This window comes from Papio anubis, chromosome 12 (assembly GCF_008728515.1).
Source record: "Papio anubis isolate 15944 chromosome 12, Panubis1.0, whole genome shotgun sequence".
Lineage (NCBI taxonomy): Eukaryota > Metazoa > Chordata > Mammalia > Primates > Cercopithecidae > Papio > Papio anubis.
This window is the reverse complement of record NC_044987.1, coordinates 107,795,536-107,856,483: the sequence shown is the minus strand read 5'-3', so window position 1 is coordinate 107,856,483 and position 60,948 is coordinate 107,795,536. Positions and strand designations below refer to the sequence as shown.

General features: G+C 52.1%; 2 protein-coding genes across 15 annotated transcripts; one reads left to right on the top strand and one right to left on the bottom strand.

Annotated features, from left to right (window-relative positions):
- Nucleotides 1-5,127: 5,127 nt before the first annotated feature.
- SLC43A1 (solute carrier family 43 member 1) lies at nucleotides 5,128-35,378 on the top strand. 14 transcript variants are annotated; one of them, XM_031653579.1, is made up of 15 exons: nucleotides 5,128-5,380; nucleotides 6,698-6,864; nucleotides 19,644-19,821; nucleotides 19,930-19,985; nucleotides 20,118-20,194; nucleotides 23,101-23,193; nucleotides 24,806-24,939; nucleotides 26,839-27,017; nucleotides 28,803-28,949; nucleotides 29,039-29,077; nucleotides 29,311-29,449; nucleotides 30,873-31,014; nucleotides 31,275-31,348; nucleotides 33,023-33,146; nucleotides 34,652-35,375. In XM_031653579.1, exons 2-15 carry the CDS (start codon nucleotides 6,711-6,713, stop codon nucleotides 34,796-34,798), a joined length of 1,683 nt encoding a protein of 560 aa, XP_031509439.1. In that variant the 5' UTR covers nucleotides 5,128-5,380; nucleotides 6,698-6,710; the 3' UTR covers nucleotides 34,799-35,375. The 14 variants fall into 14 exon arrangements, 10 of the variants coding, with proteins under 10 accessions (XP_031509439.1, XP_031509438.1, XP_031509440.1 ...); XM_031653578.1 differs by lacking the exon at nucleotides 5,128-5,380 and adding an exon at nucleotides 5,618-5,724 and having other exon boundaries at nucleotides 34,652-34,978; XR_004177560.1 differs by lacking the exon at nucleotides 5,128-5,380 and adding an exon at nucleotides 30,584-30,678 and having other exon boundaries at nucleotides 5,683-6,864; nucleotides 34,652-35,378.
- Nucleotides 35,379-42,447: 7,069 nt separating this feature from the next.
- Nucleotides 42,448-59,582, bottom strand: RTN4RL2 (reticulon 4 receptor like 2). The gene is made up of 3 exons (XM_003909860.4): nucleotides 59,160-59,582; nucleotides 51,981-52,462; nucleotides 42,448-43,819 (listed from the first exon to the last, which is right to left on the bottom strand). Exons 1-3 carry the CDS (start codon nucleotides 59,188-59,190, stop codon nucleotides 43,070-43,072), a joined length of 1,263 nt encoding a protein of 420 aa, XP_003909909.1. The 5' UTR covers nucleotides 59,191-59,582; the 3' UTR covers nucleotides 42,448-43,069.
- Between the last annotated feature and the right edge of the window lie 1,366 nt (nucleotides 59,583-60,948).

Below are 60,948 nucleotides of genomic sequence, written 5' to 3'. Positions count from 1 at the left end.
TCTGGGCATTTCATATAAATGCAGTCATACGATATGTGGTCTTTTGTGTCTGGTTTCTTTCACTTAGCATAACGTTATCAAGGTTCATCCATGTTGTAGCATGTATCAGTACTTCCTTTTTATGGCCAAATAATATGACATTGTATGGGTATACCACATTTTGTTTCTCCATTCATCAGTTGATGGACTACTGGGATATTTGCACTTTTTAGCTCTAATGAATAATACAGCTATAAACACTTGTGTACACATTTTTGTGTTAACAGATATTCTCAATGCTCTTGGGTGAGTGGAATTGCTGGGCTATAGTGGTAACTCTATGTTTAACTATTTGAGGACCTGCCAGACTGTTTTCCAAAATGGCTGTACCATTTTATGTACATTCCTCATGCAGATTTTTTTTTTTCTTTTTTGAGACGGAGTCTTGCTCTGTTGCTCAGGCTAGAGTACAGTGGCACGATCTTGGCTCACTGCAACCTCTGTCTCCTGGGTTCAAGCAATTCTCCTGCCCCAGCCTCCTGAGTAGCTGGGATTACAGGCACCTGCCACCACACCCGGCTAATTTTTTGTAGTTTTAGTAGAGATGGGGTTTCACCATGTTGACCAGGCTGGTCTCAAACTCCTGACCTCAGGTGATCCACCCGCCTTGGCCTCCCAGAGTGCTGGGATTACAGGCATGAGCCACTGCGCCTGGCCCAAAGATTTATAATAACTATTTGTTAGGCTAAATAATTCATTACATACTGAATTGAATTGGATACTTTTATTTTGAGCACTTAACAGACTGGAAGAATGAGGCTCATGAGATGGAGTGATTTGGACAAAATTGCACAAATAATCAGCTGCAGAGCCAGGATTTAGACCCACCCTGTCTCAGTGTTCTTGTCCACTAAGCTGTGAAGCAGCCGCTAGCCAGGAGCCCACATGACAGCAAATGTGATAATGCTGTTATACGTAACCTATGAGTAGTGTCAGGAGAACAGAGTTGAGGAAGGAATTTGTTTTGAGGGCAGGGGAGAAGGTTGATAAATCCTATTGATTCAGATTTGGAAATGTATCTTAGGTCTCTTTCCTCTTCTCTGTTTTTTATTATTTTATTTATTTATTTAAAGACAGTCTTGCTCTGTTGCCCCGGGTGGAGTGCATTGGCGTGATCTCAGCTCACTGCAACCTCCGCCCCCCAGGCTCAAGTGATTCTCCCACCTCAGCCTCCTGAGTAGCTGGGATGACAGGCATACACCACCACTCCTGGCTATTTTGTTTGTTTGTTTTGTACTTTTTGTAGAGACAGGGTTTTGCCATGTTGCCCAGGCTGGCCTTGAACTCCTGGGCTCAAGAGATCTGCCCGCGTTGGCCTCCCAAAGTGTTGGGATTATAGACTTGAGTCACCATGCCCGACCTATTTTTTATTATTTTAAATGTGAATCATTTTTGTTTGCTTGTTTCTTCTTTTTCTTTGTTTTTTCTTTATTTCTTCTAAAAACAAAACAAAACAAAACAGGATTCATGTGCAGAATGTGCAGGTTTGTCACATATGTATACGTGTGCCATGGTGGTTTGCTGCACCTGTTGTCCCATCCTCTAAATTCCCTCCCCTCACCCCCCACCCCCCACTCCTCAACAGGCCCTGGTGTGTGAAGTGCCCCTCTCTGTGTCCATGTGTTTTCAATGTTCAACTCCCACTTATGAGTGAGAACATGCAGTTTTCTATTCCTGTGTTTTTGGTTTTCTGTTCCTGTGTTAGCTTGCTGAGGATGATGGCTTCCAGCTTCATCCATGTACCTGCAAAGAACATGATCTCATTCCTTTTTCCTTTTTTTTATTATTATTATTTTTTTTTTTGAGACAGTTTCGCTCTTTTTGCCCAGGCTGGAGTGCAATGGCGCCATCTCTGCTCACCACAACCTCTGCCTCCCAGATTCAAGTGATTCTTCTGCTTCAGCCTCCTGAGTAGCTGGGATTACAGGCACGTACTGCCACGCCCGGATAATTTTGTATTTTTAGTAGAGACAGGGTTTCTCCATGTTGGTGAGGCTGGTCTCAAACTCTCGACCTCAGGTGATCCGCTCGCCTCCGCCTCCCAAAGTGCTAAGATTATAGGCATGAACCACCATACCTGGCCTCATTCCTTTTTATGGCTGCAAAATGTGAACTATTATGGTGGCCTCCTACTGCTTTAAGGTTTCTGTCCTTTCCAGTATATCCTCCATTAATTAAACACAAAAACCTGACGATAACTCTCGCCTTCATTAAAAACAAACAAAACCGGCTGGGCGCGGTGGCTCACACCTGTAATCCCAGCACTTTGGGAGACCAAGACGGGCGGATCACAAGGTCAGGAGATCGAGACCATCCTGGCTAACCCGGTGAAACCCTGTCTCTCCTAAAAAATACAAAAAACTAGCCGGGTGAAGTGGTGGGCGCCTGCAGTCCCAGCTACACGGGAGGCTGAGGCAGGAGAATGGCGTAAACCCAGGAGGCGGAGCTTGCAGTGAGCTGAGATCCGGCCACTGCACTCCAGCCTGGGCGACAGAGCAAGACTCCGTCTCAGAAAAAAAAAAAAAAAAAAAAAGAAAAGAATAGAAAAAAAAAAAATCAGCCCAGGGGTGATTCGTGCCTGTAATCCCAGTTACTTGGGAGGCTGAGGCATGAGAATTGCTTGAACCTTGGAGGCAGACGTTGCAGTGAGCTGAGATTGTGCCACTGTACTCCAAACTGGGCAACAGAGCTGGAATCTGTCAAAAAAAAAAAGAGAAATGAAGGAAATCTGTCGTTCCCACAAGAAGGGATAGCAGGTAGAAAGACTGGGAGGTGTGAAACCAGCTGGCTGGCTCTTCATTGCACATATGCTGAGTGCCCCTTAGGTGCGGGTGCTGCTCTGGGTGCTGGGATACACAGCAGTGAATGAACACACCAAATGAGGCCTGTGTCCTCATGCAGCAGGCAGTCCAACCCCATGAAAATGTGGGTTGGGATGAGGAAGAGCAAGTGTTCCAGCCATGGGGGTCCATGGACCACTAGAGTCTCATGGAAAGGGTCCATGAAAATCTTGAAATGTGAATGTCAATGAGTGTGTGTGTCCATGTTCACACAAGCATTTTTGTCGAGAGTAGATCAATAACATCTTTATTCTTTTTTTGTTTGTTTGTTTTGAGACAGGGTCTCTGTCGCCCAGGCTCAAGTGCAGTGGCGAGATTTTGGCTCACTGCAGCCTCGACCTGCCGGGCTCAGGGATCATCCTACCTCAGCCTCCCCAGTAGCTGAGACTACAGGCACATGCCACCATGCTCAGCTAAATTTTTTGTAGAAATAGGGGTCTCACTATGTTGATCAGGTGGGTCTTGAACTCCTGGGCTCAAGTGATCCTCCTGCCTCAGCCTCCCAAAATGCTGGGATTACAGGCATGAGCCACTGCCACCGCGCCCACTGTCTTTTGTATTCTCAAAGGGATCCATGACCCTCCTAGCTTAGAAAGTTGACTCTAGGGCCCCCTGTGCAGAGCTGAGGAGTTTGACCTTGATCTGGAAGTTCTGGGAGGCAGTACTGCATTTTAAGAAGTTAAACCGTCAGAGCCTGACGTGTGCTTTGGCCAGCGAGAACTCCTTGTGCCTTTCCCACCGCTAAGCCTTTGCTCTTGCCGTTCTTCTGGGAGGGGCCATACTTAAATGCCAGGCCGACCTGACTCTGCATCCTACCTCTAACCTTGCTCCAGCTGCAAGCCTACAGTTTTCTCCCTCTGTGAAAAGCTATGAGGTTCAAGTGAGACCATGATGTCTTCAGGAATTAATAACAATATTTTTATTTTTAAAAATGCCCTGTCTATGGTAGCCATTAGTTCCTCTCTTGGCTTGGTGGCTCATCTGTTCAGGGGTTCCCTTTTATCAAAGGCCTTCTTGGAGCTTTCTGTAGTCACTCTTGTTTTGTTTTTGAGACAGAGTCTCACTCTGTCACCCAGGCTGGAGTGCAGTGGCATGATCTTGGCTCACTGCAGCCTCCATCTCTCCAGGTCTAGTGATCCTCCCACCTCAGCCTGTTGGGTAGCTGAGACTGCAGGTGCACACCACCATGCCTGGCTATTTTTTTTTCTTTTTTGTAGAGATGGGATTTCACCATGTTGTCCAGGTTGGTCTGGAACTCCTGAGCTCAAGCGATCCTCCTGCCTTGGCCTTCCAAAGTGCTGGAATTACAGGCATGAGCCACCACACCTGGTCACCACTATCACTCTTTTTTTTTTTAAATTTAAATTTTAATTTTAAGTTCTGGGGTACATGTGCAGAATGTGCAGGCTTGTTACATAGGTAAATGTGTGCCATGGTGGTTTATTGCATCTATCAATCCATCACCTAGGTATTAAGCCCAGCATGCATTAGCAGCACTCTTAACACACAATTAAACTCACAAGTAATGAGATTACTTCTCATTACTCCACACCATAGTAGTCTATTTTACAGATGAGGAAACTGAGGCTCAGGGAGGCTGAGAGATTTACCTGGAGTCAATCAATTATTGATCTGGAAGCGTCCGATCACCAGGTCTTCTGAAATAATGACAGCAGCAACAATGAACATTATGCTTACTATGCCAAATGCTATGCTCAGCATTTTACCTGCATCACAATCCTGATTCCTTTGGGCAGTTAGATAGGTTCCGTTTTAACCGAATTTAGGGAGGAGGAAGCAGAGGCTCCGAGAGGTAACTTGCCCTAGGTACCCAGGGTAGTCAGTTGAAACGTCAAGATTCAGACCTCGATCTGACTAACTCCAAAGAAACCCGTGCCATTCTGCCTCGGAAAACACTGCTCCCAGCTGCACAGTTCAAAACCCCACCCAAGCCGGCCCTGAATCGCTGTCAGTCGGCTTCAGCCGAATCGCACTTTGTTTTGAACAACGATACAGAGGGCGCTGCCTGACGTCAGTCTGGGGGCTTGGGGGAGAAGATGGGGGTCCAGGGTGGAAGTGTAGATGCTGGGGATGTGCCAGAGGGAGAGTGTCCGGGACCAGCGGGCGAGTCACGTGCGCGTGAAACTCGACCTAAGGGGAGGGGAAGGGAAGGGAGCCCCCGCCCCCACCTCGGGGCGCAGCTCTGGACGCGTGTAAATACAACTATCAACTCCGCAGATCCACTTCTTCCAAGCCCGGCTTCGCAGACCTCTGGCCCCCGGCGGGTTCCCAGTTCCTCCGCTTCTTCCGAGGGGACAGCGGAGGGGAGGCCACCGGGCTGTCAGGCTGAAACTCCGTGGCAGCCGGGTCCCGCACGCAGAGAAGACCCCAGCGCGGGCGCGGCTCAGGGCTGGGCCCCCGGGACTCCGGACGCGCCGCGAAAGCGTTGCGCTCCCCGAGCCGTCCGCTGCTGCTGGCTGCTCATTTGCCGGTGACCGGAGGTGAGCAGCGTGGGCAGGGAGGAGGGGGCGCGTAGGGTCTCCGTCTGTGCGTCCGCTGAAAGACACCCAGGCCGGCTCCCGCTGACACTGCCAGGTTCCCCAAGGAAAGCCCGTTACTTGCGCCCGTGGTCCCGCGGCACAGTGTCCAGTCTCGCCAAGCAGGTCCTTCCCTTTTCTTTTCTCTGACCCCTCCGACTCTTCTTTTCCTCCCAGGCCCCCGCTCGCTGCACTTCCTCTGCTTAGAGCTGCGCGTTTGCCAGAGTTCAGCGGACCTCCGGGAGCGCTTGAACCCAAAGCCCCATTTCACAGATGAGAATACCGAGACCCCCTGGAAGAAGTGACTGGTGCTTCCTCCCCTCGCTCTGGGTCTTTCTTGCCCTTCTCCTCTCCGCTTTCCTCGGTCTCACCCCGGTTGTAGCTCCCCGCCCCCGCGCCGCCCGCGTTCCCTAGCCTCCCGCCGAGGCTGCAGCGGCCGTGGCGGGGGGAGCTGGGGCTCCTTCCCTCCCTCTGGTAAACACACCCGCCCGCCAGCCCATCCGCCACCGCTGCCCTTATAAAGTCAGCAGCCGCCAGACTTCCTGCCGAAGTCCGAGCCCCCTCCCAGGGCTGGAGGGGGCAGGTGGGTTCCGAGGTGCAAAGCCTGGTGCCCCGCGCCCTGCGGAGTGAGTGAGGGGCGCGCAGGGGAGGAGGGAACTGGGGAGAGCCCGTCCTGGGTCTCACTCCACGTGGCAGCTGTTGGCTTGGCCGGAGAGACTCTAGGGTCGTGGGTCGCCTGATACGGAAGGGGAGAGAGCTTGTTGTCGCCCGGCCCCAGAGGGGAGGAGAGGTCTTGGAGGGGCAACTGGAAGATGGGGTCGTAGGGTAGCCTGGAACTTGCCCTTCTTCCTGCAACTTCTAGGGGTCTTTCCTGGCGCGAGAATCCGGACATGGGCCAGCGGTGCTTCAGAGCGCGCTCTGCCTCTTGCTGCCCTCTGGGGGCTTGGGTAAATGCGGTCTTGCTCCCCAGCAGCCCGGCCCTGCGTGCCCTGGCCGGGGTGGGAGAACCCGGCAGCCTGCCAGGAAGCTGCGGCGCGCAGACAGGACCTTCCTTGTTTCCGATAGTGGCCCAGCGGGAGCCTCGTGCCGCGTGCACCCCTGGCACTGCTAGTGTGCGCGGAGCCAGCTCCGTGGCACCGACTGGGAAACCCAGGGCTCTATGGGGCCCCCATGAGGGGCTCCTCGAGGGCTGGCCCGAGAGGTCTCGGGTGCCACCATGATGCAGGACCCCTCCCTGGGGCCACTGGGGGGCCCTTCACCCAGCGCTCTGTTTCTGTGCAGGCTCGCGGCCAGCATGGCCCCCACGCTGCAACAGGCGTACCGGAGGCGCTGGTGGATGGCCTGTACGGCTGTGCTGGAGAACCTCTTTTTCTCTGCTGTGCTCCTGGGCTGGGGCTCCCTGCTGATCATGCTGAAGAACGAGGGCTTCTATTCCAGCATGTGCCCAGGTATGCCTGAAAATGGGCTGGGTGGGCTCTGGGGAGGGATGGCAAAGGGGTAGGTGGAAGCCGGAGAAGGTTAGGTGGCCAGGTGGGCCAGGTTAGGTGCAGAAAGCAGGGTCTGCAGTTGGACAGCCTCACTTCTGGACCTCTTCAAACTTCAGGGGAAGAATGGGTGGCACTCTGCCCACTCTGTCTCGTTTATCCAATCCAGTGGTCACTGAATGCCAGGTGTCCTGCTGGGCATCCAGACCCTGGGACTAATAGGCAGAGTCCTAAGCCTCTGACAGCCCCAGGCCTAGAGCTTTTTGAAGGAGAACTGCTGGGAGAGGAATTTCTTAATAAGCCTATCATAAGACAAGGGAGAACTGCACAAAGTGGAGTATGAATGTAAAGGGCCCCACATTCTTCCCTTTTCAGGACCTGGGAGTCCCCAGGTTTTCACATTACTCATTTGGACAAAGTTACATAGCCTTATTTCCTCTAGGAGGGCATTGTGGGGGGGCTCTGGTTTCCACTTCAATCACCTTGTGTGAGTGGCCGGGAACCTGGGAGTGGGAATTCTGACACTCTTTGGGAGCAGTAACTACAGCCATAGGCTGTCTGCAGCTGCCTTGGGGCAGGGAGTTACCCCTGCTGGTGTCTGGGACTTGTCTCTGATGGGTGTCTTCCTATTCTGGGAAGGAGAGAGCTGTGCTGACAAGCTCTGCCTAAGGAGCTGGGTGGAAATGGAATTTGGCTCTCCTCTCTTTTTATCCCCTTTCCACAACCTCCGTGTTATGGAGTAAGCTTGGAAGGAAGGTTAGCTTGGATTTGAATCCCAGCTTCCATCACTTTTATCAGTTGGTGACTTTGGTGAGTTCCTTAAACACTGAGCTTCAGTTGCCTGGTCTTCAGAATGGGGATAATAATATCGATTCCATGGGAGTGCTGTGAAAGTCCACAGTGCTTAATAAATGTTAGTGTCCTTCTGGTTGCTCCTTGCTGCACAGCACCTGATGTGACTATGGGAGAAAACCGATTCCTTGAGGGGTGGAGATGGGGAGGCCTTGATCACTGCTCTGAACAGCAGCTGCTCCACCGCAGGATCTGCCCCATCCAGCCATGGTTATCTGTAAAGATGCAACAGGTGGCACCGAGAGATGGCGACTCTCCCATGCCTCCTGGCCCCAATTATGGGGTGATAGGGGCTGGAGGAGGTGGGGTTGGCAGCCAGGCTGGGATGGCTGGGTGGGTCGGGAAGAAGAGGCCTGAGATGAAATGATACACATACCAGGGTGGCTGCAAGAACCAAGTGGAGGGCTATTAGGGACCCACATGACATCTAAGTCCCCTGTGAGTTTATCCTGGAGATAGGAGAGACCCTGCCTGCCCTTGACACCTGCCACTGCCTCCCATGTTACTTCTTTTGTTTTCTTTTTTGAGACAAAGTCTCACTCTGTCACCCAGGCTGGAGTGCATTGGCATGATCTTGGTTCACTGCAACCTTCTCCTCCTGGGTTCAAGCGAGCTCGTCTGGCTAATTTTGGTATTTTTAGTAGAGATGAGCATTCACCATGTTGTCCTGGCTGGTCTCGACCTCCTGACCTCAAGTGACCCACCCAGCTCAGCCTCCCACAGTGCTGGGATTATAGACATGAGCCACCACGCTTGGCCTACCCCTTGTGTGACTTCTTCCTGCCTTCTCCACCTGGTGCTGGTGGTGTTCCTTTAAAATCAACTTTCTTGAAGATTACATCATACATCTGACAAATTTATATGCCTCAGTACCCACCACACAGTATTTAGAACCCCCCAAAACTCCTGCTTCTCTTTTGAGGGCTCATCCCTCCACCTGCACTTTTAAATATGTAAAATATGTAAAACAGCTTTATTAAGATATAATTTCCATGCCTTACAAGTCACCCATTTCAAATATATAATTTAACGGTTTTAGTGTATTCAGAATAGTGCAACCATCACCAGAGTCCATTTCAGAACAGTTTCTTTATCCCCAAAAGTAATTCTGTACGGATTAGCAGTACTGACTCCTCTCACCCCCACCTCCACCCCCCAAAGCACTAGGCAACCACTCATCTATTTCCTGTCATAGCTTTGCCTGTGATAAAAGTTCGATTTACCTATTCTGAACATTTCATTTAAATGGAATCTTGTAATATGTAGCCTTTTGTGATTGGCTTTTTTCACTTGGCGCATAATGTTTTCAAGGTTCATCCTTGTAGCATGTATCAGGACTTCTTTTTATTGCTCAATAATACTCCATTGTATGGATCAACCAGCATTCTATTGTCAGTTGATGGACATTTGGGTTGTTTTCACGTTTTGGCTATTATGAATAATGGTCTGGCTGGGTGTGGTGGCTCATCTGTAATCCACGCTCATTTCAAGGCCAAGGCAGGAGGATCACTTGAGGCCAGGAGTTTGAATCTGCAGAGAGCTATGATTGCGCCACTACACTCCAGCCTGGGCCACAGAGTGAGAACCAAATGTTCTTCTGGATTTTTTTTTTTTGAGACAGGGTCTCACTCTGTGACCCAGGCTGGAGTGCAGCGGCGCAATCACAATTCACTGCAACTTCAACCTCCTGGGCTCAAATGATCCTCCCACCTCAGCCTCCAGAAGAGTTGGGACTACAGGCCCACATCACCACATCCAGCTAATTTTTAAATTTGTTTTGTAGAGACTGGGTCATGCTATGTTGCCAAGACTGGTCTCGAACTCCTGGGCTCAAGTGATCCTCCCTCCTGAGCCTCCCAGAGTGTTGGGATTATAGGCTTGAGCCACCACACCTGGCCCTTGTACAAGTTTTTAATGTCAACATATTCTTTCATTTTTCTTAGGTATTGCCGGTCAGTTGTAAAGGTAACTATGTTTAACATTTTGAGGAGCTGCCAAATTGTTTTTCAAAGTGGCTACACTATTTCACATTCTTAAAAATAAATTTTTTTTTCTGAGATGGAGTTTCTCTCTTGTTGCCCAGGCTGGAGTGCAATGGCACTATCTCAGCTCACGGCAACCTCCGCCTCTTGGGTTCAAGCGATTCTCCTGCCTCAGCCTCCTGAGTAGCTGGAATTACAGGCGCCCGCCACCATGCCCGGCTAATTTTTGTATTTTTAGTAGAGACGGGGTTTCACCATGTTGTCCAGGCTGGTCTCGAAATCCTGACCTCAGGTGATCCACCCCACCTCGGCCTCCCAAAGTGCTGGGATTACAGGCGTGAGCCACTGGGCCCGGCCTCCCTTAAAATTTTTTAAATTTAATTTTAATTTTTTGATTTTTAATTTCTCATATATGTATTTTTAAGACTAGCCAAGTGAAGCAGTGGGAGTGGAGAAGGAACTGGTTTTGATCGATTAGGTGTAAACACCACTGCAGTGGGACCAGCCTATTTTACATTCCTGTTAGCAGTGATGTGTGTTCCACTTTCTTTGTAGCCTGAACAATATGTGTCGTTGCCCATCTTTTTGTATTTTTTATTTTTATTTTTTGAGACAGAGTCTCACTCTGTCGCCCAGGCTGGAATGCAATGGCACGATCTCAGTTCACTGCAACCTCTCCGCCTCCCGGGTTCAAGCAATTCTCCGGTCTCAGCCTCCTGAGTAGATGGGATTACAGGCGTCCACCACCATGCCTGGCTAATTTTTTGTATTTTCAGTAGAGATGGGGTTTCGCCATGTTGGACAGGCTGGTTTTGAACTCCTGACTTCAAGTGATTTGCCCACCTCAGCCTCCCAAAGTGCTAGGATTACAGGTGTGAGCCACCGTGCCCGGCCTGCCCGTCTTTTTTTTATCATAGCCATCCTAGTGGATGTAAAGAGTTTTTTTGTGATTTTGATTTGTGTTTCCCTGCTGACCAATGATGTTGAGCATCTTTTCATGTGCTTATTGGCTTTTGGTATATCTTTGGAGAAAGGTCTATTCAGATCCTTTGCCCACTTTAAAATTAGGTTATCTTTCTATTACTGAGATGTAAGAGTTCTTTATATTCTAGATATAAGTCTCCTATATATGATTTGCAAAAATTTTTCTTCCATTGCTGCGTTGTCTTTCAGTTTCTTTTGGTGTCCTTTAGTGCACAACAGTTTTTAACATTGAAGTCCAATTTCCTATTTTTCTCTTTTGCCACTTGTGTTTTGGTGTCATGTTTCAGGAACTATTGCCTAATCTCAGGTCACAAAGATTTACACCTGTGTTTTCTTTCTTTCTTTTTTTTTTTTTGAGACGGAGTCTCGCTCTGTCATCCAGGCTGGAGTGTGGAGTGCAGTGGCACGATCTCGGCTCACTGCAAGCCCCACCTCCTGGGTTCACGCCATTCTCCTGCCTCAGCCTCCCGAGTAGCTGGGACTACAGGCACCCACTACTGCGCCCGGCTAGTTTTTTGTATTTTTAGTAGAGACGGGGTTTCACCGTGTTAGCCAGGATGGTCTCGATCTCCTGACCTTGTGATCCGCCCGTCTCGGCCTTTTTTTTTTTTTTTGAGACGGAATCTCACTCTGTCGCCCAGGCTGGAGTGTAGTGGCGTAATCTTGGCTCACTGCAGCCTCTGCCTCCTGGATTCAAGCAATTCTTCTGCCTGAGCCTCCTGAGTAGCTGGGACTACAGGTGCCCATCACCACGCCCGGCTAATTTTTGTATTTTTAGTAGAGACAGGGTTTCACCATATTGACCAGGATGGTCTCAATCTCCTGACCTCGTGATCCACCTGCCTTGGCCTCCCGAAGTGCTGGGATTACAGGTGTGAGCCACCATACCCGGCCTGTGTTTTCGTAGAGTTTGGTAGTTTTAACTATTATAGTTAGATCCTTGATCCATTTTGAGTTGATTTTGTGTATAGTGTGAGATATCTACCGGGTGTTGTAAATTGCCCAGAAGTGGGTATGCTTCTAAGTCTGGCTCTTAGGGATTACTAGAGGTGACCACAGTGAATTCCTCTCTTTTTCTCAGAATTAATTTCTTTTCTTTTCCTTTCTTTTCTTTTCTTTTCTTTTCTTTTCTTTTCTTTTCTCTTTCGACAGAGTCTCTGTCACCCAGGCTGGAGTGCAATGGCTTCCTCAGTGCAACCTCTGCCTGCTGGGTTCAAGCAGTTCTCCTGCCTCAGATTCCTGAGTAGCTGGTATTATAGGCATGTACCACCATGCTTGGCTAATTTTTGTATTTTTAGTAAAGACGCAGTTTCACCTGTTGGCCAGGCTTTTCTGAAACTCCCGGCCTCAAGTGATCCATCCGCCTCTACCTCCCAAAGTGCTGGGATTACAGGTGGGAGCCACTGTGCCCAGTCCTTTTCTCAGAATTTATTTGTTTTTTTTTTGTTTTGTTTTCTTTTTGAGATGGGGTCTCACTCTGTCAGCCAGGCAAGAGTGCAGTGGTGCAATCATTGCTGCAGCCTCGAACTTCTGTACTCATGTGATCTTCCCATCTCAGCCTCCTGAGTAGCTAGGATTACAGACGTGTGCTTCCACACCTGGCTAATTTTTTAAATTTTCCAGGACTTATTTGTCCATTCTTGCAAAGTAGGGTACAACATGCCTATCTCTACCTGCCTCTCTTCCCTTCAAGGGACCCCAGCCTAAATCCTTGAGGCTGTTGGGCTGACTGCGGGTGCTGTTCCCTGATCGGCCTCAGTCATGCTGCATGATCAAAAGTGTCTGCTTTCTGCTTCTTGGAACTTTATTCACTTTGGGTGTCAGTCTTCCTCTATAGTGTCCCAAGAACATAGACCAGGAATGTATGTTGCCATGGTGTGTGGCAAGAGGCAGGCTTCCAACTCTGCTATGTGCTGTTGGGTGATTGAAGCCAGTTACTTAATTTTCTTTTTCTTTCTTTCTTTCTTTTCTTATCTCACTCTGTTGCCCAGGCTGGAGTGTAGTGGTGCGATCTCACCCCACTGCAACCTCCGCCTCCCAGGTTCAAGCAATTCTCCTGCCTCAGACTCCCGAGTAGCTGGGACTGCAGGTGCATACCACCACGCCTGGCTAATTTTTGTAATTTTAGTAGAAATGGTGTTTCACCATATTGGTCAGGCTGGTCTCGACCTCCTGACGTCAGGTAATCCACCTTCCTTGACCTCCTAAAGTGCTGGGATTACAGGCATGAGCCACCGCACCGGCACTTAATTTTCTTAATACCTCAGTTACCCCATATGGTAAAATGGGGCCAATAATCCCTACCTTATAGCACTGTTGTGAAAATGAAATGAGAGGAAGCAGATAACATTTCAGACTACAGATGGGATTGTTACTACCTTCTGGACCTGGCTTTGCTGTTATTTGCATATGACCTTATCTTCTTTGGATCTCCATTCTTTCCAAGTCTATAAAACAAACTGGACAATTGTCAACCTTTCTCCCAAAGAACAGTGATGTAAGGATCAAATGATGTCATTTAACAAAAATATAAAGAGTCCAACAAATGAGGAACTCATTATTATTATTACAATTATTATTATTTTAGAGATGGGATCTTGTTCTCTTACCCAGGCTGGAGTCCAGTGGTACAAACACGGCTCAGTGCATCTTCGGCCTCCTGGATACAAGTGATCCTTAGGTCTCATCCCCCTAAGTAGCTGGGACCACAGGCATGTACCACCATGCACGGCTAATTTTTTATTTTTTATTTTTATTTTTTGAGACAGTCTTGCTTCGTCACCCAGGCTGGAGTGCAGCAGCGCAATCACTGCTCACTATAACCTCTGCCTCTCAGTTTCAAGTGATTCTCCTGCCTCAACCTCCTGAGTAGCTGGGATTACAGGCCTGTGTCACCACGCCTGGCTAATTTTTTTGTATTTTTGGTAGAGATGGGATTTCATCATGTTGCCCAGGCTGGTCTTGAACTCCTGTCCTCAAGTGATCCACCTGTCTTGGCCTCCTAAAGTGCTGGGATTATAGGCATGAACCTCTGCGCCCAGCCTCGGCTAATTCTTTATTTTTATTTTTTTGTAGAGACAGGTTCTCACTATGTTGTCAGGGCTGGTCTTGAACTCCTGGGCTCAAGTGATCTTCTCACCTCAGCCTCCCAAAGTGCTGGGATTACAGATGTGAGGCACTGTGCCTGGCCTGGAACTCACTGAAGCATTCACTAGTATCGGCTTTGGGGTTACCTGGCCACATCCTCTGACCTACCTATAAGGGTATTACAGCTAACAGAGCCTCTGTTTCTCAGAATTTAGGCAGAGGCAGTTCAATTTATCACAAAGTATATCCAGCATAAGTGCCCAAATAAAACAATTGCTAAAGTTCTTTAGGCATTTACTATTTGTTAGTTAAATATTTAGTACTCACTACAAATCTGTGATACAGATATTTTTATTATTAACCCCATTTTATAGAAGAGAAACCTGAAGCTCAGAGATGCTAAGTAACTTGTGCGAGGTCACACAGCTAGTAAATAAAGGGTGGAGTAAAGATTCAGTTTCACACTGGACTCCAGAACTTTTCTACTGGGACTCATGAGAATAGTGTGGATGTCCCCGACCTCCAATGGTCCAGGGCTGTCCTGGGGGAATCCAGCCATAGACAAGAGACAAGCGAGAGCCCAATCCTAAGATTTTGTTGTTGTCATTTGTTTGTTTTTGAGACATGGTGTCACTCGGTCACCAGGCTGGAGTGCAGTGGCATGATCAATGCTCACTGCAACCTTGACCTCCCAGGCTCAAGCAATCCTCCCACCTCAGCCTCCTGAGTAGCTTGGACTACAGGTGCACACCACCACACCTGGCTAATTTTTAAATTTTATTTGATTAATTTATTATTATTTTTTGAGACAGGGTATCACTTTGTCACCCAAGCTGGAGTGCAATGGTGTGGTCTCAGCTCATTGCGGCCTCCACCTCCCAGGTTCAAGTGATCCTCCCACCTCAGCCTCTGGAGTAGCAGGGACTACAGGTGTGCACCACTATGCTCAGCTAATGTTTTTATTTTTTGTATAGATGGGGTCTCACTATGTTGCCAGGGTTAGTCTCAAACTCTTGGACTCAAGCGATCCTCCTGTCTCGGCCTCCCAAAGTGCTGGGATTATAGGCATGAACCACCACCCAACCCCTAAGGTGTTTTTGCTGAATGTGACCTTGTCTGAGGCAGGAAAGGGAAGCATCATGGGTTTAGGAAAGGAACAGTAAGCAGGGAGACAAAGAAAATGGGATCATTTTGTGAGTGTTCGCTGTGCGTGTATTTGTGACAGTTCTCAGAGCCAGCCTCTCAGGTGGTTGAGACCACTGTCTCCATTTCCCAGATGAGATAATGGAGCCTCAGAGAGTTTCTGCAGCACAGCTAGTGGAATTAGAATTTGAACCCAGCTCTTCCAGACTCCAGATGCTTCACAACCATCCCATTTTCCAGTGTTTCCTAGACCTAGTCATTTGCAGTTCACCTTCATGATTTTACCATTTCTATGTGCCATAGCTACTGTTATTTACTAATAATTCCTTTTGAATCAGTCTACTTAAAAAAAATAGCTTCATTCTAAAGTGTAATATTCTTGGAATATTGAGTTAGCTGTTACCCACCCCCACAAGTTATACATATACATATATGTTTCTCATACATATATATGTACATATATACATTGTTTTTTATTTTATTTTGTTATTTTATTTTTTATGTTATTTTATTTATTTTATGTTATTTTGTTATTTTATTTTATTTTTTTTGTTAGTAATTTTTTTTAGATGGAGTCTCTCTCTGTAGCCCAGGCTGGAGTGCAGTGATGTGATCTCAGCTCACTGGAACCTCTGCCTCCCAGGTTCAAGTGATTCTCCTGCCTCAGCCTCTGGAGTAGCTGGGATTACAAGCACCCACCATCACACCCAGCTAATTTTTATATTTTTAGTAGAGACGGTTTCACCATGTTGGCCAGGTGGGTCTTGAACTCCTGATCGCAAGTGATCCACCTGCCTTGGCTTCCCAAAGTGCTGGGATTACAGGTGTGAGCCACTGCACCTGGCCAATGTATGTTTTAAATAAACATTCAAATAACAATTAACTATGAAACCTTAAAAACTGCTCCATGTTACTTCCTGAACCCATCTTGAGTGCCTACATGCTGTGCTTACCACATATTAGGAAACACTGCTTTCCCTGGCTTCGAATCCCATCCTATGCTTTGCTTTATTTGTCTGTAAATGTTGGGGTGGGGGGTTGATGCCAAAGACCTTTTGTTTTTTTTTTTGAGATGGAGTTCTCACTCTGTCGCCCAGGCTGGAGTGCAGTGGTGTGATCTCAGCTCATTGTAAGCTCTGCCTCCCGAGTTTACACCATTCTCCTGCCTCAGCCTCCCGAGTAGCTGGGACTACAGGTGCCCGTCGCCATGTCCAGCTAATTTTTTTTTTGTATTTTTTTAGTAGAGATGGGGTTTCACCGTGTTAGCCAGGATGGTCTCGATCTCCTGACCTTGTGATCCGCCCGCGTCGGCCTCCCAAAGTCCTGGGATTACAGGCGTGAGCCACTGCGCCCGGCCTCGCCGAAGACCTTTTCTGTTGTCATTAACATGGACACCAGCTCTAAGAGGTCTTGGCATCTTGGGCTGGCTCCCCTCTTAGTTCAGAATCTGGATTTTATCCAACTACTCAGAGTGATCAAGCCTTATGAATGAACTCATTGGTGAAACTCATAAAAGGCTGATCCATAAAACAGGAATGAATGTATGAATTGACACTAAGTCATTAGCAGTTCATGGGACTGGATTCTCCTTTAGTGGAAGAGCACATGTCCTTTCTGGCACTGACGTGTACTTGAGAAACTTACTAAGCAAACTGGCCCATGTAACACAGAGGCCCTTAGGTGCAGTGGAAAACTGTTGACTTTGGAGATTATCTTGAGTTTGAATCTGAGCCTGCCTGTTAAAAGCTGGGTAACTGAATTGCTTTGCACCTTGGATCTTTTACCATTTATAAAATGGGGACCATTGTACTCACCTTTTAGGGTTGTTGCAAGGTTTAAATGGGATTCTCTATAGAAAACACTAGCACAAAGTAGGTGTTAATTTGCATGCTAGTGGGATTGTTTGTGAGGGAAATTGTCATTTGATTATCAAACACTTAGGAGCAGGAACAGTGTCTAATTCAGGGACTGCAAATAAAAATGCCAGTTGGGGCCAGGCATTTGCTAATAATTGGGTAAAGCAGGGCAGGTGTAGGATAGCAAATGTATGGGAATTAAAAGAGAGGTGAGGACGGGTATGACCTTGAGAAGGCAAGCCCTGGCAAAAAGGATGGCCTCCACTCAGCTACAGTCATGCCCAGATCTTCTGACTTTTTAAAGAGAAGCCAAAAATCTGGATTTTTATGTGATAACTCCTGAATTTAAACTGGCACCCAATTATAATTTACAACACTATAAGGATGGATCAACATTGCCAACCAAGCAAAACATGAGTGGGGGCCATTGCTGGTCACCCGTGTGCAGCTTCTGGTCTAAATCATTTTTGCATTTCTTCTTGCTTTACACATTGTCCCAACACAGTGCTGGTGTATAGTAAATATCTAGTGAGTGGGTGTAGAGTGAATAAACCAATGCAGATAAACCTGTAGAGAGGCCGGGCACAGTTGCTCATGTCTCTAATCCCAGCACTTTGGGAGGCCCAGGCAGGCAGATCACTTGGGCCCAGGAGTTCGAGACCAGCCTGGGCAACATGTCGAAACCCCGTCTCTAGAAAAAATACAAAAACTAGCCAGATGTGGTGGCGTGCACCTGTAGACACACCTACTCAGGAGGCTGAGGTGGGGGTATCACTTGAGCTCGGGAGGTCAAGGCTACAGTGAGCTTGGAAGTCAAAGGTGCAATGAGCTGTAATTGCACCATTGCACTCCAGTCTGGGTGACAGAGTGAGACTCTGTCTCAAAAAAAACAAAAACAACGCCTGTAGAGAAATGAACAGTGATCACAAAGATCACTAAATTATAGGGCTAGCCTGATACCCAAAGGCTGTGTGGTCCAACCCCCTAAGTGCTTCCTGGAGGTGTCTGAGCACTTTCCCCACCTCCTTGGCAGCTGGTACTAAAGAAGACTCTCTGTTGCCCAGGACGGTTCCTTCCCTGGTTGGTCAGCACTCAGGATCTGCCAGGCCTTTGTGTTCTTCCTCATGTTAACACACAGATCCCTTTACCCTTACTCTTCTGCCGCCTGCACGCCCTTTGGATACGTAAAGTCAGGTTGTTTTCACCACTGAGGGCAGATGTTCTATACCACCCCCTCGTATCCAGGCATTGTCACATCCCCTTTTCCCCTTGTTGGTTTTTTTGTTTGTTTTCTTTTTCTTTCTTTCTTTTTTTTTTTTTTTTTTTTTTTTTGAGACAGGGCCTTGCTCTGTCACCCAGGCTGGAGTGCAATGGTGTGATCACGGCTCACTGCAACCTTGACCTCCCGGGCTCAAGCAATCCTCCCACCTCAGCCTCCCGGGTAGCTGGAACTACAGACATGCATCACCATGCTCGGCTAATTTTTAAAATACGTTTTGTAAAGACAAGGTTTCCCAGTGTTGCTTGGCCTCCCAAAGTCCTGGGATTACAGGTGTGAGCTGCTGCACCTGGCCTGGTTTGTTCTTTTAGCAGCACCTGTCACTCTAGAGCTGAGAACTTCCTGTCTCATGCAGTGTGGATGCCCAGGCTCCTAGAGTACGTGCTTACCACATGACCCACCAGGAGGGTCAGCTACCCCTTCGTCAGATCCTTCAGGAGCACTTTCTCTGGGCCAGGCACTGTGCAAAGCTCTTTGTTTACTGTCTCCAGTTGAATCCTCCTAAGCAGGTCATGGGTTAGGCATTCTTTGGTCCAGTTTGCAGACAAGGAGGAAGTTACTTGGTCAAGGGGCACAGCTAGTAAGGCTGGTGGTGGGAATTCAGACCCTGGTCTGTCTGCCTGCCCCAGGTGTACCCAGAGTTTGCCCTTGGCAGTGCTGCCAAGTGACAAATTGGAGGCCTGGGGCAGCCACCTCATGACTCACTGAGCACTGAGTAAAGCGAAGCAACCCTTTATCTCCTATCACTAGCTTTTCTCCTTAACTTGTCACAACTCCGAGTTGGCAGTTTACCGTTAAGGACAAGTCCTCCAGGTGGACTTTTAGAGGGGACTGGAGGGCAGTGACTGGTCCTCGTTCTGTACCTCAGCTATCACCTGGGGAATGGGATAACTGTATTAACTGACTCATGGGGCTGTTATGTTTAGAACAGTGCCTGGAACACAGTTAAGTGCTCAGTAAGTGTTAGTAATTATTTTTCAGACTATCATTTATCGGGAAAGCGTCCTCTAAGTTTTAGTGAATTCTTTCTAAATGTCTTTTTTTTTTTTGTATTTAGAGATGGGGTTTTACCGTGTTGCCCAGGCTGGTCTCAAACCTGTAGGCTCAAGCGATCTGCCTGTCTCAGCCTCCCAAAGTGGTGGGATTACAGGCATGCACTACCGCGCCTGGCCATTTTAATGAATTCTTGTTGTAGCCATTAGAGCACCACTCACTGCCTTTGCCTTTGCCTCTAGATATGGGGGCACTTCTTGTTGGGGGTCCACAACCCCCTAAGCTTGGACGCTGAGTGCATATTACAACTTGGTAAATACTTTTATGTCCAGTATTTCATTTGAGCTAGTTGAAGCCTCAGGCCGTGTGTGTGCAAGACTCTCCCAGGGTCAGGTACTAACTGCTGCCATTTCTGGAGCAGCCCCGTCAGAGGAGATGTGACTCTAGGGTACCCCTAAAGGCACCTGGCATGGGATTTGAAAGCAGGTCCCCTGACTGCAGGCTGCTGTCTCCTGTGCCCAGCTGTTCCTGTTGTCATGTGCTGAGCCCTCCCTTTCCCCTCCTCAGCTGAGAACAGCACCAACAGCACCCAGGATGAGCAGCGCAGGTGGCCGGGCTGTGACCGGCAGGATGAGATGCTCAACCTGGGCTTCACCATCGGTTCCTTTGTGCTCAGTGCCACCACCCTGCCACTGGGGATCCTCATGGACCGCTTTGGCCCTCGACCCGTGCGGCTGGTTGGCAGGTGAGGCGGCTGGGCTATGGGGAACTGGAGGACAGAGACCATGCTGCAGGGGAAGGGGAGGGGAGGCGCTCACAGGCCAACCCCTTGCCCTTCCCTGTGTCTCCACAGTGCCTGCTTCGCTGCGTCCTGCACCCTCATGGCCCTGGCCTCCCGGGATGTGGAAGGTGAGCTGTCTGTCCTCTTGTGGCTCCACAAGAAAAGAATGGGTGGGATGAAGGTGGATGTTTACCCCAGCTCCTGCCCTTGGCTTCCCACAGCTCCCCAAGTGCCCTCATCTGCCTCTTTCCCCTTTCCAGTTCTGTCTCCATTGATATTCCTCGCGCTGTCCCTGAATGGCTTTGGTGGCATCTGCCTAACGTTCACTTCACTCACGGTGAGTGTTACAGGCCTGGCCTGGCCGCAGAATTCCCCCGAGTGGGGTGAGGGCAGAGTGAGTGGGCTGGGGGAGGGGCCTGTGGCCGCAGATCACTAGATCAAGTGGATGTGTGGAGAAACTGCAGGGTGGCTGCAAAGAGCAGGTGTGAGGCTGTGCGTGTGTGGATGAGGCTGTGTGTCAGGCTGTATGTTAATGTGTGTGTTTGTGTGTACAGAGCCCATGAATGTCTATGGAGCTCTGTTCTAGGTCCTGGATTACAGCACTGTCAGGACTGACCACGTCATCCTCCCCGCTGGAGGTTACCTTTCGGGGGTGAGGGGCACAGACAACCGAATAAACAAGTAAACTAATAAATGATGTCAGTAGTCATAGGTGCTGGGAAGAAAATAAAACTGGGTAACATGATCGTGAGGGGGAGCGAGCAGCTTGAGACAGCGTGTGCATGCTTGCCATGCCGTGGGAGAGTGGGTGTGTGACCCTGTCCCTGTAAAAGCCTTGAGTTGGTAGGTGTGTTTGTGAGTGTACCAGGTTGAACCATATGAAACTGTCGACACTTCATCGTGCACGTGGCTTGACCTATTATTACATGTGGTGAGTTGTGTATGTGTGTTGTTCTAAGTGTGTTTATTTATGTGAGTGTGTACACGCGTTAAAGGCTTAGGAGTGTCGGGAGGGTGGAGGGGAAGGTTCCTGGCCGGGCTGGCTCGGACTGTTTCTCTCTGAGAAGGGCTGCCTGACTGGGTGGTTTTGGCTGAATTTTACCTCGCCCCAGCAGCCGCCTTTAATTCCAACCGGGAGCATTTCACAACTCTCAAGGAAGGAAGCGGATCCCTTTCTCCCCGCCCCTCAGCGCAGCCCCTTCTCCCTGCTGTGCAACTTGGCCCAGGGCCCTAAATCCCTTCTCTCTGGGGCTTGGCCTCAGACCCTCCGTGGCTGCCGGGTGGGGCTTGACCAGCGGCTCCTTCCCGCTATATCCCCGCCTCCTGTAACCTCCAGCCAATGGCAGGGTCCGGCGCCGGCGCCGCCCCTCAGCCGCTCCCCGCTCCCTCCGGCCGGCCCCGCCCCCTGGGCTGCTGCGCTTGGCCTAGACTTGGACCAGCACGTATGGTGCTGCGTCCTGCGGGCCCAGCTGCTGTTGCCACGCGCGCTGCAAGGCCGCCAGCCCGGGGTTATCCGGCCGGCCTCGCTCTACCCACGGTACCGGGCGGAGACAGCGTTTGTGGCCCCTTGGAGGGGAGAGGGCCCTGCCCTCTCCAGGCCTGGCACCCTTCCCTGGCGTCCTTGGCAGCGGTGCCTCACAGATGCAGGGTGCAGGAAAACCTCTGCCTGAGTGGGTAGAGGTTTTTCCTGAGCCAGCCACTTCGGTAGGAGGGGGAAGGAGAATTTAGTTATCTTCTGTGTTTAAACACTTTTTTTTTTTTTTTTTTTTTTTTGAGACGCACTCTCGCTGTGTCGCCCAGGCTGGAGTTCTGTGGCGCGATCTCGGGTCACTGCAACCTCCGCCTCCCAGGTTCAAGCAATTCTCCTGCCTCAGCCTCCCAAGTAGCTGAGACTACAGGCGTACGCCGCCACGCCTGGCTAATTTTTTTGTATTTTATTAGAGACGGGGTTTCACCGTGTTGCTCAGGCTGGTTGCGAACTCCTGAGCTCAGGAAATCCACCTACCTCGGCCTCCCAAAGTGCTGGGATTACAGACGTGAGCTCCCGCGCCCGGCCTAAACGCCTTCTTTACCAGAGCTATTGAGGCCTCCCTTCAGAGTCTCAGTTTCCCCCTCTGTGGAATGGGTTTAGGCTTTGTACGAATCCTAAGGTCCTTCTCAGCTGTGGGATCTAGTGACTCGGGGAGGATGGTGGGGCCAGAGGAGGGTGTGTGCGAAGGGCATCCTGACTTTGCCTTCCCCTGCCCTGAGGGCTTGGCTGAGGCAGGTGAGCAGAACACATGATCAATTAAATTCTCTCCTGGTGGGGGTTCTGACCCTGCTGTGCGTCAGAGCCACCTCCTCTGGAGACTTGGTCTGCCCTGCCTCCATTCCCTCCCTTATTTCCACCCTCACCTCCCAGGACGTGATTTGTCCTGATTAAGCAGAAACTGGGCTGGGATGCCAACTGAGAGGGTTAAGAGGCACCGCCTATTACCGGGACACAGCCATGGTCACAGCCTTGGGTTAGGGCTGGGACAGTCTAACAATGGGGAGAAAGCCATTAATGTGCTCTGTGAACTTGAGTACACTTTTCCTCCCTGGGTGTCAATTTTCTCATCTAAAATGGGTTGGATAAGATCACTGTTTCTTTCTTTTCTTTTCTTTTTTTTGGTGGGTGGGGACATAGTGTCCCTGTGTCACCCAGGCTAGAGGGCAGTGGAGTGAGCTCACTGCGACCTCCACCTCCCAGGTTCAAGCGATTCTCCTGCCTCAGCCTCCTGAGTAGCTGGGATTACAGGTGCCTGCCACCATGCCCAGCTAATTTTTGTGTTTTTGGTAGAGATGAGGTTTCACCATGTTGTCCAGGCTGATCTTGAACTCCTGACCTCAGGCTTCCCGCCAGCTTCCCAAAGCGCTGGGATTATACGCGTGAGCCACTGCGCCCAGCCCAGATCAGTGTTTCTTAAGCACCTATTCCATGCGTTGTTCAGAGGTGTTACGTAACAAACTTGGGAAATCTGGGATTAAACAAAATTAACACAACGTCTCTCTGAGGGGTGTCTGGGAGCCTTTTTGAAGCTAAAGTGCACGGTGAGTGTGTAGGCAGGGGGCAGAGTACAGTTTCCCACATTGATTTTTCTGTTTGTTTTGCCTTGGGGCTTTGCTGCTGCGTCTCCCGGGGCTGTTGTATGGAGCAGGGCTGGGAACGCTGGGCGAGGGTCAGGGTGTCCCCACCTCATGGGTGCTGCTTTCCCCCCTCAGTTGCCCAACATGTTTGGGAACCTGCGCTCCACGTTAATGGCCCTCATGATTGGCTCTTATGCTTCTTCTGCCATCACATTCCCAGGAATCAAGGTATGGAGCTGCTTGGGGGGCCAGTGAGGCCACCTGGGTTTTCTTTTTGTCTTGACACAAGAACTGGGTGGGGCTGAGTGAGCAGCAGCTAGTGCTGACCCACGGGTCTGACTTCTGCGCTCTCCTTTCTCTGTCATCATCCCAGTGCAGGCCTTCCCCGTCTCTCCTGGGCCAAGGCAAGCTTTCTCAGCTGGTCTCCCTGCCTCTGATTCTTTTTCTTTGTAATCTGTCACTCACATGACTTCCAGAAGGATCCCAGATGGGGAACTGGCTCACACACTGCGGAAAAACCTTCAGTGGTTTAGCTTCACCTACAGAATCAAGTCTAGCCCCTTCACACGCATTCAAGGTCCCTGACTCGCTGGCTTTATTCAGCCTTTGGGGCCACATTTTTCCACACCTTCCAGAGAGGCTGGGTGGTTTGGTCCAAGGTCACAAAAATGAGTTTATGCCAGGCTGGATCCTGGACAGGTCAACCTGGTGTCCCTGGAAGCCAGGAGACCAAAGTTTTAGCTCAGTGCAAATGGGGGCCCCTATTTCCTCTGTCAAATATCAAAGCACCCTTTGACTGAGCCATGCCATGCTCCTCAACCTCCATTGTGGGCAGTACCAAACTGCATACCGTTTTGCACTTTACAAAGAGTACCAAAGAAGGTACTTCTGCCCAGTGTCTCCAAAGGAGTTTGAGAGAGCGCATGGGTAGGGGGCCATCAGTTGTTCTGGTGGGCAGGCATGGAGGGTGGGCAGTTCTCCCTTCTTTTCAACTGAAGTAGTGTTTGAGGAGCCAGATCTTACCTCCACACATTTGGGTGTGTGGCCCTTTGAAGCTCTGTCCTGCCCCTAGAGAGGAAGAAGCCCTAAGGTCCAAGACTGCAGAGAAAAAGGTTTGAGCAGGAGCCTAAGGGGAGAGCAGACATTAGTCATCCTGTTCACATGGCATGGGGAGAACAAGAAAACAGACGGTCTTCTCTGTGCACCAGCTTCTTCCATAAGAGGGGCTGACGCATTTGCACAGAATCATTCAAATGAGAACTTACCTGCCCTGGGGTTGAGAGCCCTTAGGCAGAGCACTTGCACCTCCCTCTCCCCGACCCCCAGTGGTTGCACTGGGAGCACCTGGGAAAGGTGAGATAAGGCTGAGCATGAGCAGTCTGGGTTTGCCTTTTCCCCCGGGGAACGTGCCAGGAAGGGGCAGGATAAACACAGTGAGGCCCGGTAAACCTAGAGTTCTAAGTTTCCTTTGTACATACTATGAAGTGGACATTTTTGTGTGAACATGAACATGAATGTTTGTGGAGTCCTAGGCAAAAATGTATGTATCTTTTTAAGATAATGGAAATTTCAGAGACATTTTGAGCCAGTGGCCAGCAGCTTCAGGCTTTGTGGAGACTACTTCATAGCTCTCTAGGGGAGCTCAAGTGAAAAAGAAAGAGGAATGATGGGTCTTCTGAGTCTGACTCTAAACTTCTGGTCTTGGTTTCCTCATCTGCAAATTGGGCACAAGGACAAGGGGAGAAGAGACCTTCTTTAAGGCCTCTGAGGCCTGGGATCTACCTTGGTGGGGTCTGGGGCCAGGCAGTCTCCCCCACGGGCCTGCCCCCTCCTCTCACAGCTGATCTACGATGCCGGTGTGGCCTTCGTGGTCATCATGTTTACCTGGTCTGGCCTGGCCTGCCTTATCTTTCTGAACTGCGCCCTCAACTGGCCCGTCGAAGCCTTTCCTGCCCCTGAGGAAGTCAATTACACGTGAGTGGCTGGAGTGGGCGGAGACTCTCCATGGGGCAGAGAGGGTGGTCAGGGATGTGGTGATATGATAGATGGAATTAACTTGGGATTCAGAGAGACCTCGGCTTGGACCTCTGCTTGGCAAATCGCTTGAGCCCTCCAAGCTCTGCTTTCTCATCTGTACTGTAAGCCTGTTCCTACCTACCCATGGGTCGCTTTTGTTTGTCTTTTTAGAGGCAGTGTCTTGCTCTGTCACTCAGGCTGGAGGGCAGTGTCTTGGTCCTGGTTCACTGCAGCCTCAAACTGCTGGGCTCAAGCGAACCTCTCCCTCTGCCTCCCGAGGTGCTGGGGTTACAGGCACATACCACCATGCCCAGTTAGTTTTTTAATTTTTTGTAGAGACGGGGCTTACTGTGTTACCCAGGATGGTTTTGAACTCCTGGACTTAAGTGATCCTCCCCACTTGGCCTCCCAAAGTGCCAGATTACAGGCGTGAGCCACTGTGCCTAGCCTCCCATGGGTGTTTTTAAGTGATAGAGTTGGTACATAACAGGTGGTCAAAACATGGTAACTATTTATTTATTTATTTATTTATTTATTTATTTGACAGAGTCTCACTCTGTCACCCAGGCTGGAGTGCAGTGGTGTGATCTCAGTGAACTGCAACTTCTCTCTCCTGAGTTCAAGTGATTCTCCTGCTTCAGTCTCCTGAATAGCTAGGATTACAGACACGCGCCACCACACCTGGCTAATTTTTGTATTTTTTAGTAGAGACAGGATTTCACCATGTTGGCCAGGCTGGTCTTGAACTCCTGGCCTCAAGTGATCTGCCTGGCTCGGCCTCCCAAAGCGCTGGGATTACAGGTGTGAGCCACCATGCCCAGCCTATGGTAACTATTTATGTGAGTGCAAAAGTAATTATGGTTTTTGCCATTAAAAGTAATGGGCCAGTTGCAGTGGCTGATGCCTGTAATCCCAGCACTTTGGGAGGCCAAGGAGGGCAGATCACCTGAGGTGGGAAGTTCTAGACCAGCCTGACCAAGATGGAGAAATACCATCTCTACTAAAAATACAAAAGTAGCTGGGCGTGGTGGTGCATGCCTGTAATCCCAGCTAGTCGGGAGGCTGAGGCAGGAGAATCGCTTGAACCCTAGAGGCTGAGGTTGCAGTGAGCTGAGATCACACCATTGCACTCCAGTGTGGGCAACAAGAGCAAAACCTCCATCTCAAAAAAAAAAAAAAAAAGTAACAACAAAATATTGTTTTCATCCTTTCTGGGTTTGGAGATCAGAGTAGGAGGTACCTCAGTAATAGCACTTGATGCCATGTGGTTCCAAAAAGAGGGACATAAAAGAATCCAGCACTCTGCCTTTTGTGGGGCCACCTGAACATCAACTTTTTCCAGCCCCCTATCAGTGCAGCCGAGGCAAAAGGTGATGCTCCCCACCAAGCACGTAAGGTGACATTACAGAGCTGACAGTTATGCCAGGCACTGTACTTAGCCCCTGTCCCATCCTCAAACAGCTGTATGATGTAGATTCAGTATTAACTCCATTAATAACGAAAGTGCAGGAAACAAAGTGACTTTCCAAAGGTCATGCCATTCAAAGGAGGGTGAATCTTAGGTTGGACACAGGCTGTCTGACTCTGGAGTCTGAGGTCTTAATGCCGCCTCCGCCATAGGAACAGCCCAAGTGAAAAACAGCTGATCCACTCTTCATTTACTTGGCATCTGTGCTAAGCTGGTCCCTGAGCCAAGCTCTGAGCAACAAACCAGGAGCTCTGCATTAGGGAGCTTGCAAGCACGTCAGTGCTGGGTAGAGGGGTGCTGGACACCGCTGGGACGGCGGCTGAGCACTAGGCTGTTGAAGGTGGGCTCTGTGTGACTGGTTCCCTACACTCTGGCCTGACTGCCTGCAGGAAGAAGATCAAGCTGAGTGGGCTGGCCCTGGACCACAAGGTGACAGGCGACCGCTTCTACACCCATGTGACCACCGTGGGCCAGAGGCTGAGCCAGAAGGCCCCCAGCCTGGAGGACGGGTCGGATGCCTTCATGTCGTCCCAGGATGTTCGAGGCACCTCAGAAAACCCTCCTGAGAGTGAGTGTCTGGTCAGGGTGCCGGCCTTGGGGAACAGGGACGGTGGGTCCTCATATTCAGGGAGCACTCAGCCTTGAGTATTTATTCGCACCCCTCTTCAGTCCTTACAACATCCCATGATGTAGGTGAGGCGTGCTCTCCATTTACGGATGGGCAAATCAAAGCTCAGCTAACTCTGGGCAGTTCAGATTCAGGGTTACCCTGCTGGTTTCCTGGGATGGGGGAGGGAGGAGCTCCTTGTACCCATGGAGTACAAGGGGGATTGGTCTCTGGGGCCTGTCAGGGACAAGGTCTCTGGGCCTGTCAGGTAGCTGGTTTCCTCAGGGCCCCTTGCAACCTCTGAGCTTATTGCATCAGGTGCAGGTAGGCCCACGAGCCTCCTGGCAGGGGTCCTCCACACCTGGCTGGCTTTTGCCCCCTGCTGGTCACAGGAGGAGCTGCAACCTGCCTGGGCTGCTGCTCAGGAGGGACATGAAGATCCCAGGACTGCCAGTTCCATAAGTGGAAGGAGCTCCTTGGACTCAGTTGAGGGGTTTGAGTCCTGCTCTCCAGTTATAGGCTATGTGGCTTGGGTAAATCACTTAACCTTGCTCTTGATTTCCTTACCTCTTAAACTAGCACTCAAAGCACCCCACAAACTGTAAAGTTAGTTGTGATGACTGAATGACACCATGGATGTGGAAGCTCTTTGTAAAGTGCAAAACGGTGTGCAGTTTGACGGTGGTTACCCCCAGAGCCGATTCTCAGAGGGCGGCATGGCTAAGGGCATGAGCTGGAGTTAGGCTGACCTGCTGCTTCCCGCCCTGTGAGCTTGGGCAAGTCATTTAACTTCCTGAGCTGCAGTTTCCTCATCAGTAAAATGTGATAAGGACAGGGTTGTTGTAAGATTGATTAAATGGGATAATAAATGTCAAGTATGTAGCCCATAGTGAGTGCTTCAGAGTTTTTTTTGTTTCTGTTTTTGAGATGAAGCCTCGCTCTGTTGCCTAGGCACACAATCTTGGCTCACTCCAACTTCCACCTCCTGGGTTCAAGCAATTCTCCTGCCTCAGCCTCCCAAATAGCTGGGACTACAGGCGTGCACCACCACACCTGGCTAATTTCTGTATCTTTAGTAGAGATGAGGTTTTACCATGTTGGCCAGGCTGGTCTCAAACTCCTGACCTCATGATCCTCCTACCTCAGCCTCCCAAAGTTTTGGGATTACAGGTGTGAGCCACTGTGCCCTGCCAGTTTTGTTTTTTGTAAAAATAGACAGGGTCTTGCTGTTGCCTGGGCTGGAGTGCAGTGGTACAATCATAGCTCACTGCAGCCTTGACCTCCTGGGCTCAAGCGATCCTCCTGCCTCAGCCTCCTGCGTAGCTGGGAATACAGGTGTGCACCACCATGCCTGGCTAATTATATATATACTTTTTTTTTTTTTTTTTTTAATTTTAGAGATAGGATCTCGCTATGTTGACCACCAGGCTGGTCTTGAACTCCTGGGCTAAGTGATCCTCCTACCTCTGCCTCCCAAAGTGTTGGGATTACAGGCCTGAGCCATGGTGCTCAACTGAGTTATTTTTACCACACAAAGCATAGGACATACATCCAGAGGGCACCTAAAAATGTTCTGAGCTGAGCAGGAGCCTGGAGGCAAGTGAATCTGAACTTTCCCGTCTTTGAAGAAACCAGTCCCTCTCCAAAGTCACATAGTGTCACTCCCCTCAAGAACTGCATGAGCTGGGACAATCAGAGGGCAGTGGAAGGTCTGGGGCTCAGGGGCACCCCCTGCTGTCTCCCCAGGGTCCGTCCCCTTCCGCAAGAGCCTCTGCTCCCCCATTTTCCTGTGGAGCCTCCTCACCATGGGCATGACCCAGCTGCGGATCATCTTCTACATGGCTGCCATGAACAAGATGCTGGAGTACCTTGTGACTGGAGGCCAGGAGCATGGTGAGGCACCGCTGAGGCCCCTGGGGGTTGGGGGCACAGGAGGGTCACCCTGGCTGAGCTCCCCTCACCGTACCTTTACCTATCCACAGAGATGAATGAACAGCAGCAACAAAAGGTGGCAGAGACAGGTAGGGCGATGAAAGCAGGGCCCTGGCCCACGCCCACCCTGCTGCAACCCGCTTCTCAGGGGGTGGGACTCCTCTAGGCCTGGACCCACCCAGGTAACCCTGGGCATTTGGGGGATGTAAGAGTCTGGGTTCAGAGGAAGGCTATTTTGGTGCTCTCTGGCCTCTGCTGGAAGGGGTGATGGTGTCCACTGAGTGCCAGTTTCTGACCCCACTGCCCTTCCCATCCTGCCCAGTTGGGTTCTACTCCTCCATCTTTGGGGCCATGCAGCTGTTGTGCCTTCTCACCTGCCCCCTCATTGGCTACATCATGGATTGGCGGATTAAGGACTGCGTGGACGCCCCAACTCAGGGCACTGTCCTCGGAGATGCCAGGTGACCGGCCTGTACAGGGATGGTGACAGCAAGTGGTCAGGCAGCGCTCTTCATTTTCTCTGCACGTTTACATCCAGCAGCTCATTTCTTTTTCCCAAGAACCCTAAGAGAGCAGAGGTACCTCCCCATTTTACAAATGAGAAACTGAGGCTAGGAAGGGACCTGGCTTGCTTAATAATAAGAATAGCTAATGCAGCGTGCTGACTGTGCACCGCTCGGCACCTTGCCTTGTTTAGTCCTACAACACCTCTCTGAGGTAGGTGCATTAATATCTCCATTTTGCGGATGAGAAAACCGAGGTACAGGGTTGCACATTTAAGTCATTACATTAACATTACATAATGTAACATTCTGTTACATTCTATTATAGGCACAGAGTAACCCTGATATACTGTGGAAGGAGACCGCACAAAACAGGGGATACCAGGAGGCAGGATCCTTGGGGGCCATCTTGTTGGCTGGAGACCACCATTGAGGGTTTTGTTTTGTTTTGTTTTTGAGACAGAGTCTTGCTCTGTCACCCAGGCTGGAGTGCAGTGGCAGGATCTCAGCTCACTGCAACCTCTGTCTCCCAGGTTCAAGCGATTCTCCTGCCTCAGCCTCCCGAGTAGCTGGAGTTCACCATGGAGTCTTGAACCCGGATTCTGTGACTGCTTTTGCTCTTTTTGTGTTCATCCAAACAGTCCCTGTTTATCCTGAGAGGGTGGGAGAAAGAGACTGGGAGAGAAGGAAATCCAGTGGCTTCCCTCCCTGCCAGCAGAGCCTGGCCCTGGCACTGAGCCTTCCTCCTCTACCCTCTGCTCCTCATGGCGAGGGTCCTCTAGTAGGGTCCTTCTGTCCAGGACACATGGACCGCCTGCCCTCACCCCAGCCTACTGACCTGTCTCCTGGGCTGGCCTCAGAGCCTTTGTTTGTGCCAGAGAGAGGAAGTGCTGGACAGTCGGGCCAAGCTACTGTCCCCAGGAGGGCATCTGCTTTTGTCCAGGGCAGGGACACCTTCCTGAGGACTTCTGATGAGAGACGATGAGAGATGGTGCGAGAGCTTCCCACTTTCCACCTTCCTTCCCATCCTTGGTTCTCAAACCTTCAAGTGTGCATGAGAATCACTTCGTGGGGGTATTTGTCCAAATGCAGATCTGCAGATCTCCCTGCTGAGATTCCGGGGACTGAGATGAGGCCTGTGAATCTGCATGTGAAGAAAGCATCCGCTCTGATGCTTGTGTCATTGGGTAGGGGAGCAAAACTTTGAGAAACATGGAGCTAGAGAACATGGGTTTCTATGGGTTTCCCATAGAAACATGAATTTCTATGTTTTCTGCTTCCCTGACATCGAAAGCACATCCGAAGGGGGACGGGCCAGGCCAAGAACCAGGGAGTCCTGGGAATGTAGAGGCAGCAGCCAGTGACTTCCCGTTCTCCTCAGGGACGGGGTTGCTACCAAATCCATCAGACCACGCTACTGCAAGATCCAAAAGCTCACCAATGCCATCAACGCCTTCACCCTGACCAACCTGCTGCTTGTGGGTTTTGGCGTCACCTGCCTCATCAACAACTTACACCTCCAGGTACCCACCTCCATCCTTCCCTCTCCCTGCCTCCCGAGACTCCTCCAAAGGGATGGTCCACCCAGCGCCTGCTTTTCAGGAAGCGCAGTTCTGGTCTTCTGATCTGGATCTATTTTCCGGGTTCTCCAGGAAGTGTTTCTAGTAGATTGGGTTGGCGAGGGGGTAGGAATTGAGGCCCAGTTGGCTTCTTCGCCCTACCCCTCCTTCCTCCAGCCTCCACACACTCTCCTAACCTCTTCACTCTCTCTTTTTGCCTTTAGTTTGTGACCTTTGTTCTGCACACCATTGTTCGAGGTTTCTTCCACTCGGCCTGTGGGAGTCTCTATGCTGCAGTGTGAGTCTGTTCGGCTGAAATGCCTTCCTGAGCTTTGCAACTGTGATCAGAGTACCCCAGGGCAGGGCTGGAAGGGCCCCAGGCATCCCCTAATGCGCCCCTCTCTGAGCCCCTCTGATGGCAGGGAGCGCACTTCCTTAAAGGCAGCCTATCCCGCTGTAATTGACTCCCCCTGTTGGAGTCTTCCCTTAGAGGAAGCTGAAATACCTGGCTTGATGACACTTTAGTCCTAAGTCTGCTGTTTGAAACGGCCCCCAGAGTAGCCTCCCCTCCACGCCCACCCTGAAGAAATTTCCTAAGGGCAGCCGTTTGCCTTATAATTTTCCTCTTCATGTTGGGGACATGTTGGACAGTCCCCACTTGCCTGTCTTTTCTGGTTTCCCCTGCCGGCTGCTGAGGGCCTCTCCCCTGTGTATGTGATGGAGTAACAGGACATTACAATAATGATGACAAAATCAGAACCATTATCACGTGCTCCGTTGGTGTAGGCAGTAGGCAGGATCCTGGACCATCACTCCCTGAGTTCAGCCTCACTGCAGTGGTCTCGGCAGAACCCTGGAGTTTCCTTGATTCTTCGCTCCCCCACCCTCCATGTTCACTCCATCCTCAGTGCAGCCAGCAGCAGCTCCCACATACCCCAAATCTGACCCCTCTTGTCACCTCCACTGCTGCCTCTCCAGTCCTAGCCACCAACATCTCTAGCCTGGATTATTGTGGCAGCCTTTAGTCTCCCACATCTGCCCTGGCCCCCCCGCCTCAGTCTATTTTTAACACAGGGGCTGCAGTCACCTGTCAGGACATAAGTCTCTTCACATCACTCTGTGGCCTCCCATCTCATCTGTCTCAGAGTAAAAGCCAAAGGCTTTACTATGGCCTAAAAAGCCCTGCAAGCTCTGGCCCCAGCACTTCACTCCTCTCTAGCTCCCCCTCCTCCCTTGCTCACTCTGCCACAGCCACAGTGACTTCCTAGCGCTCCGGAAGTCTCTAGTGTGTTCTCTGTTTGGCATCTTTGCATGTACTACTCCCGGTTTCTAGAACATTCTTCTCCAGATATCTGCAAGGTGCCCAGTCTCACCTTCTGTCCTTCAGGTCTTTTCCTGACTGTTCTCTTCTCAGTGAGGCCTCCCTTGGCTGTCCTATGTACAACTGCAACCTCCCTACTGCCCCCTTCTCTGCTCGGCTTTTCTCCTTAGCATTTGTCACTGTCTAACACTCTGCATTTCTCTTGCTTATTGTCTCACTGCCACCTGCTCCATGGGAATGCCACCTCCTCGACGGCAGGAATCTGTTGGCTTGCTTGATCGCGATATCTCCAGCACCTAGAACAGTGCCTGGCACATAGTAGGTTCTCAGCTAAACATTTGTTGACAGAATACAGTGGACAGTCCTGCGAGATCAGTGCCATCCCTGTTATTAGTGGAGGAGTGGGGCTCAGGAAAGTTGAGCCGCTTGCTAATATCACACATCCAGGAGGTGTCAGAACCCAGCTCAGTGGCCCCGAAGTTGCAGCATTTACCCTCAAGGCTGGGGACCAAAGAGCCCATGCAAAGAGCTTGAACGCTCAAGCGCCACCCTGCCTGGCCAACGGGGATCATGGTGGGGAGGGGATAGGAGAGGTGCCGGCCTGGGCTGGAGAGGGCCACACACGCCTGATGCTCCTCATCTCGTGGACAGGTTCCCATCCAACCACTTTGGGACGCTGACAGGCCTGCAGTCCCTCATCAGTGCCGTGTTCGCCTTGCTTCAGCAGCCACTTTTCATGGCGATGGTGGGACCCCTGAAAGGAGAGCCCTTCTGGGTGAGAGCAAGGGTTGGCATGGGGGGAGTAGGAGCCACTCTCCTGGGGGCAGGGGTAGGGCCTTGTATGTGGTGCCATCCCTCACTCATCTCAGCCAGAGGCACCTCAGAGGTCTTTAATCTGCAGGTTCCCAAGTTGTCTGCCTTTTAGAACCCCTCACAGAGTGTAATTCCCCAGCCCCCTGAATCAGGATATCTCAGCCTGACCCTAGGAGTCTGTTTTTGTTTTTAATTTATTGTTATTTTTTATAGAGATGGTGTCTCACTCTGTTGCCCAGTCTGGAGTGCAGTGGTACAATCACAGCTCACTGCAGCCTCCGACTCCTGGGCTAAAGCGATCCTCCAGCCTCAGCCTTCTGAGTAGCTGGAACCACAGGTGATGGCTACCACACCTGGCTAATTTTTTTTTAAAAATTGTGTAGAGATAAACAGGGTCTTGCCATGTTACCCAGGCTGGTCTTAAACTCCTGGCCTCAAATAATCTCACCTTGGCCTCCCAGAGTGCTGGGGTTACAGGCGTGCGCCACAGTGCCTGGCCTCCTAGGAGTCTGTATTTAATAAACTCCAGGTACTTTGTGAAGTGGCCAGTCCTGACTCTTGGGCCTGTGTTCAGGTACCATTGGTCCAGTCCAGTTCTACCTAGTGTGGGATCCTGTCTCCAGCACCCCTGAAAGGGGCTTCTTCTCTTTTAGCTTAGATACCCTCAGTAGTAGGGCACCCACTCCTGCATGAGGCAGCCCTGCTGCTGTCAGAAAGTCTTTTCCTTACATTGAACTCATCTGCCTCCCTGATGCTGATCTTGCATCTGCCCTGTGGGGCCACCTACACATAAACCCTCCTCCCACAAGAATTGTGATGAAATAACCGCTTCTGTTTACCGAGCACTCGTTATGTGCTAAGCATGATGCATACTTTTTTTTTTTTTTAACTTACATCTTTGCCACAACAGCCCTGAGAAGGAGGCACTCAGTAAGCATTGCCATTATTTGCCCAAAGTCACAAAGTGAGTAATGCAGAGTGGGATGTGAACCGAGTCAGAGCCCGTGTGTCCTGGGCCTTCCAAGCCTTCTGTCTGCCAGGCTGTACCTCCCAGCTCCTTGAACAGTGTCTGAGACCCTCCTCTCGCCACCCTGAACGGGATACCACTGGTTAACATCTGCAAAGGTCAGAGTGGTGAGCCCACAAGGCCCCATTTCTGGAGCAGCCTGACCAGCCCAGACTCCTACAGTGCTGTGCCTTCCTCATACCTACCCAGAGAGGTCCATATGGTGTGGGCACCCACCAGGCCCTGCCACTTGTTAGGCCTGAGCGGTCTCATCTCAGCCACTTTGCAGAACTGCTGAACATTAAGTGAGATACTGGTGGAACAATGACAACACATCATACGTACCAGCTGTATTTATTCTGGCTCAGGACCTGGAGAAAATGGCCACCTTCTCCTCCCTGTGGGAGGCTAAGGGCAGATGAGTCCCTACTTGACTCTGTTTCTCTCTCCTTGCCCTAAAGGTGAATCTGGGCCTCCTGCTATTCTCACTCCTGGGATTCCTGTTGCCTTCCTACCTCTTCTACTACCGTGCCCGGCTCCGGAAGGAGTACACTGCCAATGGGATGGGCCCACTGAAGGTGCTTAGTGGCTCTGAGGTGACTGCATAGACTTCTGAGACCAAGGGACCTGCATGACAGGCAATCAAGGCCTGAGCAACCAAAAGGAGTGCCTCATATGGCTTTTCTACCTGTAACATGCACATAGAGCCATGGCCATGGATTTATAAATACCAAGAGAAGTTCTATTTTTGTAAAGACTGCAAAAAGGAAAAAAAAAAAAAAAACCCTGCAAAAAGGTCCCCCAAAGCAACGCTCCATTGACTGAAGACAGTCCCTGTCCTAGAGGGGTTGAGCCTTCTTCCTCCTTGGGTTGGAGGAGACCAGGATGTGGAGCTGCCTCTTATCTCTTTCTAGGGGTCTGCTTCCTGGTGCCTCTTGGGGGGGATTGGCAAACAGGCTATCCCTAAGGTCCCATGTGCCATGAGTATGCACACACGCATGTGTCTGTATGTGTGCGAATGTGAGAGAGACACAGCCCTCCTTTCAGAAGGAAAGGGGCCTGAGGTGCCGACTGTGTCCTGGGTTGGGGGTTGGGGGTCGGCCCCTTCCAGGGGCAGGAGGGCGGGTTCCCTCTCTGGTGCTGCTTCTTGCAAGTCTTAGAGGAAATAAAAAGGGAAGTGAGAGACTGGCTGGTGTGCACTTGTCTTTGGTGGTGGGTGGGGGGTGTCATCCCACACCCCCATCCTTCTTCACCCAGGCTCAGCTGGGCATTAAGTAGGACACTTGGCATGCCAGCCTGTTTGCCTCTGGCTGTCTGGCTCACCTCCCTGTTCCCAACCATGCCCTGCCCTTAGTGCTTGGAGGGAGTCCAGATTCTGCCCTGCACTTCCCGGGATTGGGGTACATCCAGGAAGCTGGTTTTTCTCCATACAGAGGATTAGGACAGAATGCTTTAGAAAGAATGCTAAGGTATGACTCAAACTTTCCCACCATAGCATCCCTAGGGCCTGCCGAAAGTAACTTTTTTGGAGTCTCCTATTTTATCTTAAAACTTTATGCAAATTTTGAGCTTCCTTGTTATACTATATTTACATTTACCTTTAACATTAAAGTGAGGCTTTAAAGTAAATAAATAAAGTGAGGCTTTAAAATTATCTACATCAAGAGAAGACACAATCAGTGAGGACAAGAGATACTGCAGAAAGACGTACCTTATTTATCCAGCCCTGCACCTGCTTGTGTACCTGGGACATAAGCCTTGGAGGTTAGAGCAAGTCCCCGAATGAAGGGAAAACTAACATTGGTTTAGGGTCTGTCTGTTCTACACAGCTATCTCATTTTATCCAAACTATAGCCTAAGAGGTTGTGGTGTCATTCTTGTCGCTCTAGGAAACAAGCCCAGAGAGTTTAAGGCACACACCCAAGGGCATACAGTGGTAGGTGGTGGAGCTCAATTTGGAACCTCGGCAGTCTGTGGAAAGGACAGCTCTGCAGAAAGGAGGTTCCAAGCTTCCAGTTCTCAGCTGCTTCTGGGGCCAAGAGTGACCTCAGAGGCCTTGGCCATCCCCCCACCTCCAAAGGTTGACTTTGTAAGACAGCATTCCAGATACAGTCATTTTCCCTCCCTTTATCTTTGTTTCTCTTGAGAAGTTAATAAGAGAGCCCGACCCCCCTATTTTCAAATAGGCAAACCTGTCCACAGGGGTCTGGAGACTTGGCAAAGTCACATCGCAGATCCCTGCTGCTCTGAGCCCAGACTCCCGACTTCCAACACTGATTTTTTTTGTTTTTGCAAAGTACAAAATCAGAATTGGACAGCACCCACCAACGGGTTCGGCTGGCTTTCAGTGGCTTGCCGGGGTCTCTTCACTGTCTGTCTGGGATCCTCACTTTGCGAATAGTCTGGGGAGGCTGAGCGCGAGCCAGGAGCGGGCGGGAGAGGGAGAAGGGGGAAGCGCCACGTTCGCGCCAGGTCCTTGGTGTGCCCAGCAGGCGGCGCTGCGTGGCTGCGGCTGGCGACGAGGGTGCGGGGGGGTGCGGCGAACCAGGAGGGAAAACCCCTGCCTCTTCCTGGGGCTCCAGAGCCCCTACCTGGTGCTTGCTCTGCCGGTCCTTTAAACTCTCCCTACACCCTCCCCGACCCCTATCCTTGCAAGCGTTATCTGCAGCCTCACCGACCCTCGCAACGGTGGTGGTGGTGGTGGGGGGTCTCGACGCTTGCCGCTGGCCAGCCGGACCCCGGTGGGAATGGAGGCAGGAATTCCAGCGTCCTAGGAGAAGGGCGTCTGCTCACTCCCCCACTCCCCGGGGCTTGGGGAGGGGGCTGGGCAGGGGCGGAAGCGAGCTGGAGCCGTGTTTGTCGCGGCGCTGCGGAGTGGAACAGATGGCTGGGGAGGGGAGAGGGTGCGTGGCGGGGAGGAGGAGGGGTGCGGGGGCCGGAGGATAGGGAACGAGGAATTTCGATGCCCGGAGTCTCCCAGGAGAAGCCCCCCTCCCCATCTTTTCCCAGAAAGGGGGGCGGATATGCGCCTGCCTTTTTCCCGGAGAGCCCTGGCCTCTGGCCTGTGGCAGACCCTGCCGCGCAATCCTCCGCCCCAGGGCGCGCCCCTCACCCCCAACCCCCCCACTGCAGGACGGGGTGGTGGGGTCAGGACCGCGGGAAGCGGCCCGGGTCGCGAGGGTTAATGGGGCCGCCCTCCCAGGGGCGAGGGGGCGGCGGGAAACGGGCTCGGGGTGGGGATGGAGTTCTGGGATCGCAAATAGCAAAGGAAAAACGTGTTAATTGGAGCTTTATGCAGATGAGCTAGGACTTGGGAATGTGGGGTAGAAGGAGGGACAAGGTCGGACTTCGAGGAGCGTTGGTGGGATCTGGCCAGGGGAGTGATTGATGCCTATCCAGATATCTGCGTGTTGAGCCTCCGGGGAGGGCCGCTGGTGCCTGGGGATGAGAGGCTTCCTCTCTGACCCCCGCCCCAGAAACAAGGTGGGGGCTCTCCAGGGTCTCCACATCCTGGGTCTCAGACCGCCACTAAGAGAGGGCTGGGCGCACCCTGCAAGTGTCTGCTTTGGTTTCTGGCTGCTGACCTGTCTCACCTTGGCTGTGGCCCCCTCCTCCCCGGTCTGGCTTGGTCTCCACTCACTTTGCCTCTTCCATCTGTTATTCCCCACACCTGGCAACACCCTTTCCACTCAGTATTGTCTGAAACCTTCCCCAAGTGTGACCCCTTCCCAGTTTGCATTTTCTCGTCTGCCCCTCACGGACCACTGCACCTTTGAGGCCTGTCTCAAACTTTGGAGTGCTTCATAACCCACCTCCACCTGCTAAAATGCAGATTCTAGGGCCCCGTTAGCTATCTGATTCAGCAGATCCGAGGGGCTCAGGAATCAGCTTCCTACTTAAATCAGATGCAAAAGGCCCCTATTTTGTAGAAACACTGGGCAAGGGATTGGTGGGCTGGAAAGATTGGGCAAGTCTCCTTCGACAGCCCCCCCCTCCTCAGTGCTCGTCTCTCCACAGAGGAGAATTGAAACTTTCACCAAGTGTAGTCCTCTCTGCTTCTGTGTGATGGTACCAGGTGTGGAGAAGATGGACAGACGGAAGGAAGGAAGGAAGGAAGGAAGGAAGGAAGGAAGGAAGGAAGGAGGGAGGGAGGGAAGGAAGGAAAAAAGGAAGGAAGGAGAGATGAAGGAATGAGTCTGCACCTGGCTCTTCTCTCTCTGAGCAGGGTCTTCCCTTCCTCTCTCCACTGCCCACTTCCCTCCCCTCTGCTAGGGCTTCGCCGTCTATCCTCCTCTCTCACTCCACCAGCCTTGCTCACTTTCTTATCTCCCTGCCACCTCCTCACCTGAAGTTTCTACAAAGGCTAAAGGATCTTGAGGTGGGGAGTTTGGGCCTGAAGGGAGAGGGAAGAACCAACCAAAGCTCCTGTCTTCTAAGCAATAGCCAGAGACACCTTTGGGGTTGGAAGAAAAGCCGGAAGAGGGAGGCAGAACTTGAGGAAAGAGAATAATCACAGCAAGCATGTAGGTCACCTTGCCATGGGCTAGTGCACTGAGTCCCCACAACAAATTGATTTAGGCTGGCACTATTGTCCCCAGCTTACAAAAGCAAAATAAAACAAAACAAACAAAAAAACCAAAACAAAACAAAAAGCACAAAACTCTAATGTTCAGAGAGGTTAAGTAACTTGCCCAAGGTCACACAGCTTACTAGTGGGAGCATAACTAGGTCATTCACCCTTCTACTGTCCCCAAACCGTTTCTCCAGAGGCCGCTGAATATCTGTCCCAGGCCTGCCCTCCTGCAGGGTCAATGGGGTTGGAAAAGGGCATCATGTACAGAGATGAAAGGAGATGCTCAGGTTTCAGAACATTTGACAGGTCTGTCTGGAAGCATTAAAAATTCATATAGAAACCTGACCCCAGCTGGACCTTGGGCCTGCCACCTGGACTATCCCTGGCCTCCTGGCTTCGCAGAGTCTGTTGGGAAATGTCTCTTCCACAGTGTCCTGAGACTCCCAAGTCTGTATTTCATAGGAGGGGAGTTCCTCTCGGATTAGGGATCGAAAGTTGGGAGCCTGCAGCTAGGAAAACAGGGCTGAGAACCCTCCCCCTACTCTGGGTGTAAGAACCTTAGAGGCTTAAGGGCTTATAAACCTTATCATCTGGTGTCCTTCTATTCCTCTCCCCAGGCGGTTAGATGTTCATTCTCAGCTCTGGACGACTGAAGCCTGGCTGTGCTTCCCCAGGTGGCCAGTCGGGGGCAGCCGTCTGCTTGGAGGAAGCCAGAGCCTGAGCCTCTATCTGCTGCTTTGAAGAACCCCCATATATGGTCAGAGAGGTGCAGTCTTGGCCTTGGGAAAGGGCTCTAGAGTCTGAGATCTGAGGATGGGGGAGAGGTTTCCTACTTCAGGGGAGACTGAGAAATTTTAGGGGGCACTCAAAGTCGGTTGGTGGGTTTCAGATACATGATAACTGGTGGCCAGTATGATGTAAACATTCTAGCTGGAGTGAAGGTTTGGGATGAGATTGTGAGAGAAAAGGCTCGAAAAGCAGTTGGTACCAGACTCTGAGGGATCTTTGATGCTTTGCTAAGGTGTTTTACCTTTACCCTATAGGCATTAGGAAGCCATTATAGGCTCCTGAGTGACATCATAACATATGCAAATTTTGATCAGATGAATCTGGTCACCATGGTATGGCTGGGTGGGAGGGAGGGAGAGATTCCATATAGGAAATCAGCGAGGAGGTTATCGCAGTTTTCTTTTATATTCCAGGCATGAGGTAATGAGTAGCTGGAGCAGGGAGGTGGTGGGGAGAATGGGAAGGAAGGAATAGACTAGGGCTGGGTGGGGGACTGAGTAACTGAATAGATACAGGAAATTAGAGAAAGGGAGGAGTTAATTACAACTAGGCTGGGTGTCTGGCAGATGAAAATGCAGAATGGGGGTACACTCACAGAATGTGGGAGGTGAATGAATTTTGCTTTTTTCAGGGGATAGAGGAATCTCAGACAAATCCCTTCCTTTCTCTGGCCTCAGTTTCCCCATCAGAGTTTCCCCATCAGAGCGTTGGTGGGGGTTGGGCTGGATGGCCTTTAACATTCCTCCTGTTTCAGGCTGTGTGGGTCAAGGTGGTAAATCTGGGTTGTTTGGAGAGCTTGGGGGTCTGTGCATGTGAGATCACTGGAGGTGGTCTCTGTGCTGGGTCCTGATTGAGTGGGTGTGCATGTCAGTGTGCGTGTCAGAATTTAGGGGGCACCTGCCGTGGGTGGTTGGTGTGCTTGCATGTGCTACATGGCTCTGCTGGGTGTGAGTTGTGTGAGAGCTCAGGAGTGTGGGTGTGCACGTGATGGGCGTCCGTGGGTCTGTCTGGGCTGGTGGTGGGAGGGGTGGGGGTTGGTGGAGAGTGGCTTTGCTTCAGGCTTCTTCCTGAGGCTCACACACTCCTCCTGCTTTCACTGTTCTGAAATAGCATCTGGACCGAAGGCCCATGAATATTTCACAATGATAATTCTGTGACCTGGACAGCCTGCCTCTAATTTACCAGCAGCCCCCCTCCCCCTGCCCAGGCCCCAGCAGCCCCTCCTCCACCAGAGCTCTTGCCTGGCTGTCCCCGCAATCCAACCCATTAACCTCCTCAGAGCCAGCCTGATACAATTCCCTGCAAGACCCCAGACTCCGAGCTCCCTGGGTTCCTGGCCAGCTGCTTTCACTCTCCCCCAACCCACCCCACACCCTTAACCACAGTCTACCTGCCTCAGGCTTAGATGCTGATTTCTTCTCATTTCTTCCTCTTCTTCTCAAGATCATTTGACCTCCCCAGCCAGAGTCACAGAACCTCAGCCTGCCTCCTCAAGCCCTAGCATCTAGGCCCCCTCTGTCTTTCTATTCCCACCTCCCAAGCTAGAGTTTTTTCTTTCTTTTTTTTTTTTTAAAGACAGAGTCTTTGTCACTCAGGCTGGAGTGCAGTGGTGTGATCTTAGCTCACTGCAATCTCCACCTCCTGGGTTCAGGCAATTCTTGTGCCTCAGCCTCCTGAGTACCTGGGACTGTAGGCACCCACCATCACGCCTGCCTAATTGTTTTGAATTTTTAGTAGAGACAGGTTTTCCACCATGTTGGCCAGGCTGGTCTCGAACTCCTGACCTCAAGTGATCTGTCCACTTCAGCCTCCCAGAGTGCTGGGATTACAGGTGTAAGACACCACACCCCACTTCAAACTAGATTCTTTATAAAAAATGTTTAAGAGACTCGGTCTCGTTATGTTATCCAGGCTAGTTTCAAACTCTTGGCCTCAAGTGATCCTCCCACCTCAGCCTCCCAATTAGCTGGGATTACAAGTACAAGCCACCACACCCAATCTAGCCCAAGCTAGATTCTTAACCCCAAATTCAAACTACCAAATTTCTCTCCAAATGCTCAGTCTGATGAGACTTACCCCTAAATTCCAATGCAAGTACTTCTTAGCCTGAGCCCTTCCCAGTTCCCAGCCTCTCTTCCACACACCAGAAAGATGAAGGTTCTGATTGTACCTCAAGCCAGTCATGTATCCCAATTTGGGATTCCTGTCCCTCTGATCACCCTAGCTCCTCAGTCCCTCTTCTAGCCTGTTTGGAAACCTGCTTCTCTGACCTGGTTCATCCCTGATGGTTTCTACCTCACAGGAGCTGAGAGAGAGACCACATATCCTCAGGGCTGCTGTGTGCAGGTGTGTAGGCTGTGCACTGCCAAAGGGCAGTTAGCCAAGGAAGCAAGTGTGTGCTGAAACCCAGCCTTGGTCTCTGTTTGCTAAGATGTTTGCTCTGGCACGGGGCTGCGTTTCCCTGAGGGAGCAGTGCCTTTTTCACATTTACCCAAAGTCATGTTTGGGCTGTCTGTGATCAGGAGTGTGTAGAACTGCTCTTGTTTCCTGAAGGAACAGGGTCTGGAAGAAGGCTGTTAACCAGCCAGGAGGGCTTCTCCAGGCTTCGTTCCTCAGGCGCCAGACAACTCAGGGTTGGCTGCCGCTCTTCCCCTGGACAAATGAAGAGAAGAGGTGCCACCAGCACCCACTCTTGGCTGCCAGACTACGTCTCACCTGGAATGCAGGGCTTCAGTTCCTCATCATGAGGGAGAGCGCACACCACCTCCAGCCACCAGGAAGCTCTCTGATGGGGTGGGAAGGCTCCCCTTCTCCCACCCTCTTGGCCCGGAAATCCTTACATTCTGAGACCTCATTCCACTTTTGGGGTCCCAAGTCAAGAAATCTTACAGTAGGTAAAATAATAGAATTTTTTAATAAATTTTTTTCCCAAACAACTTCTTTTGATCTTCACCACGCAGGGGCCACAGTGGAGAGGAAAGTTCTCTCCAGGTGCCCTAAAAAGTGTCCAGGGTAGACTTAGGAGAAAAGTATTCCTCCAGTGTCAGGAGGTTGAGGGGACTAGGGTAAGCAGGGGTCAGGATCAGCCTGGCCCTGACTGAGGCATCCCCCAAAGGGTCCTGGGTGGGGCTCCCTGGGGGAGCTTCCAAAGGCTCTGCTGGTGGAAGATGCTCTGCAGACAAAAGCCCCTTGGGGTCCGCTGTGCGCCCTTAGGAGCGCGGGTCAGCGGCTGCCTGGGGAGCCCCACCCTAGCCATGGGATGGGGAAGAATTAATGGCCAGAGTTGGGGAGGGCAGGGCTGAGCCACCACACGCGCCCTCTTGGGGCTGCCATAAGTCAGGACAGCCCAGGAGGCAGGCAAGGAGAGGAGGCCTGGTCCCCGGGGAAGGAGAGGAGCTGGGAGGGGAAAGGGAACCAGCAAGGCCAGGGGCGGGGGCGGGACTGGGGCCGGAGCCGCAGCCCCGGGTGGACGGGAAGCGGGGATCGGACACTGGCCTCTTCAATCTCAGCACCGCAGTCAGAGGTGGTGGGGCACCAGGAGCAAGAGGCAAAGCAGAGGGCTGGGGAGCCCGGCCGAGAGCGCAGGGCCTCGGGAGTCCGGGGACGCCTGGCAGGCAGCGCCGGGGCACGTCTGCTCCCCACGCTGGTCCTCACCCCCGTAGCCACCCCAGTAGTCATCCTCGGTGGGCGCGTCCCCGCCCTGGCGCCCCTGCGAGTCTTCGGCGGGCAGATCTCGGTAGAGGGTGGAGGGGTCGGCGGGGGGCGCCCCGGCGTCTGCCACCCCGTACAGGTGGTTGGATGAGCTGTTGCCGCGGGCGCGGCTGCCCGGCCGCGTGGGTGAGGCGGGAGGACACGCCTGGAAGTCGGCCTCGCGGAGCGCGCGCAGGTCTCGGCCCTGGCGCTCCGGGGGCGTGGCGCAGGTCACGTCGGAGCTGGACACGCGCGCGCGCTGGAACCAGGCCCAGAGCGGCCGCGCGCGGCAGTCGCACGCCCAGGGGTTGGCGTTGAGCCGCAGGAACTCGAGCGAGGGCAGGTCGGCGAGCGCCTCGCCGGGCAGCGAGGCCAGGCTGTTGTTGAACAGGTAGAGGATGGTGAGGCGGCTGAGGCCGCGGAAGGCCGCGCGGTGCACGCCCTGCAGCCGGTTCCCGTGCAGCAGCAGCCGGTCCAGGCTGCCCAGGCCGCGGAACACGTGTTCTGTGAGCAGCCGCAGGCGGTTCCCGTGGAGGAAGAGGTGGCTCAGGTTGGCCAGGTCCGCAAACAGGTCATCCTGGGTGGGGTGGGGTGGGACACGGAAGAATAGAGTGGGCCTAAGGCAGGGTGCGGACCCTGCTGGGGCCTGGGCCGAGGGAGGGAAGGGGGTGCACCGTGGCAGAAGAGAAAGGGTTGACCTTTTGATTCATTGCATCCTGGATTTGAATTCTGCCTCCTCTAACCTATTTGCTGTGGAAAAAGTGGTATTGGTGAGGTCAGTGGTTTTTAAACTTTTCGGGTGTATTAGGATCCCCTGCGGATCTCTGAGTGGGCGGCAGGGTGGGGGGCAGAGTTTCTGATTCAGGAGGTTTGGGGTGCAGCCTGGGAATCCGCATGTCTACAGGCTCCCCAGGGAAGCCAATGCGGCCATGGCAGGACCACAGTTTGAGTTTCAGAACTTATGGTTTGGTGAAGTATGGAGACTGGGGAGCCAGCCTTTCTGATTTCAAATCTTGGATCTATCATTAACTGATGCCACCTTGGGCAAGTCACTCAGGCTATCTGTGACTCAGTTTCCTCATCTGTATAATGTGGAGGTTAAATTAAGCAGCATGTATGAAGGTGCTTAGAACACCTTTCCTTGTGGCGTTCCATGAGTTAGCCATTTTTTTTTTAAATTTTTGTTTTTGTTTTTGTTTGTTAGCCATTATTCTTAAGTTGGCCAAGCCAGTCATCTCTCTGTGCCTGTTTCCTCATCTGTAAAATGGGGATGAGTGTACCTACTTCCTGGGTTTGTTCTGAGGATTCCAGAAGATGGTTCACATAAAGATCATATGAGGGCAGTGCTGGACACGTGCCCAGCACACAGGGATTCAGTCCAGTGATGAAGCCCACAGACTCAGCACTTAGAGCCCTGGTTCAAAATCCAGCTTGCCTTTTCCCTAGCTGTGTTATTTTAGGCAAGTTTTAACCTCATGGAGTCTCAGTTTCCTCAGTATGTGTAACATTCCTTATTATGTATAACTCCCTCAGCAGGCTAAAGGAGGGCTGGATGATAAAATGCTGTTAAGGGTACAGTATCTGGCAGGTGCATAGTCAACCATCAATAAATGGTGGCTACTATGACAATAGAGGCTCAGTTAGAATTGGGTCCTCTCCCTTTTCTTTAAAAGAGGAGCTCCCTGGGGGAACCAAAATCCTGCTACTAGGCTGGGCATTGCGGTGAGGGGCATCAGCTCCACCCCCAGAGGCGGCAGGAGAGGAGAGGAAGGAAGCCGCATTGTATTACTACTCCCCATAGAGGCGCTGTCCCACCTGCCTGGGGCTAGGGAGTCACCTAATCAGGCCACGTTAGTGTGGAAAGGACCTTGGAACTATGGTTCAGAATTAACGGGGGTGGAGGGGGGTGTGGCCCACGGTGGCAGTGGGGACTCCTGGACTCTGCATTATAACCACCTCACCAGGGTTAGTGAGCTGATGATCAGCTGACTTGGGAGCTAATGCCTTGGCACCCATCAGCCCATCTCACTTTTTTAGAGGAGAGCACCGGGGCTCAAAGAGATAAGGGCTTGCCAGCGAGGGGAGCAGGACTTCAGCTCCCTGACCTCACTGCCTTGAGGTCCTCCCTTCTTGTGCAGGGCATCACTGTGGTCAGCAGGTTCCAGGAGGTCCGGGTCTCAGAACAGGAGCATCCATTCTGCTCAGGCCAGCTCACCCCGGGGGGCCTGTTCCCTGACTGTGGCTCTCCCTCCCTCACTGCCTGGGGAGACACTCCCCTCCCCGTGCCTGCCACCCAGGAGCCTGGTCGGAGGCCTCAGGTTGGGGGAGGGCGTTGACTCCCAGCCCACACCCACAGCCTCCACCTTCCTGTGCTCCTGCCTGTTCTCGCCCCCTCCCATCTGGCTTCCGCCCTCTTCGCTACAGGAACTGAGCCTGCCAAGAGCCCTCCTCTTGGCCACATTGAGATCCGTCCCCCTCAACCTTCTCGGCTGCCTCTGACACCAGCGTTCTCCGCCCCCTGCTGCCACCACCCCAAATCCTGGCTCAGGCCTCCAGCTGGCTCCTTGCACCTCCCTGGCCTCAGACTGGCTCACCATGGCCTGGTGCTCTTTTTCTCTTCCAGGCCCATCCAGGGGGTAGGCTTGGAATCCCTGCCACTCAAACACCTAAATAGGGTTCCTCTTTTTATGGAGTGTCAGCAAGAGTAGGACACACCCAGAGATGTATGGTCAGAGGATCGATAAGGGGCCAGGGGTGGGGGGAGAGGGAGCAGGAGTAATTCACATTTTGGGGACCTCAGGAGGTCAGGAAGAGTAGACCAAAGGTTCAGAGATCCTAGGGAATTCAGGTACCTTTGACCCACAGCCCCAGGTTTTGGCACACAGAATTTCTTCATTCCAACCTCCTCTCCTCTCCTTTTGTTTCTCTGCAAAAAGTCCTGCCCCTTCCTTCTCTGAGCCTCCACTTTGGGGTCCATTGCCCCCTCCCGCTATCCAAGCTGTTGCCAAATCCCGTTGCCACTTCCTTGACTGTAGCTCTCAAATCCGGTCCTTCCTCTCTCCCCTGTTAAAACCATTCTCTGTGCATTAATAAGCTCTTGACTTTCACAGCCCTAGCTCTTCCTCCGCCCCTCCCTATCTCCCCTCCCTCTGGGCTGAGAGCCTCTGCTAAAGTCATCCTTTTCCATTTCGAAAACCACATTTCCCTCGCCTCCCCACCGGCCGGTTCACAGCTCTCTGCATCCATTTGGAATCTTAACGCGGCATCCCTGCCCGCTTCCCTGACAGCATCCTGTTCTTAACCTTGCCTCCCTCCAAACTCCCAGCTCTTGGCTCTGACACTAATCAAATCAGCTGCTGGGCTGTGTGACCTTGGACAGCTCCAAGCACCTCTCTGTGCCTTGGTCTTTTCATCTGTGAAACAAGGGCCTTGGGATAGGTGATCTTTAAGATCCCATCCGCATCTGGTTTTTATGAATTGGTGAGTTCTGGGATGTGCCTCATTCATTCAACAGAGCTGTACCGAGTGTCTACTCTGTGCCAGGCACCCCCGCTCACAGAGCTCATCAGTCTAGGATGGGTATCATCGTCATCATCGGCGTCAGCAATGTCAAGCAGGTAACTTACTGAGCTCTTACCGTGTGCCAAGCTCTGTGTTACACAGATCCTATATAGTAACTTAATCGTCACAACCCTATGAGGTGGATACTATTATTATCTCCATTTCAGAGATTAGGAGAGGGAGCCTCAGAGAAGTGAAGTGACTCGCCTAGGGTCCAACAGCTAATATGCAGTAACGTGGCTCCCAACTCCAGAGACGACTGAACAACTGCACTGTGGAGTCAGACAGACCTGGGCCAATTCTAGGTCACGTTCCTTACTAGCTGGGTGACCTCGGATTGTGCTTTTATTTCGCTGGGCTTCAGTTGGTGTCCTCCCTGGTAAATGTTAATGGATAGCTACCATTCATTGGATACTCACTTCGTATGAGACACTGGGCTGAGCTCAGTAGTGTCTCCTTTAATCCTCACAACCCCTGCTCCCCAAGGTACAGGTTATCCCCATTTCACAGATGGGTCAATCGAGGCACAGAGTGGTTAAATAACTTGCATAAAACCATAGGGCAAATTGGAGGTGTGGCTGGGATTTAAACTGAGATCTGATCTGCTTGAGCGTAAAGACTGTTTTTAAACCATTCAGGCCAGCCGTGTACAGTGGCTCATGCCTGTAATCCCAGCAGTTTGGGAGGCCGAGGCGGGTGGATTGCTTGAGTTCAGGAGTTCAAGACCATCCTGGGCAACATGGTGAAACCCCATCTCTATAAAATTACAAAAATTAGCTGGACATGGATGCACATATCTGTAGTCCCAGCTACTGGTGAGGCTAAGATGAGGGAATTGTTTGACCCCAGGAGGTGAGGCTGCAATGAGCCAAGATTGCGCCACTGTGCTCCAACTGGGTGACATAGTGAGACTCTATCTCAAAAACAAAAACAAAACAAAATAAACAAACAAAAACCATGCAGGCCATTGTAATGATTGAAAGAGAAAACAAATCTTGGCCAGGCACAGTGGCTCACACCTGTAATCCAGCACTTTGGGAGGCCTAGGCAGGCGGATCACCTGAGGTCAGGACTTCGAGACCAGTCCGGCCAACATGGTGAAACCCCGTGTCTATTAAAAATACAAAAAATAGCCAGGCATGGTGGCACATGCCTGTAATCCCAGCTACTTGGGAGGCGGAGGCAGGAGAATCACTTGAACCTGGGAGGCAGAGGTTGCAGTGAGCCGAGATTGTGCCACTGCACTCCAGCCTGAGCAAGAGAGCAAGACTTCATCTCAAAATAATGATAATAATAATAATAAAATAGAAAACAAGTATCTTTATCATCTGTCTATACTTGAGTAGGGAATATGCTCTGGGAGAACAGGGCCACTCTTTCTGTTCTCCCCTGAATCCCTAGCACCTGGAACATTGCCTGGCATGTGGTAGGTACTCAGTAAATATCTGTTGATGAATGAACTCACCTGGCACAGTGCCTGACATACAGCAGACAGTCCCTGAGAACCTCTACCCAACCCGATCTCCGTGTCTACCTTCCGCAATCTGAAAAGCTGTGGTCCTCTGATGGAGCTTCCTCCAAAGCTCCCCTTTAGGGCAGGCCTGGCTGCATCTTGGGTTACACCTGTACCCTGCAGATCTCACCCCAACCCACATATTTCCTCACCTTCCTGTGGCATCTCCCAGCCCAGCTCCACCAGGCAGTTCACAGGCAGAGGCTGTTTTTTCCATCTCCTCTATAAAAGGCCAGGTGTGAAGTTGCTTCCTTCCCATGATGCCTGGTACCATTCATGCCAGGGGCGTGGAGAACAAACACTTCCTATTTCAGAAGACCTCAGTGTCCACCTGAGGTCCCCTCTGCCCAAGCCTTTGCTGACCTCAGGTCCTGATTGCTGTTCTTGGCCCGAGGGTCAATGGAGGATGGGATCATCATCATAACATTTTTTCAGCACTGAACTATGTTTTTGTTGTTATTTTTTTTTCTTTCTTTTTGAGATGGAGTCTTGCTCTGTCACCTAGGCTAGAGTACAGTAGCATGATCTCAGCTCACTGGAACCTCTGCCTCCCAGGTTCAAGTGATTCTTCTGCCTTAGCCTCCCTAGTGGCTGGGATTACAGCTGCCTGCCACCATGCCTGGCTAATTTTTGTATTTTTAGTAGAGATGGGGTTTCACCATGTTGGCCAGGCTGGTCTCGAACTCCTGACCTCAAGTGATTCACCCACCTTGGCCTCCCAAAGTGCTGGGATTACAGGCATGAGCCACCATACCAGGCCTGAACTATGGGCTTTCTATACACTAACTCGTTTCCTATTTACAGCCATTCTTGGTGGAAGGTATTATTTTCATTATTCCCAGTTTGTAGATAAAGTAAGTGAGGTTCAGAGAGGGTTAGCAACCTGCCTAAAGTTAAATAAGTCAGAAAATAACAGACCAGGGATTCAAGCTCAGGACCTCTGACTCCAAATTCCTCCTAAACAACTAATATATATTGATAAGGAGATTTTGAAAGCATTAAATGCATGATCAATTTGTAGTAGTATTTGATTTCAGTAGTAGTAGTAGTAGTAGTAGTAGTAGTAGTAATTAGTATTATAGTGCCCATATCTTGAGAGTATGGCCTTGTGCTAAATGCCTTACATTTTAATCCTTACAAAACTTCTTAAATAAGGATTATTACTGGCTGGGCGCGGTGGCTCACACCTGTAATCCCAGCACTTTGGGAGGCCGAGGCGAGTGGATCACCTGAGGTCAGGAGTTGGAGACCAGCCTGGCCAACATGGTGAAACCCGTCTCTACTAAAAATACAAAAATTAGCTAGGTGTAGTGACACACGCCTGTAATCTTAGTTACTCAGGAGGCTGAGGCAGGAACATCACTTGAACCTGGGAGGCAGACGTTGCAGTGAGCCAAGATCGTACCACTGCACTCCAGTCTGGGGGATAGAGTGGCACTTCGTCTCAAAAAAAAAAAAAAAGATTATTATTTAGTACTATCCTGATTGCCATTTTAGAGATGAGGAAATGGAGATTGGGAGAAGTTAAGTAATTTGTCCAAAGTTGTATAGGAGCCAGGATTTGAACGTAGGTCTTGCTGAGTCCAAAGTGTGTGCTTTCAAACATGAGCCTGCTCATGGTACTCCAGAGTACTGTCCCCTTGTAGGCAGACCACGAGGTTCAAGCACCAGCTCTTCCTGGCTATATGGCCTCAGGAACATTCGTTCCATGTCCCTAGTGCCCCTAACTGTCCCTATCACCAGGCTGTTGTGAGGCTGAATGTGATGGTGAGAAGACACGAGCCTCCAGTCACATCGACAATGGTTGAAAGATTTATGATTAGAGGCGACTATATCTCTATAGAGTCTTCAGGGCCCCCAGCCTCAGCTTCTCCATTGTTAACAAGGAGGCAAAAATAATCTCCCAACTGGGCTATAGAAATGAGATGAGGTGGCTGAGTGCACTTCATAAACTGTGAGGTGCTAGGCAAATTTAGGAAGGGGACAAAAGGGGGGTGTTGTCTGGGACTCACTCATGACCTCAGTATAATCCTTGAAGTTGACCCACATCTTCAGGATGGAGTCCAAGTTGGGCCACTTCACCGAAACCAATGTTAAATAAGGCTCGTTTCTTTTTTTAAAATAGTATTTTAACAAGCATTTATATAGCACTTACCGTATGCCAAGCACTATTCTAAGTGCTTTACAAATTATTCATGCATTTAATGCTTTCAAAATCCCTAGGAGATGGGTGCTCTTGCTACCCCCATTGTACAGATGAGAAAACTGAGGTCTGAGGAGGTTTAAAAAAAAAAAAGCCACACGCTTGTAAATGGCAGAGTGGATACCTGTAAAGAGCTTGGCACAGGGACTGACCCTGTGTACCCACTAAGTGGTGGCGGCTACTGCTATTACTGTCACTATTTAGGCAACAATAGAATAACAGAAGACATATTTCTCCAATATACTGTGCATTTTACTTCTTCCCCTCCTCATGGGAATGGTATCTCTGCGAAGGCAGGGGGTTTGGTCTGTTCTGTTCAGTGCTGTATTCTTAGCACCTAGCTCGTAGTGGGCGCTCAGTATGTTTGTTAGATTGTTATGGCTATTGTTATTATCATTAGCATCATCAGCACTGACCTGATTTTCCAACCAGCAGATTGGTAACTAGTTAGGCACTAGCCCTGGATGAGGCAGAGGCAGCACCTTCCAGGTTCCAGTAGGGAGAGGGCAGAATTTGGATATCCTCACCCCCTTCCAGCCAGAGGCTCTGTAGCCAAGGGAAGATTTTCTCAGGGTGGTTTGGAGGGTGTGTTATTGCTTCCTGGGGAAATGGAGCGGGAGGATTTGCGTGTCAAACAGTCAGCATAACAACAACAATAAACAATAATTAGATCAATAATAATAACAATAAATAACAATTACTGTTATTCCTTCCATTTTCAGAGCATCCATTCTCCAGCTGCATAACAGAGATTTACCCTTTTCTTTCTTCCCCTGCATTGAGCTGACAGGTTTGGACAACGAGAATCTAGAAGGGGTGTGGGCTTCTCCTGTCCCATTACCCAGTGAATTGGAGAGAAGCGCAACTTTCTGTAGGATGCCAGTGGCTGTGGCTCTGCCTTCTCTCTCTACTTCCCTGTGATGTGGGCAGACTTGAGGGTGGGTGAGAAAAACAGCTGCAAAGGCCTTTGGGCAGTGGACCTTGGGGGAAGGCAGAGTACCCTGAAGGCAAACACGTGAGATCAGAGAAAGAGACAGATACACACACGCAGACAGACATGGGGGTGTATGCAGAGTGGGTGTGTGAAGGGAGACAGACAGAAGAGGCAGAAGACAGATGGGGGAGGCAAGTTAGTGAGAGAGGCAGTGATGGATGGAAAGGGATAGACAGACAGATAGGCAGAGGCAGAGAGGTGAAGGTTGTGGAGTTAGAGGGAGAGAGAGAGAGGAGCAGCAAGGGACCTAAACAGGTAGAGAGACAGAAGGGACAAAGTAAAGCCCCTGGAGAATGTGAAAGAGACAGAAACTTAGAAAACAGACGAGACAGAGAGAAATGGAGATGCTGAGGCAGGAAGGGTGGCCTGGGGAGAGAGGAGGGATGCACGCCAGGATGGGGGAGCAGAGGGGCCCACAGAGACAGGAAAGCAGAAAGGGGCTGAGGGTGGGCGCAGGGCAGGCTCACCTGTAGGTGGAGCAGGCTGTTCTCCTGGAGGTAGAGGTACTGCAAGCTGACCAGGCCGCGGAAGATGGTGCCGGGCAGGCTGCTGAGCTGGCAGCGGTACAGATGCAGCGACTGCAGCCGCTCCAGGCCCTGGAAGGTGTCGGGCTCCAGCGAGCGCAGGTGCCGGTTGTCACCGAGGTCCAGCTCCTCCAGGGCTTGCAAGTGGCGGAAAGTGCCCGGGTAGATGGTGGAGAGGTTGTTGGAGAAGAGCCACAGGGTGAGCAGGCTGGGCCCGAAGGTGCCTGGCCGCAGCGTGCGGATTAGGTTGTTCTGCAGGAAGAGTCGCTGAGTGCTGGGTGGCAGGGACAGCGGCACAGAGGAGAAGTTGTTGGCCTGGCAGCTCACAGTGGGTGGGGATGAGTAGCAGGTGCAGAGCATGGGGCAGCTGGGGGCCGCTGGGGGCAGGGCCAGGAGCATCAGCAGGAGGCAGGCCGAGGCGGGAGCTGTGGGGAGGGGAAGCAAAACTTACAAGGTGGGCTTCCAGGGCAGGAGTGCCAGCCCACCCACTTGGTAAAGGCCTAGATCCGGCTGAATATGGTGGCTCACACCTGTAGTCCCAGCGCCTTGGGAGGCTAAGGCAGGAGGATTGCTTGAGGCCAGGAGTTTGAGACTATCCTGGGCAACATAGGGAGACCTCTGTCTTTACAAAAAAAAAAAAAAAATTAGCCAGGCATGGTGGCATGTGCCTGTAGTCCCAACTACTTAGGAGGCTGAGGCAGGAGGATCACTTGAGCCCAGGAGTTTGAGGCTGTAGTGAGCAATGATCACACCCTTGTACTCCAGCCTGGGTGACACAACAAGACCCTGTTTCGGGGGAAATAATTTAAAAATAAAAATAAAGGCCTAGAGCCCTGGCGCTCCCATGTCTGGGGGCTCAGGGGACAACGTTGCAGCCTCAAGTGGCCTGGCCATTTCCACTTTCTGAGGCTTCTGGTATATTAAGAAATAATGCCGAAAGGCCATTGTAGAAAGCACTGTGAATTGTTTGAAGAATGATCATCTTTTCATTCCTGTGTTCACTATTGCATGTTTGACCTTGTCTAGAGATTAATGTCAAAAGACTAACGTCAGGGTTTCTCTGCCTCAGTATTGACAGTTGGGCCGGATAGTTCCTTGTTGTGGAGGCAGCCCTATATAAGGCACTTAGCAGCATCTCTGTCTTCTACCCACTAGATGCCAGCAGCACCCTGCCTCCAGTTGTGACAACCAAAATGTCTCCAGACATTGCCAAATGTCCCCTGCGGGGCAAAGTCACTCTACTGGAGAATGACTGGAAGTAACTTGGGACCCTTTGGAGATCTGAGGCCCGTGTGAAATGGACTCACCCTGGGGTCTGGGCTTGCCAGCCCACTGGTGCCTAGTGCCCTACTTTCCTGTACTTTTCACCCTTGCAGAGTCAGAGCCTCTCTGTGCTGGGAGGGGCCTTAAGGGTCAGGGTCCCTAAGTGAGGCCACCAGCCAGTCCTAGGCACGATGCAGAATTCCTGGGGGGACAGCCTGGGAATCTGCATTTTATACCCCAGGCTCTCCTCATTCGCAGTTACTTAAACACTTTTTTCTTTTTTTCTTTTGGAGACAGGGTCTTGCTCCATCGCCTAAGCTGGAGTGCAGTGGTACGGTTACAGCTTACTGTAATCAACCACTTGAGCTTAAGGGATCCTCCTGCCTCAGCTTCCTGAGTCGCTGGGACCATAGGCCCATGCCACTGCACCCAGCTAATTTTTTAAAAATTTTGGCCGGGCGCGGTGGCTCACGCCTGTAATCCCAGCACTTTGGGAGGCCGAGGCGGGTGGATCACGAGGTCAGGAGATCGAGACCATCCTGGCTAACACGGTGAAACCCCGTCTCTACTAAAAATACAAAAAAAACAAAAACAAAAACAAAAAGCCAGCATGGTGGCAGAGGCCTGTAGTCTCAGCTACTTGGGAGGCTAAGGCAGGAAAATGGTGTGAACCTGGGAGGCGGAGCTTGCAGTGAGCTGAGATTGCACCACTGTACTCTAGCCTGGGCAACAGAGTGAGACTCTATAAAAAAAAAAAAAAAAAAAAAATTTTGTAGGCATGGGGTCTTGCTATGTTGCTCAGGCTGGTCTCAAACTCCTGGCCTCAAACAATCCTCCCACCTTGGCCTCCCAAAGTGTTGGGATTTCAGGCATGAGCTACCGCATCTAGCCAAAAAAAATTTTTTTTTTCCCAAAGTAACTTTTGAAGGTTGAATATGATCCATCCTTCTTACGATACTGATGGAAAAGCAGGCCCAGAGAGCCTGGGGACTAGAAAGTGGAGTGCAGGTGCCTGTACTCATACTTTAATAGGGGTACAGGGACTACCATCATCCCTGGCCTTTACCTTCCTGCCGTCACTATAGCTGATAAAGTTCTAGGCCGGAACTCGCTTGACCTCTCCACTTTCTCATGATTTCCAGGTGACTCCTGGGATTTTCTTCTGGCAGTTTTGCCTGGGGAGAAAGGGAGCCTGCACCCCCAAAGCCAGGCAGTCATTCCCTGGGCACATGGTGACTGAACACCTTCTGCTTCAAGCAACATCCTAGGCTTTTGAAGGCAGAGGGGAAGAAGAGCTGTTTCTGCACCCTGAGATCCTGGGGCTCCTTGGGGTTCAGAGACCCTGGGAGAGACTGAGGGGCTGGTGATTTTGAGTGTGGGATCTCCAAGGCTGCGAACTGCACATGCTTAGTGGTTGTTTTGTATGTGATGTGTCACGCTCCTGAGGTTGCCGTGTGTGTGAATGTGTGTATGTGTCTGTGATTTTGGGTAGTGGTGTGAGCCAGGTGCTCACCAAATGCAGTGCTGCTGAGCCAGGTGTGCACGCATGGGACTGACAGGCCCCGAGTGTGGTGCTGGCATCCCAGCTGCCCTGGTGTTCCTCCTCCAGAGCGGGGAGCACACAGGTGCGGGGTGGAAGATCCACACTCCCAGTGTGCTGCTGCCCGCTTTTGGGCCCCACCGTGAGTGTCCCCGGCCCCTCCCGGCGCTGCGTCGGTGCTGCGTCGGTGCGTGCTGGCTGTCCTCCGCGTGTGTGTGAGCGCCGGGCCCCGTGCGTGTGTAGGCTGGGTGTGATGTAATACTCAGTGACACAGCGGCTGCTGTTCCATTCGTTCACACCACCTCCGCGTTTCTCGGCCCTTCTCACCCCTCCCCCGTGCGGCGTTTCACGATTACTTTCTCCTCCTGAGTTTCTCAGACCCACGTGGGGTGGAGGAGCAGTGTCTCTCACCCCTCATCTGAACCAGGCAGAGGTGGAGTGTGGAAGCACAGTGAGGACCCTGAGTGGGTTTCATGAGGGTTGAGGTTTGGGGCTTAGAACTGGAGATTTCAAAGCCGGAAAGGTCCCCTCGATTCCTCTGGTTCAAGCATCTGTTCTACTGAGGTGATGATTGGAGCTCAGAGAGAGCAAACGACTTACCCAAGGTCACACAGCAAAGTGTTGGCAGGGAAAAGGCTAGAAAAGTCTCTCGATGCCCAGCCAGGGCACTTCCCTTCCTGTCAGAGTCACCCTCTGATCTCCATCTCCCTAAGGACTTGACACCAAAAGAAGCCAAATCCTTCTCTGATCCCTTAATCCTACCCCTTATCCACAAGCTCACCAGAGTGTGAGCCCTGATGGCCGCCAGCCCCTGGAGGATTACAGAGTTCTTCCCCAGCCTCCGCACTGACCGCTGCCCCAGGAGGGACAGAGGGAAGGATGTGCAATCTCAGAGGGCCCCAGAGGCATGGCCCATTCCCCTGGCACCAGGGCTCCTTCCGGCTTGAGGGTAAACTCTGCAGGAGCTGGCAAGGGTGCCTACTCCTCTTTCTTTCCCTAGACTCTCCTGCTCCCCACCTGCCCGCATTAGACTGCTTCTCTTCTCTTTCCCCAGGCTCCTTCCTTCCGTCTTGTTCCCATGTCTCCCTCAGCCAGGGCACCTCCCCCAGCCCATGACAGTGGTCCCTGCAGGCCCTCTGAAGAGCGACCCCGTGCTGGGCGCCCCTCCATAACAGCTGCTGCATAACAGTGACTCTGTTGCCATTTCTGGCCCTTGCCACTGCCGTGCAAAGCAGCTGTAACCCAAGGAGCTCATCCATAATTCACGCTGCGGCTCTCACTGGAGGCAAGGAGGAGGGGAGAGTGGGGGGCTCTGGGCTTCACTGCCCCCAGGCCTGCTGGGGCTGGAGTGAGCACTCCAGGGCAGAGGTGGCGGGACTGGGGGGTTGGAGGACCAGAGAGCTGTGCCTTTCCCTCCCTCTCCCGCCCTCGGTCCCTGCCCTGCCCAGTGTGTGCCCTTTTCTTTCTTGCCATGTCCCTTCCCCACCCCCTGTTCTCACACCTCCTCACCACCACTCCTTCCCTCCAGGCCCAGGCCTCCTCTCTCTCCCGAGGACCACAGCTCTGCTCCTGGCCTTCATTTTGTGAATTCCCGGTGGAGACTGGGGCAAGATGCACAGAGTGTCAGAGCTGGAAAGGGGGATACCTCGGTGGCCACCTAGAGCCGACCTTCATGTCACAGGTAACACCGCTGAGAGCTAGGGAGGGGCAGTGTCACTTTCTGAGCACCCCAGGCCTCCTGACCAGATCTCTACAGCTTGCCCTCATTGTCTTTGTCAGAAGCCTTCATTTCATCCCTCCACTACTTCATGGACAGAGGAAAGCCCTTTGTAGCAGCCTCCTCCACCCTCTCTGCTCACCCCTCCTCTAAAGTCAGCAGGGGATGGCTAGAGCTGCAGGGGAGAGTACAGCAGGGTAGGAGGAAACCAGGAAGCACCTATTTTGTCCCAGGCACTGCATTTGTACATGTTAACTTCTTTATACATTAAACACCACACACATAACCCCCTAGAGGTCAGTATTGTGGCCCCCAATTTGCAGATGAAGGAAGGGAGCCCCAGAAACATGACACAGTGGCCTCAGGTCATGCAGCTAGTACAAGGTGGAACCCAGATTGGAAAAGAGGGGCATCAAGCCCATGTCAGAGAGACTCTCTGACCTTTCTTTAAGAGGTCATCACATCCTCCGCAGAAACCACGCCTGAATGTGTGAGACACTGCCCTTGAGGTAAAGACAGGAGAGAAACTGCACACAGGTGCCTAGGGCTGGGCCAGCCACAATGCTGAGTCTGTGTGACTATTTCAGGGTCAAGGCAAGAAAGGGACTCCAGCTCTCTCTGCACATTTCATCTCCCAGGCTTCCAGTTGCAGTTGCTCTAGAGTAGTAATTACATTTGGGAGTCAAGAAGAGATGACCCCTGTCCAGAAGATATGGCCAGAACTGACCAAGGGAGGGAGCCAGGAGAGGCTAGAACATGGTATTGATCCCAGAAGGCTGAAGTATCCAGAGCCAAAAGTATCCGTTCACTGAGGGACCACTGTCCAGGACTCTGGCTATTAAACCTTGGAGTACCAAGGCTCAGAAACAAAGTTCTCAGCCCACAGGCCACTCTTTGGGCTGGAGGCCCCTGTAGAAGAAGGAACTTGAGAAGGAGAAAACTAGACCCAAGGTAGGGGGCAGGATCCAGGCTACCCACCCACAGGGCAGAGTCTCTGGTGGAGAGTGCCCTGGAAAGGCAGCGGAGGCCTCTTGCTCTGAAAGGAGGGGCACAGGGTCCCAGACGAGAAGCAAGGGCTCCACGCCCAACAGACTGCTTCAGGGAGGGGCCAGGGCCTGCGGGCAGATGCTGAGGGGGCAGGGGCTGAGGAGGTGGGAGCTGAGGAGTGGGATGGAGGTGGTGGTGATACCAGTGACGCAGGGGCCTGGGGAGGCACTGACGCGGGTGACGGAGGTTTAGAGCTGCTGCAAACAGCTTCTCACTCTGCCAGAATGTAACACCCCAAAATAAGCAGCCACCGTGGTGGTGGCGGTGGCTGCAGAATCCGACGTCCGGGCCGGATAAATAAATGGCAGCACAGGAGCCAGCCTGGTTGCCCACCCTCAGAGGCTGCCACTCCCCTTCCAAAGTCTTCACCCTCTGTCCCTCACAGCCACCCCCAAGGCTCTGAGCTCAGAGCACCCCCCATCTGGCCCACCAGCCACTCCCTGAGAGAAGCAGTGTGGCAGGCAGGCGCTTTGGGAATGGAGGGCTTCCCACGTGGAAGTGGTTACCAGAAGCCTCTTTGTCTCATCTCTGGGCAGCACCCCCCAGCCCCCAGTCCCTCTCTCCCAGCCTTTCTCTTCCTCCTCCTTGTCCCTCCTCTCCAGCCCTTCTCCCACCCATGGTTCCCGGTCCCCAACCCTCTTCCCCGGTTCCTGATGCCCCTTCTCTAGCCACCATCCCCATCCTTCTCTGGTTTCTGATCTTTCCATTCTCCTTTTCCATTCCGGTCCCCAGGGTCCCAGTCCTAATTCTCTTTCCTGCTGCCTCCATCCCGGATTCTGGGTCCCCGTCCCTAGTCTTCTTCCCACCCCTCCCCTGATCTGGTCTTTCCTCTCCTTCCCTCTTCCTTGGTCTTCACCTGGGTCCCACTTCCCTCCACGCTTTTCCCGTCTAACCTTTATTCCTTCTCCCCCTCCCCCGCTCCATCTCCCTCCTCCTTTCAGCTTCCCTCACCACTTTCTCCATCTTTGACTTCCCCTTCCTATCACTCTCCCCCTGACCCCTCCCCACCCCACCCCCAATCTCTGGCCCACACCCTTATCTGTCACTCAATCAGTAGAACTATCCTCTTTCTAGCGCCCTCCATCTGTCCTACCAAAGAGGGCCACTTGGATTTCCCTCTGCGCCTCCTACCTCCCCAGACAGCCCCCTACCCACACCTCCTGTCTTCCCAGGTGGCCAGAAAGTGCTGAGGCACCGGGCAGGAGGAGTTGCTGAGTCGGCGCTTCCCCAGCCGGCCCGAGTCCTCGGCGTCCCCCGGAGCAGGTGGAGCCGGGACAGTGGAACCTGAGCTTCCCTCCCCCCTCCGGGCCGGGTCCACCTGCCCCCTGCGTCCCACCTCGGTCACGAGCTCCTCGCACGCGCCCGCAGGCTCCTAGCCAAGTGCCCTCCTGCTGAGAGCAGCCCTGGCGGCGGGGGCGCGGCCCCAGCGCTGAGCTTTTCCCCTTCCCCAGGTTACCCCACATCCCCAACTGCCCCACCCTAGATCCCTGAAAGAAGGGACGCCCTGCTTCTCTCCCCAGGATGCCCTCCGCTCTCCCGCCGCCGGGGTTCTTACCTTGCAGCAGGCGCCTGAGCCCGGGCAGCATCTTGTCTCGACGCTCGGGGGAGGGGGCGGCGGGGGGAGGGCGCTCCCACTCGCTCCCTGAGCCCGCCGGATGCACGGCGGGGACCCCGCGGGGCTCCGGGAGGGCCCGGGAGTCCCCGGGCTGCGTGGCCGGGCCGCTGCGCTCTACCCTGCGCCCCCCGGGCTGCGGGCCTCGGGAGGAGCCATCGGCCCCGACGGGACGGGGCGGGGCGCGACGGGGCGGGGAGGGCTGGGGCTGGCCGTCAACGCCCAGCGCCCGCGCCCCGCTAGCTGCACTGTCCGCTCGAGAGTCCGTCAGTCCGTCGGTCCGTGCGCCCAGGCTGCTAGCCGAGGGAGAGTGGGGACAGCGAGGAAGCTCTTCCCAACCACCCCCACTCCTTCCCGCACTCGCTGGCTCCTCCCTCGCATGCTGACTTGCCGACTTAACCCTTTCTTGACCACTAGGAGGCGGGAGCGGCTTTCTAACCCCCCTCCACCCCACCACCCCTCCCCCCGCTCAAGGGTCCCGAAGGACTGTGTTCGATCGTCCTGGCGGCGCCACGCTTCTAGAGAAATCCCTTCTTGGGGGAATGCGGTAGTTTAGGGGAACCCCGTGGACTTGTCCTGTTCCCCCCTCCCAACTTTCCAGGAGAAGATGAGCTTCTGGGTCACCCCCTCCCCCGCCCCCAGCCGCGTCCCTCGCGCCAGTGCCCGGGCCTCCAGCGTTTCTGTCCCCTGGGACAGCTCCAAGATTCCACTTTTCCTTCCATTCCCAGACCTCAAGCCCAGTGTGCGACTATAAGAATAGCATATGCAAGAGTTTGTGCGTGCAAGATCGAGTGCATATGAGCGTGCACGTGCGCGCAAGGATGCTTGTGCAGGTGTGACTCAGGATGCTTGCACGTTACCCTTTGTACGGGCTTGGGGAAGCGCGGGGCACGTGAGTGTGCACACGGGTGAACGGCTGAGAGTCCGCCAGCGTGCATGTCTAGGCTGGTGGGAAACGTGAGGCTGTGAGAGGTTTTGCGCTTGCGATCTTGGGGATTGGTGGAGAAGAAATATGTGCCCGGTGTGTGTATGCCCCTTAGCGCATTTACGAGCGGGTGCGAGTTGGGCACGTGTGCGAGTGTGTGCGTTTTTTTGTGTATATGTGATGCGTCCGGGAGGGGAGATCTTATCCCCCGCGGGGGTGCAGGAGATGACCCAAAGCTGGGGAGAAGACTGTTGGTTTCGTGCGAACTTTCTCTACCCCCTTTTAAAGAGGGGCGGATTATGGTCTCACTGGAGCCCCTCTGGCCCTTCGTGGCGGTATCAGCCGACCCATCACCTATGCACTTCCCTACAAAGGCTCCCAGGTCTTGACTCGGTCCAGCTCGTCCGCGGAGCCGCCCCGGCGTGGGATACACTCGGGGCCCTCGGGGGAGCCGCTTCGGGTACGGTGGCCAGGCAGCGCCGGCGGGGTTGGGGCTGCTGGAGCCGCGGGTGCGGCCGTGCGGGACCCCTGAGCCCCCTGCGCTGCCGTTCCCGCAAGCACAGAAGCCCCTCGCCCCGCCGCCCGCGCCGCGGCTCCTCCTTTCCTATCCGTGCCAGCGTCCAACGCAGTGCCTGGCATACAGTCGGCGCTTGATAAATGTTGGTCTTATTCTTCCCATTCATTCTCTGCTCCTTCCACGGTTTCTCGTTCTTCTTGCGTTTTCATTCGATTTCTCTGGTTTTCTCCCCCGACTCTTATTCCTATTTCGTGGTCTCCGTCTCTGTTCCCTCCCTCCCTCTCTCTCTC

Coding starts and splice junctions, on each gene's coding strand:
- RTN4RL2 (XM_003909860.4), bottom strand. CDS start 59,190: ATGCTGCCCGGGCTCAGGCGCCTGCTGCAAG. Junction 52,463..59,159: donor GCTCAGGCGCCTGCTGCAAG/GTAAGAACCCCG, acceptor CCCTCCCCACAG/CTCCCGCCTCGGCCTGCCTC. Junction 43,820..51,980: donor ACAGCCTGCTCCACCTACAG/GTGAGCCTGCCC, acceptor CACCCCACCCAG/GATGACCTGTTTGCGGACCT.
- SLC43A1 (XM_031653577.1), top strand. CDS start 6,633: ATGATGCAGGACCCCTCCCTGGGGCCACTGGGGGGCCCTTCACCCAGC. Junction 29,450..30,872: donor ACTGTCCTCGGAGATGCCAG/GTGACCGGCCTG, acceptor CGTTCTCCTCAG/GGACGGGGTTGCTACCAAAT. Junction 31,349..33,022: donor GGGAGTCTCTATGCTGCAGT/GTGAGTCTGTTC, acceptor TCTCGTGGACAG/GTTCCCATCCAACCACTTTG.